Source organism: Martes martes (assembly GCF_963455335.1).
Source record: "Martes martes genome assembly, chromosome: 1".
Classification (NCBI taxonomy): domain Eukaryota; kingdom Metazoa; phylum Chordata; class Mammalia; order Carnivora; family Mustelidae; genus Martes; species Martes martes.
In genome coordinates, this window is record NC_137888.1 from 65,885,716 (window position 1) to 65,946,663 (window position 60,948).

Sequence of the window (60,948 nt, forward strand, 5' to 3'; positions counted from 1 at the left end):
GCTCTCTGGGAAAGTAGCATTTTAGGTAGAGGGGATAGCAGGTGTAGGGGTCCTTAGACAGAAGTGTGCCTGGTTAGTTCCAAAAATACTGAAGAGACCGTTGTGACTAAAGTGGAGAAAGGTGAGAGCAAAGTGGAACTAGATCACACCAAGCTTTGCAGATTGTTGTAAGGCATTTTACTGTGTAGGTAATCTGCCCTTACATTTTTAACATCTCTCTGGTTGCTTAGTTGAAAATAGGTTACAGAAGAGAGCAAGGAGACTAGGAGGCTTTGAGGTAATCAGGGTTTTGGCAGTGGAGGTGGTAAGTATTGAGTTCTGAGTGTGTATTGAAAGTAAAGCCAATCAGATTTGCTAGCAGATTGATATGAGGTGTAAGAGTGAGAAGGGTCAGTGATGATTCCAAGATTTTTTGACCTAAGTGATCAGAAGAATGAAGTTGCTTTTTACCAATATGGAAAAGAATGTGAAAGGAGCAGGGAGGGTGGAGTATTGGTAAATCAGCTTGAGATACATCACATTTGGCATGCTTGGTAGACAACATGGCATTGTTGAGCAGGCAGTTGGACATTATGTCTGGAGTTTGGGGTAGAGGTCTGGGAAGGTATAATTTTGGGAGACATTGGCCTATAGTTGGATATTTAAAACCATGTGACTGGAGGAGGTATATCATCAAGAGAATGAATGTAGATAGAGAAGACCAGTAAGGTCTAAGATCCAATATTAAGAGCTTGGAGAGATAAGGAAGAAGAGAGCAAAAGAGACCAAGAGGAAATGGCCATAAAGTTAGGAGGAAAACCAGGCAGGTGTGTGCCCTGAAAGGCAAAAGAAGAAACAGTTTCAAGGAGTTTTCACCATGTCACATGCTGCTGATAGTTCTTGGGACATGGAGTGGTGTCCAAAAAGGAGAACTATTTCTCATGGAGTATGTTTTGGAACCTCTCTTAACAGCAGTACAGGTTCAATGAACTATGGTCATGAGGCTGTTGATATTTTTATGAAATGAAATGTCTGATTCTGGAAGACCAGTTTGGCAGATAAATATGTAGAGAGGTGACTGGTGGATTGAGAGCTCTGTCATAGCGGAAGGGATAAATAAAGAATAGATGTATTAAACTCAAATACTCCCTTGAACCTGTCTATAACCTGTGTCTTCACCTTAACTATTTTCAGCAAACAGTTTGGTTTAAAATGTATCTGTGGAAGATCCAGTTTAATTATTTCAATCCTACCAATCATGACTTCTTGGTGGTGTATAGGACCTTGAAAGTTCTCCTTTGGTATTAAAGTTTTAAAGCTGATTTCATCTGCTTATTTTTAATCTGCTTATCAGTTAATTGGAGCAAATAATTTTATAAAGTATTTGGGGATATAGCTAATTAAATTTAATTATGTGTTTGGGGCAGATTTGCTGTCTTACATAGTTGTTCTAGTATAAATATATTAAAATGGACAGTTTTTTTCTTAACCAAGACAGTCTGATTATTTTTCTTTAACAATTTTGTCCTCACTACAAATTATTTTAATAGCATAAGATGTAATAATTTTGCTTATAAAATATCAAACAAGTGAGCTTAAAAATCTTAAAGTTCAGAGTTGGCCTACCACAGTCTTCACCTTCCTGTACTTTATTTGAAGCCTGGAAAGACAGTGCAGTGTCGGCAGTAGCATTAGAAAGGGTCCTAGAAACAAAGTACAAAGCATGATAGAGCATATGAAGTCTGTCCTCATTGGGAATAGTGTGATTCAGTTGGTCACTTCAAGAAAGACAATGAAGCTACAAAACAATCCAGGAAAAAAAAATTATCAAGGAGAAAAAGTGGTTTCTCTGATGGATTAAAAAGATTAGGTTTCTTAAATCTTAAGTAAATAGAAAGCTGAAGGTTGATAGAAGAACCTTTTAAATTCTGAAGGACTTGAACAGGATAAGATCATCAGAGAGTTAGTCAGCAAATACTAGAAATGAAAGATCTTCCCTGAAGCTATTCAGGAATATTCAGGGTATACCCTTAACTGTGGTGGGGCACAAAAGGTGCCGTCTGCCCCCCTACAGAAATTTTGATGAGATTGTTTCAGTGTGGCTCTACTTAAGTTCCGTAACTTTTTGTTTCCTGAATTTTAGGAAGATCCTGCGTTGATTCGTTGGACCTATGCAAGATCAGCAAACATCTATCCCAATTTCAGACCCACTCCCAAGACCTCGCTCTTAGGAGCTCTGTTTGGAATTGGGCCCCTTTTCTTCTGGTTTTATGTTTTCAAAACTGACAGAGTAAGTATTGGGACCTGACGTTTAGTTTCTGTGTGACAGGTTCCCCTGTGCTGGCTGCAGCTATTTCTCTCGGCATTTGCCACCAGTGCTCCTCCCACCTCAGTCCTCTCCTCTTCCTTCAGTTTCTCTCTTCTTTTATCTTTATTTGTTTCCAGCAGGAGTTAAAACAGAAAGTTTCAAGTACGTGTTTGGTTGCATTGCTTTATCATTTCAACTCACATTGAAATAATACTTTGCTAAAAACCACAATAGTCTTTGAGTCTTTCACATTTAATTTCAACTTAAAATAATAAGTTGGTCAGTTTAAATTTCTAAGGCTTGAACTTAGACTGAAATGAAAGCATTTTCCTGGTCTGTTTTAGGTGATATAAAGGAATTATGCTATGACTATTAAGCAAGAGAATACAGAAGTAACTTTAGAAAGTTAACTCTAAGGGTTCCTGGGTGGCTCAGTTGGTTAGGTGTTGGACTCTGGATTTCGGCTCTGGGCATGAAGTCAGGATTGTTGAGATCAAGCCCTGCATCTGGCTCCACACTGGGCATGGAGCCTGCTTAAGATTGTCTCTCTCCCTCTTCTTCTGTCCTTCCCTTGCTTACATGTGCATTCTCTCTGTCTCAAAAATTAAATATAAGTTAATACAGAAGTTAAACTTTCCTATTTTGACTTACCTTTTGATATTAACTTTGCAGGCCTTTACCTTGAGTTCTCTTAGTTCATTATTTTAAAAAGATGCTTATTTGGGTTAAGTATTAGCAGAATACATAAATCATTTAGCGTGTTACCAGTTTGTATGAATTCTAATCAGTGTTGGTCACATTTTGTTGATTAATGTTAAAACTTTGTAATATGCTAACAATAGGAAAGCAAAAGCATGGCATATGGTGGGAATCTGCCATCAGAAGCCATATGATTACAGACAAAGCCAATTTTATCTTTGACACCAGGCCATCCTGGTACTAGCCCTCAGAAGGCCTTGTGTCGCTATCTAGAATGGAGCCCATTCATCTAGGTCTATCTTAAACTGGCCAGTCTATTCTCCTGTAAGAGCTTCTATATTTTGATTGTCTGATAAAGTACCCGCTTAACAAAAAGATAGGCCACACTTATCCAGAAGGTGTTTGCATTTTGCTTTTGACATACGCTTTTTAGTGGGGTAATATAATTCTTCCAGCATGTGCGTAAATTGTTTTTCAATAGGAGTATTTTCTCATTGTCCCTTTATTTCTTCAGACTACTACTTCCTCACACATACCCTGTAGGCTTTAGACAGTTGGGGATTGGAATTAGGTTTGGAGTATTTTAGTCTGATTTTTTAGAGTTGTACCATGAGTTATGCCAGATTACATTGGTTCTTTGTTTATTTCGTATTTTCCAGTACCTTTTTTGTTTGTATATTTTGCAAAATGGTCACCACAGTAAATGTTAGGCAACATCTGTTAACATACATAGTTACAAAAGACAGTCTTTTTTCTTATGATGAGGACTTAAGATTAGTTCTCTTAGCAACTTTCAAATATTCCATACAGTATTATTAACTATAGTCACCATTGTTGTACATGACATCCCCATGACTTACTTATTGTATCATTGGAACTTTGTACCTTTTGACCCCTTTTAGCCATTTTGCCCACCACCCGCTCCCTGCCTCTGTCAGCTGCCAGTCTGTTCTCTGTATCTATAAGCTTGTACCTATGAAATGGCAAGATTTCATTTCTTTTTTTTTCTTTTAGTGGCTGAATAGTGTTCCATGTATACATATACATATCCATTGATGGACACTTAGGTTATTTCTGTATCTTGGCTATTGTAAATAATGTTGCAATGAACACAGATCAGAATGTGTTGTTTCTGATGAAGCTTTTTTTGTTCTTTTTTTTGTTTGTTTGTTTGTTTTTTTCTGTCTCTACAGGATAGGAAAGAAAAACTTATCCAGGAAGGAAAATTGGATCGAACATGGAACATTTCATATTAAGTCTGGCAGTGATGACTCTCTGTGTTATTGTTTAAATAAATCTTCTATTAATCATTAAAAACTTTCTTATTATTTCCTTGAGTCAACAAACATTTGCTGGATATACAATATAAGAGTTCACAGTTTCATAAAGAAAAAGATTCATGTTCATTCATTTAGTCATTCAGCAAAAGAGCATCTGCTGTGAGCCAGATACTGTGCTGTGTGCCCAGAATACAGCGGTCAATAAAACAGACTGATGCTCTTACTTAAAGACTACACACTCTGACAACTGTCACAAGACTGAAAGGGCAAAACAGAAGCATGAAAAGGCAAGATGTGTTGAGTATGGCAAGATAAGGGGCCACTGTCGGGTGATAAGACAAGAGGAGGCCACATTGAATGGAAGTAAAATGCTTTAACACATGGCTTTGGAGGTTAAATTGTGGTCAGAATCCCATCTCAGGCTTAACAGTTGGAATACAAGGCCTCCTGTTTCCCCATCTCTGGCATGGAGATAGTAATGCCTACTTTCTCATAAGGTTATGAAGATGAAAATGAGATAATAGTACTCAACAAAATAAAGCTACATGCTGTATAGTTCAGTCTTGAAATAGTAGGGTAACAGTTTCACCTATGAAGGTGGAATAAAGTGTTATAGGGAGAACATGCTCTTTGGGGCTGATTTACATTAGTACATTGGTTTTAACTTTCAGAGCATACCCACAAGTATTTTCATCTGGTTCTTTTATGAGTCTGAGATGCTCTGAAACACAGAGCTTGAGAGACAAGCTTTTGTGCAGGTAGTTTATATTAGGGAGTCATTGAAGAACAAGTGTCAGACTGGTAAGAGTAAAATAGCTAGAGGGACAGCCCATCAAGTTACGTGCTATGGGTCTGTTGCCTCAGAGTAGTGGGCTCATTCCCACTAAGGACCTTCTGAAGAGCCCTGTGGAATGTACATAGAATGTTCTCTGCAGACAAGGAGAAAACAAGTATCCACTAGCTACTCCCCTAGTTGGTCACAAGTTGTCTCGTGCAGTTAATTGTCTTTCACTTCTAGGTATGGGCGAGCCTCAGAATAGCTGAAGGTTCTTACAGGTTTCTTACGTGGAGGCGGAAGGAAGCTTGGGGCAGAAAGAGATGTGCTGTACGGCTGAGGTGGCATATTGTCAGGTCACACCTACAGGAGCTCAGAGCTGCAGCAGCAACTAGAGTAAAATGATGGGCCAAGAGGAAGTGAGATAGGCACAAAAGGTAGACGATTTCCTTATCCACCCCATGTTCTGCTTACATCTGTGCACATGTTCATCTGCAGTGCCATTCAGGGAGGTGGCTAGGTACCATCTCAATATAGGAGGTTTAGTGGAACAAGATTCAGTCCCACACTGTTGAAACTGGTCTGAAGCTGTAACAGATTCATCATTTCCCCCCACAATGCTCTAGATTTTCCTTCCTTGGCCATCACTTCAGAAGGTTTAGAATGCTTGCCTGGTGGGAGCCAGAGAACCTTTATCTGCGAGGCCAGTACCTTAGTTACTCTTGTATCATCAGGCCTTTGCTGCAGTAATTACCTGTTCACATTCATCACTGGATGTGAAAGCACTGAGAAGACCAGTGACTCCCCTGGATTCCAGATATATCCCCTGGGCCCCCATTCTGTAGTAGCAACCCTAGCTCCTTATCATGAAGGTCATTTAGTGCTGCTAATATGGAATTTTTTTTTTTTTTTTGGTCTGTTTCCCAGGCACAAGAAGTCCAAAATGACCAGGAGATAATCACAGCTTCAGATTAAAGTGAAATCCTCTGATACTGTGATTTATAACAAATATATATTTAGTCTTTGTCCTTGTTTCTGGCTCAGAGCTCCTAAAACCCTCAGGATTTTCTAATGATAAGATAGAGGTGTCTTGTTAGGTTACTGAGCTAAGTTTTGACCACACTTAAGCCTGGGTCTGGTTGCCAAGGGAACCAACAGTGATGAGAGGTTGGAACTGTTTAGGATATTTAGGATAGTTCTATTCTTAAATTTTGAGGAACCTTCGTGCTGTTCTCCACAAGTGGTTGTACCAGTTTGTTTTCCTACCAACAGTGCCCAAGAGTTCCTTTTTCTCTACATTCTCACCAACACCATCACTGGATTTATAAATGTCTTCTCCCATTCCATAGGTTGCCTTTTAGTTTTGTTGATTGTAAAACATTTTTGTTAACATCAAGAATTTATTGAGCAATATGTTCCTAAGAGTTTAATCAATTCCTAAAGATTTTTTATTACCACAAACAATGCCCCAAATCACACCCAGAAGTGGTCTGGTGAGAATACCAATTACCACCTCATCTGAGTGCTTAATGTTACCATGCGTCTGACCATTATTGCTGGCCCTGAGCACAGGGCACAGGAGCCTACACTGGTATTGCTGCCTCTGTTGGCCCAAAAGCTCAAGCTTATTAAAAGCAAACCACCAGAGAGCGTTCCTCAAGGTCCCGTATCTTCCCATCCCTTGCTCCTGAGTTTGGGAGAATATGATTGGCTGTGCCTGACTTCTATCTCCAGGGAAGGCTGAAAAAGCAAGGGTATGGCATGTTCAGCTCTAAAATATGAGGCAGATAAGGAATTCCCAAACAAGGAAGTGGTTCAAATGCTGAGCATCCAAAAATGACAAGGAACTAGAACCAGATCATAAGGCTCTTACCACAATTAAGACACTTAGGCTTCATCCTGATGGCAATGGGAGTCACTGAAGGTATTACGCAGGAATAACCTGATAAGATTTGCACTTCTGGAAGATCATTCTGGATCTGGACAAGGATCTCAGGGCAAGAAAGGCTAGAGGATGACCAATAATCAGGCTGTTGTAAGACTTTAGGCTAGGAAGGATTTTCAATTTTGAGACAGCCCTGTATGAAGAACAAAGCAGTCCCTGCTAATCCCAGGATGACTCATTTTGAATGTGAACTTGTCGAAAGCTTATGAAAGTCTAAATATATTATCTCTATTAGTTCCCCTTTATGCACATGCATGAGGAGCCAGTCTTCTTAATATTCCTTTATCTGTATATGACATCCCTTCCCCTCTCCAGGACAATATTGCTTCGGTAACAGGCTGATTTGTTTAAACGCTATGTCTTTTTACCCTTTATTATGGATCCTGCCTAGAGGAAAAGATTATAATCATGCTCAGACAAAATCCCATTGGGTTCATTCCCTGATTTATTTTCCATTTTATTTTTTCCTCATTCTTGGTAGCACTTGACACAGTCTCATAACTTTGGGGGAGATACAGAGTCCTGGTTATTTCTCCATTCTTCAGGATCATTAATGGAGTATTTGAAAAGATTAGAGATCTGTATGTGAAACTATCTTGATCAAATATGCATGATTTTAAAATATGGACAGCACCTTAAGATTAGCTCTAAATATATTCAAAGACTGAATTTCAAAGTTTCTGCTGCTACTTTCTACCTTTTGGTGAACACATAGAATTTTATCATGTTTCTAGCAGAGGATTGTGTGTACCTCTGATTGTAATGCTTGCACTTGTTTCCCTGCTGGCCTCCTTGTTTACTGCCATTTCCCTAGCGGACATAGAGACCCTTTCTGTTGATACTGTGACCTGGAGGGACATTGAACTAAGTCATCCACCTGTACACCCTTCAACATCTCAAAGTTCAGTGTGCATCGGTCTCATTGCCAAGCTTCAGGATTTAAAAGATTAAAGTCAAGCTGAAAGTCTGACATCTGATCTCTGAATGTTGCTGGTGAAACATCTGAGACTTCTGCAGCAAGCTTACCCTTAGAATTCAAGTTCTGGGGCCCTTGGATGGCTCAGTCATTAAGTGTCTGCCTTTGGCTCAGGTCATGATCCCAGGGTCCTTGGGCTCCCCGCTTGGCAGGAAGGCTTCTTCTCTCTCTCCCTCTCCCCCTGCTTATATTCCCTCTCTCGCTGTCTCTGTGTCTGTCAAATAAATAAATAAAATCTTAAAAAAAAGAAAGAAGAATTCAAGTTATTTTCCTCCATAATCACAAGGAATATCACCTGATCACTTTTTTTTTTTTAAAGATTATTTATTTATTTATTTGTCAGAGAGAGAGAGAGAGAGAGTGAGAGCGAGCGAGCACTGGCAGATGGAGGCAGAGGGAGAAGCAGGCTCCCTGCTGAGCAAGGAGCCCGATGTGGGACTCGATCCCAGGACGCTGGGATCATGACCTGAGCTGAAGGCAGCTGCTCAACCAACTGAGCCACCCAGGCATCCCTCACCTGATCACTTTTGAGTCAATTCTTTACTTCTATCACCAATTGCATTTAAATCATTCCTCTCTTATTTAATAATTAGGTTCTAAAAATATTGGGGGTGGGAGTGGGGAAAGGAGGCAACTGGCTGAGGCTGCTCCAGAAATCAATACAGGAAGGACTCAGTGGTTGCAGTATGAAATTGTTGTGAGTAGGAGGAGAAGGTGTAAACTCTTGAAACTGCATTTGCATGGTTAAGCATATTTTTTAAATTTAAATTATGTTTCATAATTAAAAACATGAAATTTGCTAGAGAGTGTTTTATTTATGCTTTATATAGGCTGGAGACAGCATCAAAGAGTTACTACTTTTTACTACTTTTTATATGAAGTGGCTTGGGTGAGGGTAGATGGAAATAAGGGAGGTCAATTACCCTGAAGCCATCTATTAGACTCTAGATAGACAGCTTCTCCTCTAAAATCATGTTCTGCAGAAGGGGTGGCACAGAAGTGTTTGGGCCTATCAGGGTATTTGGGAGGAAGCACCAATGCAGGCTGCAAGCTGCTGTTAGTCTGCTGGTACCGGAGATGCTCTGTTTCCTGGAGCCATTTGGGTGGAGGAGCCTGTGTCCTATTGACTTCTAGGACACTGGCTGTCAGGTCTACTACATTGATCAAACACTTACTGAGCCCTGGCCATGTACTAAGCACCGAGGATACTTCTATGAAGAAGATAGGGCTCCTTCTTGGAGGAACGTACATTGGAGAAAAACATAGCAGCTAGCACTTAAACTTTTACTTATATTCTAGGCACTAAACTAAAGAAAGGGCTTTACACATCTCACAACATACCTTAAAAATCCCCATTATGCAAAAGAGATTTAGAGAGGTTAAATAATTTGCTTGAGTCCTCAGCTAATAACAGCTGAGTCAGAACTTAAATCTGGGCAGGCTGACTCCAGAGGGCAGATCTTTAACCATTCTTTCAATGGGATGAAGACTGATGCTCTGTGGAATTGGGTACTGAGAAAGAAGGGGGGCTCTGGAGGGCTTAAGAGGTGGCACTTTCTAGAGTTAGGGCCTGCCACTTGCACTTTCAGATTTTCTAGCACATTCACAGGTATACAGGATGTTAGAGTCAGAAAAATCTGAAGATCTGCCAGTTTCACGGCCCAATTCTGTAGGAAAGGTTTAGGGAGGAGAAATGACTTGTCCTATTCTTCAAGAAACCTTGCTAATTTGAGGATTAGGAGTCTAGGTTTCGATTAAGAACAATGGCTCTGATTGTCCATGCCACCTGTTTGAGATTGAAAATGAGACTTGGGATAATTGAGACAATTGCTCACCAACCTCCTTATCTCATACATATAGGAGACTCAAAAAGCCATTTTAATAAGGATGTATTTGGAGAAATAAGGCAGATGTTTGGAGCATTTCCTGTGTAAAGCAAGTATTCACAGATTTGTCTCTTGGGGCTGTGAGAGTGAAGATGTTAGATTCAAACCCAACACCTCCCATGTTGTTCTTCCTGGATTCCCACAGGAACGTATTCCTGGTGGGCACCAGCTTGCCCAGCAGCACCCACTACCCCTACTTTCCTTCTGATAGAACCCCTGATTTCTTCAGGAGGTTGGTGGAAATCCCTTTATCCCAGGCAGGGTAGACATGACCCTAGCCCCAGGGAATGAATCTGGGATTGGGCTAAGAGTGGGCATCGAATGCAGCTCTGAGCATAAGACATCAGGAGAGTCTGGTGGGAAGGGCTTCCTTTCCTGGAAAAAAAAAAAAAAAAAAGACATTTCCCAAGGAGAAATCCTTTCTTTCCCTTCCTGCTTTTGCTTTCTTCTCTTCTTCTAAGAGCGTGGATATAAAGCCTAGGAACGAAATGAAGATAAAACAACTTGCCAAAAATTGTGGAGTGGAAAACCAGAATGAACTTGAGTCCAGGATCACTCAGTGCCCGACCTGCCAACCTCAGACTCCTTTTTATGAGATAAAGTCCTAGTTCTTAAGCTAATGTTAGATTTTCAGTTTTACAATTTTTTACAGTTGAATGCATGCTTAAATACCATGTCTTTTTATTAAGAGAAATCATGTCATAAAATATACCTGTCCCTCAGATTTTAATTTTATTCATAGGATCCAAAATAAAGGCAATATATGCTCACGAGTGAGCAAAACTGCTCTATTTGTTAAATTTCTCTTCCAGGGAATGTATAGCATTGCATACACTTGGTTTTTACAAGGTATGTGCTGCTGATAGTGCTGTGGTGAGTTGTGTGGAAGCTTCTGATGTAATATTAGATTTATTTATTTATTTATTTTAGGCGATGTATTTATTTGTTTTAGAGAGAAAGAGAGGGATGAACGGGGGAGGAGCAGAAACAGAGGAAGAGAGAGAGATGCAGACTCCCTGCTGAGCACAGAGTCTTTCCCTGGACTCCAGGGCTCCATCTCCCTACAGGAGATCAAGAATCACATGTTTTTCCAACCGAGCCACCCAGGCACCCCATAATTTTAGATTTAAAAAACCAAGAGTAGGCTAATCAGAGTCCCAAAGGCACACATGATGAGGCAAGATTCCTCCAGGAAAAGTTCTGTAGCTAGTTATATGCAAACTACTTACATCAAAGTGTAGAGTCTGTCTTAATTTTCACTTTAACTGAGCTATTAATATGCACTCTTGAGATCTTAAATTGAGCTTTAATATCGTTTTCTTGCTTTAGGACCTAAAAGATGATGAAAGGAATCCTTCTAAATTTTCTACACTTTGGGCTTCTGTTACTTATTGCATGAGAATCATCATCTAAATGCTTGTTTGTTTGTTTTTTTAAGATCTTATTTATTTGTCAGACAGAGACAGCACACACAAGCAGGGGGAGCAGCAGGCAGAGGGAAAAGCAGGCTCCCTGCTTAGCAGGGATTCCCATGTGGAACTCAATCCCAGGAACCTGGGATCATAACCTGAGCTGAAGGCAGAGTCTTAACTGACTGAGCCACCCAGGTGTCCCATAAATGCTTGTTTATTTAGCAACAAGGACCTTGGCTTATTCATTCCCGTGTCACCTACAGTTAAGTGGCACAATAGCCTCACTGAGGGAGGAATGAATAAATATTCACTGAGTCGCAACAGCAGCAATAAATAGTAACAAAAGTAATGGCTAATATTTCCCAATGCTCACTGTGTGCCAAACCCAGCTTGGGTGCCTTCAATGCCTGGTTTTATTTCACCCCCACCAAATTTCTGTGAAACAAATAATTTCCTTCTTTCACATTTGCAAGGTGAGCCTTAGAGAGGTTAAGCCACTTACTCAAACTTATTCAGCCTTGAAAGGACAGTCTCAATTCCAGAGTCTTGGATTAGGTAATGAAGTACCTGCGTTTTACAGCTGAGGAAACAGAGGCTCAGGGAAGTTAAGTAACTTTCTCAGGGTCACACAGCTAATAAGTGGTAGAACCTGGATTTGAACCCAGGCAGTCTGGCTCTAGCATCTTTTCTCTTAACTATGCACTATACTAACTCACAAAAGGATAAACTTTGGGCATACCTCAGATTTGTGATGCAGTTATATAAAGTTGATAATATTAAAATGAAGGCTAGTTGATCACTAAATGTAATGAAGTTTAAATGTCAACTCTCAAGCCTTTTTTTTTTTAACATGAGGGTTCTTTTTTTTTTAATTTTTTTAAAGATTTTTTATTTATTTCAGAGAGAGAGAGAGAGATCACAAGTAGGCAGAGAGGCAGGCAGAGAGAGAGGGGGGAGCAGGCTCCCCGCTGAGCAGAGACCCGATGTGGGGCTCGATCCCAGGACCCTGAGATCATGACCTGAGCCGAAGGCAGAGGCTTTAACCCACTGAGCCACCCAGGTGCCCCTCTCAAGCCTTTTTAAAAAATTTTAGTAGTAAGATAACTTTCTGAGACAGATCTTACTTCAAATTCATAGTGAGGAATTTTTTCATCACTCTGGAAAATCATAACACAGAAACTGCACACTAACTTATAACTTATAAAGAATTTATACCTAGGCCTTAGCTTTTCTAACTTCTCTCCTCTTTCCCACATTCTCCCTGTGCCCCACCTGGGCACCAAAGCTCGCTCTACTGTTTCTAAGGTAGTTTTCCAAAACAGTGGTTCTCAGCCTTGCCTGTGCATTGGAATAACTTGAGGAGTTTCAAAAAAACAAAAACAAAAACAAAAAAACCCCTCTCATTTAGGGCAAGAATATGCAATTAGAAAAAAACAGTCACTTCAACAAATGGTGTTGGGAAAACTGGACAGCTACATGCAGAAGAACAAAACTGGACCACTTTCTTACACCATATACCAAAAATAAATTCAGAAGGGATGAAGGACCTAAATGTGAGATAGGAAACCATCAAAATCCCAAGAGAGAACACAGGCAGCAACCTCTTTGACCTCAACCGTAATAACTTCTTGCTAGACACGTCTCCAGAGGCAAGAGAAACGAAAACAAAAATGAACTGTTGGGATTTCATCAAGATAAAAAGCTTCTGCACAGCAGAGGAAACAATCAACAAAACGAAAAGCAACCTATGGAATGGGAGAAGATATTTGTAAATAACATATTAGATAAAGGGTTAGTTTCCAAAATCTATAAAGAACTCAACACCTAAAAATTAAATAATCCAGTTAAGAAATGGGCAGAAGACATGAAATAGACATTTTCCCAAAGATATCCAGATGGCTAACACACACATGAAAAGGTGCTCAACATCATTCATCATCAGGGAAACGCAAATCAAAACTATAACGAGGTATCACCTCACACTTGTCAGGATGCAGAAAATCAAAAACACAAGAAACAAGTGTTAGGATGTAGGGAAAAAGGAATCCAACCGTCTATCTGCTTTCAGGGTAAAATGTTAGAAATCTGTATCTGCATGGCTACTTCACAAATATGGACACAAACTTACATTTGTGTCAAAGATGAAGTGACAGGGGTGCCTAGGTGGCTCAGTGGGTTAAGTCTCTGCCTTCGGCTCAGGTCGTGATCCCAGAGTCCTTGGATGGAGCCCCACCTCCCCCATCGGGCTCACTGCTCAGCAGGGAGCCTTCTTCCCCTCTCCCCCTCTGCCTGTCTCTCTGCCTTACTTGTGATCTCTCTCTCTCTGTCAAATAAATAAATAAAATCTTTTTTTTAAAAAAAGATGAACTGACAATTTTCTCACTGATGTTATATTTAGTAAAGTTGAGAACCTGAGCAGTTCAAAAAAAAAAAAAAAAAGGAACCCTCATGCACAGTTGGTGGGAATGCAAACTGCAAAACCACAAACTGGTGCAACAACTGTAGAAAACAGTATGGAGTTTCCTCAAAAAGTTAAAAATAGAACTACCCTATGATCTAGTAATTGCACTACAGGTATTTACCCAAGGAATATGAAAACACTAATTTGAAAGGATACATGCACCCCTATAGCAGCATTATTTACAATAGCCTTGATATGGAAGCAGCACAAGTGCCCATTGATAGATGAAAGGATAAAGAAGATGCAGTTTATAAATAAAATGGAATCTTATTCAGCCATAAAAAAGAACGCAGTCTTGTCATTTGCGGCAATGTGGACAGAGCTATAGAGTATAATGCTAAGTGAAATAAGTCAGAAAGAGACAAACACTATATGATTTCACACCTTTGTGGAATTTAAGGAACAGAATGAGTGAACAAATGAAAAAAAGGCACATACCGAAACACAGACACTTAACTATAGAGAACAAACTCTTGGTTATCAGAGGGAAGGTGGGTGGGGGGATGGGTAAAACAGGTGATGGGGATGAAGGAGGACACTTGTCATGATGAGCACCAGAGTAAGGCATAGAATTGTTGAATCACCTTATTGTACACCTGAAACTAAGACAATACTATATGTTAACTATATTGGAATTAAAATAAAAAACTTAAAAGAACTTAAAAAAATTCATTTGGGCTCTATCCCCAGCATTTCTAATTTAATTGATCTGAGACATACCTCAGGCAGTTTTGGAAGCTGCCAGGAGATGAAAGGTCCAGCTGAAGTTAAGAACCACTGTGGTGGCTGTAGCATTTTCTCAACCTTGGCACCTTTGACATTCAGTACTGCCTAATTCTTTGCTGTAGGAGACTATCCTGTGCACTTTAGACTGTTTACTAGGGTCCCTGACTTTTATCTGCTAGATGCCAGTAGCAACTTCCTCAGTTGCGACAACTAAAAATGTCTCTAGACTTTGTCAGATGTCTTGGGGGAGGCACAAAATTGCCCCTATGGAGAACCATTGCTCTAGAGCCATTGCTACTGTCCAAGCTGTGAGAGAAGTGTCTCAAAGACAAAAAGGGAAAGAGTGGCTTCTATTGCATCTCAGACAGAAAAATATGTAATGATGCCAAGGGGTTCTGTCAGAAAACTCTCTTGTCATTGGAGGAAACTTAATCAAGAGGAAACTTAATTTTTTAAGAACTTTTATTTCTCAGGAAAGAGATAGTATATCTCTTCAGGAGCTTGGTGGAGGAAGGTATCTTCGAGAATAGGGCATTAAGGAAAGGGCACAGATCTTTCTCACTAATCTGAAGCACAACAGAAGGAAACTAAATCTTTTTTTAATTAGCGTGAACAGCCTGGCTGGGTGAAATATTGTCTCCTGCTGAGGAGTTGCTGCCAACAAGATAAAGTGGAGGAGATAAAGCACAAGGGCTGGGACCGCATGGATGTAAACGCTGAATGTTTCCTCAGCTCTGGGAAGGCTTGGCCACCAAAGTGATGATGGAGTGAACAGAAATGGATGAGAGTCTAGGTACGTGGGTATGAGCAGAGTTCGAGGAGGTTATTCTGGAAAAGTTGGAGTTTGGGAATAAACTATTTGAGTGGTGCTTTTAGTTTGGGTCATCTGAGAGGAGAGCCTAGGAAGCACCCAGGAGTGTGGGGATGGGAGGCAAGGGAAGCTAATCCTGAGTGCATTTTGGACATGGCCTCCGTGGGCAGCAGAGCTTCATCCAGCTCTGGAATTTCAAGGGGCCAGGGCCAAACACAAGCCTCAGAGGTGTGGGGCAAGAGAGCTAGAGTGTTTATCCACGAATTCCCATTTGTCATGGGTTGAGGGCTGTGTCCAGGGCCATTCAATCCCAGCACTTCTGGTGGCTTCTGGTTTGGGCCTTGGACAGAGTTGTGAGTGTGGTGCAGGCAAGTGGATTTGGCTGGTCAGCACCGGATGGTGCTTGCTGGTGGGAGATGGGCGAGCTACTAGCAACTTCTGCTATAGTGGCCAGTTTCAACGTTTGTTTAAAGGTATTGACTGGTTTACTAGTTAACAATGTTCCATTTTTAATGAAGAGTTCTTTATATTAAGGAATATTAGGAAGGCACACCAGCCTCTGTCACCACCTTACTGTTTGAGACCATGAAATACCACTGCCAGAAGCCTACCAGTCATCTTGGCCCTGTCCTCAACTGCTCCTCCCTTCATCCCTTGCATACAGATCATGAACAAGGGCTCTCAGGAGTTTACCCACTTCTGTCTCTGCTGTCACCTCATTAGTCTAGGACAATGCTGTGTCTTGCCAAGACTATTGCCATGGCCTGCTCCTGCCTCCTGGGCTCTGCACAATCGCTTTTCTTCTAGTTCCTTGAAACTACAAGGCTTTTTGCTTTGTTTTGTTTTGTTTTGTTTTGTTTTAGAAGACTCCTCCTCTATGCTATACCCCCAGCCCAACCTTACCCTTCCAATGACTTGCTTCTTCTTATCTTGTAGGTCACTTCTTCATCGAAGATCTTCTTCTCTAAAGAATGATTTCCCCTTCCCATATGCTATTCCCATCTCAGTTCCCCTTTGGTTTTTTTTTTGGCGTGTTTCACAATTTGTAATTATTTTGTTTATTTCATCAGTCTCCCTCTTCAGAATGTAACCTCCATAAGGGTGAGAACCATATCTATCTCCTGGAGCACCATATCCCACATAGGGATGCCAGATTTAGCATGTCTGTACTTACACCAAACATTATTCAGGGTTTATCTGAAATTCAAATTTACCTGGGTATTTTGTGTTTTATTTGGCAACCCTAGTTTCTAGGCCCTGATACATAGCTGACACTCACTACCTGTTGTTAAATAAAAACTTGATAGCAGCATATCAAAATTACTACTAGGGTAACAAAGTGATATGCTAAATCTATAGAACTAGAATAGTAAAAAACACACTTGCCATTCTTTTCTGTTCTGATTTGCCTGTCTATTCTCTCCAAGAGAACCAAATCAGCTCACCCCCCAAATCTTAGACAGCCCAGTCCCCTGAAAGGGATGCCAGCCACAGGAGGGGAGCTGTTAGGAACAGTGTTTATACACCATGTGCTGCCTCAGTTTTGCTTGGCTTTCTGCTGTGCTGGGGCCTTAATCTTCTTTGGCCCTGATCTCCCCAGACTGTGAGCTCACTAAGGGAGGAAAGAGATGACTTCTTCCTTCTCAATCATTCACCCCCAGTGTCTCATGCTGTAGATGACACATAGGAAGGACTCAATAAATGGTTGCCAAATGGACTGATATATGAGTGAATAATAGGGGGTCCAAGTACTCTGGTTTGATCAGGCCTAGGGCTTCTTAAGATATGGGGCTTTCAATGGGGAAATCAGGGCAGTTGGTCCCCTCAGTGAATGATGCTCACTCTCAGTGGCTGGGCCTCTTGTCCATAATCATCCATATTGGCTGCTACATGACTACACGATCAGACAGCCTGCTGGCCTGGCTATCTATCTGTTTTAGGATGGTGCTGGATGTATAGAGCTCTGCTGAACACCTATGCTTTCCTATTCCTGGGACCTTGGCCTTGGTCCTTCCTTGTGGACCCTTGATTATGGTTCTTCCTTGTGGCTTGGTCTTATGGTCTGTGATAGACACCATGGATTTGCACTCCTGGAATAAAGGCATTCAGGCTAAACTCATGTGAAGGGCTCTTGATCTTGAGTCAATCTCATGGTCCCCCAGTCCTGGCCAATATAGGTATGCCTCATCAAGACTTGATTATGACCAATTGCTACTTCCACAGAGCACCAGCCAAGTATTTATTGAGTAATTAAGCTGACATAGAGCTTTTCAAATACATTTCTCCAAATGTCTGAGTTACTTGCCTGTGAAAAAAATGAGTTCTCATTTTAACCAATCCCCTCCTCCATACTGCCAGAGGGCATGATTCTAAACAAAAACCACACATATCCATTTTCAATTATGGCAGCAATGCTCCGTTAAGTCCTGCTGGTTTCCTGGAATTGGGGGTGAAGTGGCTCTTGAGAGGTTCCCAGCACTTATAGTAGTTCTCATCCAAACAATTAGAGGTCTTGAGCCCCCACTTTGTGACAGCCATACTTAGAGAAGACTCAAACATAAATGCCTGTAGGAAATGAAGAGGGGGGCAAGAAATAAGTGAGTTGGATAATAAAACATATTCAATTTGATGTCAAGAAAAAAGATGTAAGTTGGCAGAATCTTTGAATAATAAGTTGTGTGCTAACATAGTGAGGATAGCAGGCTCACACCTGGGGTTCTGGCTCTGGTCCCACCACTTAGAAGCCAGTGAGACTCTGTGCAAGACTCTTAACTTCTCTGAGTTCCATGTTTCATTTAATTCAATTAAAATAGAATTGGGCATGTAAGCCTCACATTGTCCTATAGCATTATGGAGCTAAATTTACTACATCCAAGGGTAGAAGCAAAAACGTCCTAGGAATATTCATCTTCTTAGGGGCCATCACTCACTATGGCTATGTCCTTGTGGGGAGGCCATGCTCCACATTTTGTGGTGGAGGAAACTATGGCTCAAAGCTGGGAAGTAGCTGGTGATGGTACTAAGTAGTGGAAGAGCTAGGATTTGAGCTTTCTTTTTTAGAACTCTGATCAAGAGATGGGCTGGGGGAAAGAGGGAGGAAAACAGCATAAGGAGGAAGAAGAAGTAGGAAGGAGGAAGCAGAAAGAGCTGTAGCACTTTTAAAAACCCTATCCTAGAAGATTTTGCATGGTGGATGTCCCACTGTGTTCAGGAGGTTTTGTCTCTGACAGAAAGAATATGCAAGTACTTGGTGCAGCTTAGACATTCCAGCTTCACCAATTGCTGATTTTCCTACCCAGTGTGGCTTTTAAAAATAAAATAAAACCAGGGGCGCCTGGGTGGCTCAGGGGGTTAAAGCCTCTGCCTTCGGTTCAGGTCATGATTCCAGGGTCCTGGGATCGAGTCCCGCATCGGGCTCTCTGCTCAAGAGGGAGCCTGCTTCCTCCTCTCTCTGCCTGCCTCTCTGCCTACTTGTGATCTCTCCCTCTGTCAAATAAAGAAATAAAATCTTAAAATAAAATAAAATAAAATAAAACCAAAAAAGGAATAAAACCCTACAGTTCTTACATGTTCACATTATTAGAAATTTAAAAAATATAGATGGACATAAGGAAGTTAAAGTTCTACTGTGTCACAACCCTGAGAACCCACATTAATGTTTGGTATCTAATATACATTGGCTTCTTTATGCTGAGAACAATGGAGATGATTGTCCTTGCCTGACTTCCCATGACAGGCTTGTTGTGAGGTCTAGACGAGAACATATGGAAGTGTTGTGCACATTATAATGCCCTATTCAGATATAAGGGTTATTATTACGGCTATTCTTGTTGTTTTCTCTTTGAGGACTGCTTCTTAAGAGCCTTGCTGTCTAACTGGAGTGACAAAACCCCATTCCAGCTGATCTGTGAAGACAGTATTGTATAAAGTTTGTTTATTCCAAACTGGAATAAGGATAAGGTGTATAGATGGGCCTGGGTCCAAATTATATAATGGGAAATGGTGATGGAGACCCAAAGTTAGGTCTAGGTAGTGTGCCAGAACCTCCCCTGCCAAGTAGTCTGGGCTCTCTGGCTACCCAGGGCCTCCCCTGCCCTTAATCCCTTCCATAGGAGAGCTCTTTCTGCCTAGTGCCCCAGGCATTTCCCAAAGCCTTGTTCCTCATACAAACAGTCTCGTCATTGCCTCTCTGATGCAGAACACTGCTTCCTGATAACACTGACTGTTCAAAGCCAAGTTGGGCACCAAAGATTACTGAGTGACAAGTCTGGGTAGCCCATAGACCTCAAAGAGCCTTTGGAGGCAATAGCTTGATTGAGACTGTCAAACCACATCTCACAGAGATATAATTCTGCAAAGGCCCTTGGAAAGGGAAAGAGAGCCAAGGCCAAGCAGCTGGGACTCTGCACCCTTCCAGTGCAGATCAACTCCATCAACTCTGGTCCTAGAGTTGGGACTGAAAACAAACTGCATTGGATAGAGGGACAGATAATGTTTTCTGTTTGCAATCTGGGCATGCAGTCAAGCAGGTCTGTGCTATTGATTTTAAAGTCAGGTAGCACTGAAGACATTTGTTTAAAAATGTAAAGCAAATTTGCATATGGTTGAGCATAAAATTACTCCTTGTGGTCCATAAACTCCACCTCCAAGAATGCAAAAATAAAATAAAAATCAAGTACCGCCACCAACTGCGATTGTGTTCAGGCTTAATGTTTATAGCCTGATACAGGAAGAATACAAAACAAGTTTTCAGTCCCATCAATTTCATCCCATGCCAAAGGAGAGCAAAAGAAAATGAGAAAACAGCTGAGAACTGCTGCTCACAAGCCCTGCCTTCCTGATCTTCCTTGGCTTTGAACTCCACGGAAGGAGACATCCAGCATCCCTGGGGACTGTGGCCCTAGAGGATTACCTCAAAAAGCAGATGATTCTGAGACATTGCATATGTACTCTGGGCTGGATACAGATAATATTAATAATACTCCCTTGTATTTGAACAGTGCTGAACAGTGTATAAGGTTGAATATAGCCACCTGCTAGGGTGGCTACCACACCCATTCTACAAATGGGGAAAACGAAGCACAGATAAGTTAAGTGACTTGGTCAAGGTCATGCAGGAACTAAGAGCTAGGATTTGATCTCAGGTCTGACTCAAGTCCAAAGCTCTTTCTGCCCGACCATATCAGGTGTCTAGTATACATATAGGGGTGTGTGCATACACACATGGGAATAAACACACACACAGACACACTCTCCTCTCCTCACTCCATCTCTGTGTCTTTGGAGAAATTAAAAAAAAAAAAAAAAAAAAAAAGCCACTCCTCTCGAGAAGGTTGGGAAGCCCAGAAACTGCCGGAGCCTGGCATTTGATTTGCTTACCATGGTACCATCAGCAATCCTCTCGGGTGCCAGCTTGGCTTTGCTGGCCTTCTCAAAGCAGTCAGCATCAGGCCCGTGGGGGGTCATTGAGCTGTGGAGGCTGCCTCCCCCTGGCAGGAACCCACCTTGCTTTGCCTCATAATGACCTTTGATAAGTCCCATGAATTCACTCATGCAGTTCCCTGGGAAGGTTGAAAGAGTATTATTTTTATTATTCAAGGCAAGACCTGTAAAGTACCAAGACCTCTCAAGCATTATTTCTGTGGAATGCCAAGAAGGTAGGAGAATTTGATAAATTTTTTAGGATTACCAACAAATACAGATAGATGGGAACCTACTCCCCCCAAACATTCATTAGTGTGAAACTCTAGGTAGGCAAAACTCTACTTGATGGACATGTGGATTATTAGAGGTCTTAAGCTCCACTGCCTGAAAGAAATAATGTTGGATCTAAAGAAAATCATTGCCCAGACAAGAATTTTAATAATAATTAAAATGAAAGTTATAATAAAGAGTAGATGTGCCCTATCATCTAGGCTTATACATTCTATATTAAAATCATCTTCTTTCTCAGATCTGATAGCCCCACAATAGTACATGGTATCACCATATTTCTGGTTCCCAATCCAGGAAACCAAGATGGAATGTATGTGTGGGAAAGTGTTGATGGAAGAGTCATGTAATGGAAAGAACCCTAGACTTGTAGACTATTATCAAATGATAATCTGTGTGAAAGGACTTTAGGGCTATAAAAACCAGTCCATAAATGCTATAGAGCATAACAAACATTATCTTCTGTATCTGAATCTGTCATCTTATTTTCTACCCTCCAAAATGCCTCTTAGATTCATTCTTTTCTTTCTATTTCCATTTATATTCTCTTCATAGAATACTAAAATTTTAAAATTGAAAAGGATCACTACTTCTACTAAATACAGAAGAATTTCTATATTATTCCTGACAGATTACTTCCTGGGGTTTGCCTACATGCTTCCTATGAATGGAGCTCTCTACTCAACGAAGCAACTTACCATACTCTTAGAAAGCTCTGGGTTTTAGAAAGGTCTTTCATATTAAATGGAAATTTGCTTTAACATAAGTGAAGTCCATTGGTCCTAGTTGTGCTTTCTGGAGTGAGCAAAATTTGACAAAAATCACCACGTCTGCACTCTTTCAATCATATGTTTCTTTAGAAATAAAGCTCTTTATTAGAACAGCCACATACTTAGGGCAAGAATTGAAGAAATACAATACCTGAGAAAATTGAGGTACCTTTCCATTCATTCACCCATCTACCCATCTGTCCATTCCCCACCCCATCCATCTGCCTATCCATCCACCCACATGTGTCATTGGACACTGTACTAAATGTTCTGAGTAAGAAATAGATGAGTAAGATATAGCTCATCTAAAGTTATTCTCATAGTCTGTCCCATGAAAGGGCTGAGAACACAGACCACGAACGGAGCAGAAAGCTATGGCATTGGCAACCCCTGCAAAGCTGGACATTTGGCACGATAGATGCCCCAGGCCTCTTTCTTACATGTGAAGTATAACCAAGTGTCAGAATATTTCTGTCATTGACCGGGCAGCCATAGTCATCCTGCCTAGGAAACAAAATGCTACTGCAGGCCCTTGTAGAAAAAGTAAGACCCAGATCATAGCTCTACTCATTTCTCCATGAAACAGAAGCAGAGGAAAAGAAGCAACTGTAAGCATAAGGTGTCTATATTTTCAAAGCAGTTCTGCTCATGACTGAAATATGTTGTCATCCTCCTCAATCTAGGATGTGTCCTCAGGGTCACCTTCATGGCTTAATTTTAAGAAGAGAGCAATACCAGAATTCAGCTTTGATCTGAATATGAATTTAGGTAGCAAGGACTTTGATGATGACATTTCTATATCATTTTCTATATTTCAAAGGACGGGGTAGGCCTTGCCTCTCTGATTAATGCTGAATCCAGTTGGCTCAAGTACATTAAGATGACTGGAGGCAATGTTTCTATAGAAATAATTCTCCACTTCTCCTATAAAGTCACATCAAGGTAGCAAAGATTTTGATTATTGCTAAAGCAATAGTTTTAATGTATCTGGGAAAAAATAATTTTAACTTGGGGTTCTGTGGTTTTTTCCCAACTAACTCAGGCAACCATACCTTTCTGATATCTATCTATCCTGGGCCAAATGTACTTGAGAGTCTTTTAAAAAAATATTATGAGCCATTTCACAAGGTCATTTGTTTCAGGAGACTGAACCACAAACCAAAGTGGCTTGAGAGCTGTAGCACAATACAAACTTGTCTCAGATAGCTCTAGCAGGCTTCCCCCTAGGCAGGGAGACAAGCCGCAGGGCAGCATCTCTCCATGTGTGGCCTGTAGACTTCTCTGACTTGCTAATTCAAAATGCAGATTCTGAGGTTCCACCTCAGAACCAACTAATTATACTCTCTGAGAGTGGGCGCTGGGAAGAATTTTTTTTAGTAGGCATTCTAAGTGATTTTTATATTACTAATGTTCTCAAAGTGTGGTTCCTGGAACAGCAACATCAGCAGCCCATGGGAGCTTGTTATGAAGGCAGATTCTCAGGCCCCATCCTCGACCTACTGGAACAGAAATTCAGAGGGTGGAGCCCAAGAATCTGTGTTTTAACAAGCCCGCCCATGATAGTGACACATATGAAAATTTGAAAACCGCTGCCTCGGGAACATAAAGCAACTTCAACACAAGAACTTCACTAGGTGAGATAATGAATCATGAAGAACTAGCATGTGAGGTACAGGCTAAGTTAAAGCTAAAGCAATTCTCTCTCCTGGATATCACGCCTTCGAGGGGGCTAACTTCCAGGAGAACACTCCTCAGAGAAGATGGTAGTTTGTTTTGATTCTATTTACAAAGTCTCTGGTGTCTTTGTAGTGGTAATTGTATCCTTTCCTCCACCCTAACGATGTCGCCGGAAAAATGTGGTGCTGGAATTTGACCACGCAGTGGTTTTCTTCCATCCTCAGGGCTCCACTTCTGTACCTCCTATAAATGCCTAAATTGCCTATTTGGTGCCCTGTTGTATCTTGTTAAGCTGGGGTATTTGGGAGCTGGTACAGATAAAGGGGAGCCGTATACAGAGAGAACGCCCTGAAGTTGACTAGGAAAGGGATTTGTTTTTATGAATATTCCTGCTGAAATTCACCTCAGAGTCTTTCCAGAACTCTATGTACAAAAATGAAATCTTCAGCAAGTGGAATTGTACACTGACCTTTAGGTTGGATTTATGACTAGTTTTTGGACTATTAAAAATGCCAACTTCATTAACTGCAGCCGTGAAATACCTTATTCGTTTGTGGTGATTCATTTACTAATAAAATAAATATTTATTAGATGCACATTGTGTATCAGGCACTGTGCTAGGCACATCAGTTAGTGGTCATGAGTGCGTGTGTGCTCTGGCATCAGATTGCCTTCAATTAAATCCCGACTCCACCATTTAACCAGTTGTGAGGCCTTGAGCAAATTACTCCATCCTTCCGAATTACTTAATCCTTCATGCCTGTTTTACCTTCTGAAAAAAAGGGGATAATGATACTACCTCCCTCTTATAACTGCTTTGAAGATTAAGTGGTTTAATAGTTTTATAGAGCTTATAACAGAGCCATAGAAAATGGTCAATAATTATTAGCAGCTAGTAATAATAAATAAAATAAAAATAATAGATTTAGTAAGATCTGTTCTAGGCAACACATGCTCCACAGAAACTGCTTCCAGAATGGGGTCCATTCCCTAGTGCAGACTGCAGTCTCTTTTATCCCACCAAAATAATTGGAGAAGGCCATTTTACTGGCTCTTGAACCAGGCTTAGGAAAAGAACTTTCCAAAAACAACAAACTAACCAACAACATCCCACCATTCCCTCTCCCCACAAAGAAGTATCTGAAATGTAAAGAAACATCTTGCTTCAAACTTTATTGGCCTATCTGCTCTCTTTAGGGCCAGAGGAACTGGGATGTAGGCATTACTTCCTTCTCAGAGTTAACACATCACTACCATCTCCAATGGAAGTCATGGGGTTTCAGCAACTACACATCTAAGGAGCAGCATTAGGGCCTCCAGAGGCAGGATCCAGAAAGCCAGCACAGTATGGTGTCCAGAGATCCCTAAGTGGTATTCTCAATGGCTAATGTTCCATGCTTTGTGGTCTCTTTGGTTTCCAATGTGCCTCGGTAAAATAGAGACTTACTGTGGTAATAAGGAGGCCTGAAGGTCTTGTCAGCAACCCCCCATCGAGGTGGGAAGATGACAAAATCAGCAATAGCCACTCCCGGGCGGACAGACTTGGCGGTCAATACTGTGAAGATGGATGGGTCCTGTGAAAGCACAAGGAGACACTGAGCCCATGATGGAAGGGAGGTGACTAGACAATGGTACACATGTCACTCACACTGGAAGGGGTTTCCAAATTGACTCTAGGTTTTTGTTTTTGATTTTTGAGTAGGCTCCATACCCATTGTGGGGCCTATCTCAGAGCCCATTGTGGAGCACAACCTGGGGCCCAACCTGGGGCTTGACTTCACAATGGCAAGATCAAGACCTGAGCTGAGATCAAGAGTCTCGGGCTTAACCAACTGAGCCATCCAGGTACCCCGACACTGTAATTTCTGATGAAGCCACACAGGCCAAGCTAAGAAGACTGGGCTTGTTGCTGAGGTGAAGAAATCACTCATCTGACTTTCAGCTCTTGCTGTGCTTGAAGCAAAATGAATTAACACCAACTAAGAGGATTTGGAGCTGCTTTCTCACCCTGCTGAGCTCCCATTTCATGTAAGTATCACCCCGTGGTTCTGAGACCCTGTTCACGCCTGCCTCCCAACCTCAGGTCAGAGTAACCAGAGCTTGGACGTGCTACAGGGAGTTCTCTGCAGAACGGATGCTCAGAGTGAGGTGAAAATAGAAATAAAATAGTATCCAACTTTTGGTATAGATGTAGGTAGGATATGGTTCTCTTTAGGGCATCACAGATATTCCAGATGGTATCCTCATTGCTTTCCTTACCCTGTTTGGCTCTCATGTCTAAAATACATCACTTACATCATTAGTTTAGGTGGTGGTAATGTAGAGGGCATAGGCTGGGGGATAATATTGAAATTTTAAAAGAACTTTAGAACCCTTCTAAAATTGGAAAGATTGAGATTCAATTTCATTGAAATCAATGATCATGTTTGCTCTCACATGCCATGTTAGGGTCTGGGATTCAAAGAGACCTATTCCTTGCCCCTTTAGCATTGTTAGTCGTGGTGGTGGGTTGCAGGTGTGTGAACAACTGACCCCAACAAGGTGCCAAGGGTGATCTTGCTTTATAAGTAGAACTCCAAGGGATTACAGAGAGTGCCTACCTACCTAAGAGCATCAGGGAAGGCTTCAAAGAGGTGGTGATATTTGAGGAAGGTCTTGGAAAATAAAGGAGAAAGAAAAAGGAGGGAGGGAGGAAGGAAAAAGAAGGAAGGAAGGAAGGAAGGAAAGGAAAAGGCATTTTAAGTACAGAAAACAGGAAGGACATCAAAATGCACAGAGATTTTGTTAAGAGGTAAGAAAGCTAAAGCTCAGAATGCATTGGCAGAAGGCACAGGGGCTAAGAGTTGGTAGTGAAAAAACGAGTCTAGGGCCAGATGGTAGAGAGCATCAGATAATATGCTTGAGAGCTCAGACAATCCTAAACACATGGGGAGGCTGCAAAGGTTTTCTAATGCAGCGGTAGAATGATTGGACCTGGATTTTGGGAGAATAACGGTAGCAGCAGTACAAAGATTGGACCTGTGCAAAAGCAAGCCAAAATCCCAACCCTATTGCTGTGAGACTTTACACTTCTTCGTTTGCCTTAAGAAATGATCTGAAACTGTTAAAGAAAGGGTAGTGAGACTCAAATAAAGCTCTATCCATGTCTCTGGATCTTTTTTAATGCTGCTTTGGGCTTGATGCCTCATTTTCTTTTCCCTTTTGGTTTTGTTACGAGTTGTTGCTCTTCAGAAAGGTAGTTTTGTTCCCCTAGAGATGAGCTGAGCTGGCTCAGAGTAATCTTTCTGTCTCTGGTTCTCCGGCTTCTGCTCTAATTATCCCTTCAGCTTTTTAAAGTTAATCTATTATGAACTAGGCTGCAAAATAAACTTTCCCCCAGGATCACAGAACTAGCACTTTATCACGAACGTGGGGCCTCGGGGGCTTGCCCTGTAGACCAGGGACCTATTTGTGGCCCTCTAATTGAGTGAAACATATCCCTGAGTTCACGCTTTAGAACTTCTCTGTTTTTAAATTCAGGCACTGAACATTCTGAGGAACTTTAGAAGAGGGCTGTCTGCTCCATCACTGCTAAAAACAGCCCGAAGTGGAGGCACTGGAGTAGGCAGCTGGACAGAGCAGACTCAGCACTTGTAAGCAGGATCGAGAACTTTCCAAATCCAGAGCTGTTTCTTTCTCATGACTTTATCACTAACGTTAGCAGCTGGTTTCTTTTGGGGATACATTTGCCAAGAAGAAATTAAGTTTTTAGCCATCTATGGGAGTTACTGTGAAACTTGGTGTAAGAACTAAGCCGAGTTCAAGGGTGAGTGTGGCATGTCAGGCTTAGCTCTCCCAGTAGCTGGTTCTTTATTCCTTCCCCAAAACCCGGCCACAAGTGATTCAAATTCCTGTCAGCCCAATGAGGAATGACAATATCTTGGGCTTCCAAGGGTGATCTTGGAAAAGTTAAATCTGAATATCGGGGACCTACTCTGGACCCTCCCACCTAGGGGCTGTCGTATCCCCAGGGCCCCTCCATGGTACAGACTTACTGCGTGATCAAAGGCCACCGAGTTAATGACCATGAAGTTCTCCAGGTTGTACTTGTATGGGGTATAGTTCCCGTGCCAGGCCACAACATTGAATGGGGAGACGTCCTGATCACACATATACATACACAAAAAAAGCAGGAAAAGATAATCTTAGTGCTTAATGCTTTCGTAGTTGCCACAGTTTGTACGTGGCATCATTGTTTCTCTTTTTGGTTTGATTTTGTTCTCATAATGTAGTCGTGGCATCTTTTGGGAGAATTACGACCCTGAATCATTTTGTGGTTGCTTCACGTGCCTTCAAACTGTCCCTTGCTCAGCCAGTAACCAGTTCATAAGCAGCAGCTGCCTCCGATCACATGTGCAGCAGAAGCACAGCACATTCTCCAAGTAGTGCCTTTTCAACAATTTTCAACAGAGTTGTGAGAATCTGTGGAGGTCAGCAATTCTTAGCCAATCTGAGCCAGGGTCTGGGTTTCCTGGTGCAGAGGGCAGGCACTTGCTGGGACTGCTTTCCAGGTAATTACGGCCCAGAGGAGCTTCTGGTGCACACAGTGCCTGGGCTGCTGAGTGCAGGATGGTGAGACAGTATCTTAAATTCCAGTCCCAAGGACTTGAGTTTTTACAGCCATCCCGAGGTGATGCTCCTTGGGCCTGCTCTGGGTTAGGAGAGGATCGGTGCTCTTTGACAGGAAGGTAGTCCCCACGGCAGCTATGCATCTGTTCTGGAAACAGCATCTAACTCAAAATATTCTAGAGACTTTACTGAAGGGACTGCTCACAGAGTTGTGATTAGGGTTAGGTGAACTGACTAGAGATGCTGAGGTTTCTGAGCTTACAACAGGGGGAAGACATTGCCATCCCTTGGCCTGTAGGATATGGGAGGAAAATGTTGTTATAGGATTCCAACAAGAGCTAGAACCATGAAGAAGGGGCCACTCAGTGGTGTGCTGGTAAATATTTAACAACTAGCAGCTAGCTCTCTGGGGGAAAAATGCTCTGTTTTATAGCATTTGCTAATTTGGGGGGTATAAATATTCCACCCCAATCACCTTTGTGCTACTAATATAATGCTGCTGAACAGAAGGCTGGGAAGAAAGAGTCCGTCAGCTCTCTCATGCCTGGCTCCAGCATGCCACTGGGGCTACCCATTAGGAACTGAGATCATGGAGGGACACAGCCCCAAATAGGGGAGAAACAGGAGAAGAAAACCCCCAACTTGTCTTTCCTCCTGCCCTGCAACTTCCTGTGAGTACCTCCCACTAGTTGAATCCAACCCAAAACCAGCTGGCTGGGGAGCCCATATCGGTTAAGCTGCCAGGGCACAGATCATGGCCAAGAAGGGATAATGGATCAGTGTTGGAGGTCGCACGGGGAATAACCAGCACGGAGTCCACTTAGAAAGTGGAAACCCATGGAGCTGCTGGTTACCTTTAGAATGGTGGTTCTCTATCAACTGTATGTCAAAAATAATATGGGAAGCATGCTTAAAATGAATGTAGGTTTCCACACTCCATGCCCAGAAGTTATTATTTTTGCTGGGCTGGAGTAACATCGAAGGATTTGCATTTATTTCAAACAAGCCTCCCTTAGGATTTCTGATGCTTATGGCCTCTAAACCACATTTTGAGAAATCCTGACCCAGACAATATGAAGGTGACAATGTGTCAATGAAGCTGACAATTATCTCTCAGGGGTTAATTTTAAGTGCCAAACTAGTTGGCCTCTGCTGGTTAGCATACCATCTACTTTGGGTGCTGTCCAAGGAAAATAAAATGCCTTGAAAAATATAAGATGTATGTCAAATGGGCAAAAATAATGGCAATAAATAATGGTAAGCAGACAAAATCTTTGGATTATTTTAGTTATATAATTACTTTCTGCTAATATATATTCAGTACATTGAATAATAATATAATATATGCTAATATAGCATAGATTACATATCATGTTATTATTCATTATCATTATTATTATCTATGCCTTTGCTTATCTCTCGAGTTTACAAGGCTGGTGGTATAAACTAAGTCAAGCTAATTAACTGATTTCTACTTCTTCTGTTTAAGTCATAGCTTGTATTTGAAATATGGTGGCCATTGGTAATATAAATCTTGGATGATCTGCTTGTTTACTCATTTCCCTTTTCACAACACATTACCCTGCCTGTATAGTATATATTTGCACACCATTTTTAGAGACCTACATATTGCCAGGATTTTTACTATTTGGTGAGTGGGAAAGAGCACGACCTTTGGAGTCAAGCAAGTATAGGTTCTGATGCTAGTTCTGCCATTTACTATGACATTTGGTAAATTATTTGTCACTACACTTTTGTGACTACAAATGAGACAAATAGTACCTTATTTGTAATATCTCAGTGGTATAGTAAAGATGAAAGGATATAATACATGTAAAGTATTTAACACTGGCCTTAGCAATCAGTAGGTGCTTAATAACTATTTATTCCCTTCTTGTCCACCGACCCTCTTACTTTACCTGTTTGGCAGCAAATAGCTTGCCCTGGTATTTATTAATCACAGTATAGCCACCTGGCACTTGGCGATCTTCATACCAGGCAACAGGTATCAAAAAATCACGAGGATTGGCCAAGCCATTGGCTCCTAGAACACAGCGACCCAAAAGTCTTTTAGACACTTCTGAAATCACATTGGAAAGATGCCCACAGTTGCACAAAGAGAAAGGGCCATGTCAGGAGCCACTGCACAATTTTTTTTCATTGTCCAAAGGCTCATTGGAATCCCAATCTGGTACCCTTTTAGGAAGACTCAAGGAATTTGATTAGGAAAAAGAATCATGAAAATCATCATCATCCTCACCAGTATCACCTCCTAAAGTTGTAGAGTAAACACGGTTTATCGACCATGTTACATACATCATTGCCTCATTGCAGGTGAGGGAAGAGGATGAGACTAGAAAAGAGGCTCAGGGAAGGTCTGGTAGAATCCTAGAACTTTTCCCCAAGAAAACCATGATGATTCTAGAACTCATCTACAGTCTTTGATCTCAGAAAGGAAGGGTTACATACTGTTGCCCCAGGCATGCCTCTGCTCCTCAGACAGAAGTCAGAATCCATCCAAGTCTGCAAAACTGCTCTCCAGCCTGACAAATCTGTCTGCCACTCAGGAAAAGAGTACTCAGGACTTGCCTCCTTACCTTTGTTTAGGAGCGAGTGTTCCCTCCAGAGAAAGAAAATAAATCAAAAGACCAAAAATGAAAAGTATAAGTGCAAAAACATAATTTAACTCTGAGAGGAGAGACCTGGGGAGTGTTTTATCATTTCCAGCTCCTGGGGTTAAAAAATATAAGCCCCCAGCTGGTTAGTAAATTATATATATTTTCCAGAGGGTATGTGTTCCACAGAACCTGGAGGCTATGCTGACTGTAGAGCAGCAGGAAGCCAGACTGAAGTGGGAAGAGCGGGTGGTGAACAGGATGACAGACGGCCCACCATGGCTCCAGCTGCCTTTCTCCTGCCTCCCACCTTCCTCTGACTATTTGGATCTCCCCAGGGGAGTGACCAGAAGGCACATGATGGTCTGTCCTGTTTTGCTCTAAAAAGGCTGTTGACAAAGAAAGGAAGAACTGGGAGGTGTGGCCACCACCTTTAGCAAGCATGTCAAAGATGAAACCAAGGGCCAATTTTCCCAGCCACTTCTTTCACTCCAAGAGATGTTTTGAGAGCAACTCCTCCTACCACCTTCACTTCTCTCCTGCTTCTCCTGCCTCCAGTTTGCCAGAAGAATCGGGGGTGGGGGGACCTTGATTCACTTTTGGAAAGTTTTCATCTTGCCTCATGGAGGCTGCCTCGTGGAAGAGGTTTCTAGTTCCTTCATGGCCCTGAGTTACCTGTGTAGATTTTGTGGAATGTGCTAATTTGGAATGTGAGGTTTGTAAACTATGCATCTTTCAGCCCATGGCCTCTTTCCATAGGAGTACAGCCCTTGCCGTTTTTATGGCTTTCGCCCACTTTATTGTCTACACACAACTTATTGACTTAAGAAAATGATCTCCCTCTTATTCACAAAGGTCATTCCTACATGTATGGTTTTGCTTAAGCTGTTCCCTTTCCTTTTTATTTGTCCTCCCCTTTTCATCAAGAATTAGTCAAATTTCATCTCTTCTATAACGCTATTCCTGGTGACTTGGCCCCCAGTAACCCAAACTGCTACATCCTTTAGGGTGTACACTGTATAACCAGAAATCTATTACATATGTTTGCTCTCCAGTGGTCTATATACTACTCTAGAGAGAGATTTAAAATGGGTTGGCTTTGGTTGTTTACTTTTATGTACGTATTTTATGGGAAGAGGCTTGTGTTACCCTTGAAGAGATTCCCATCATTACTCTCAGCACAACATAGGGCCAAGACTAGGTGATGGATTGATCTACTAACAAGCTAATTAATGATTTCATTTCATCAACTAGGTCAACCATTGCACAGAACCCCTAAACTTAGAGGTCTGAAAAAAAAATGTCTGGCGTTGCTTAGAGAGTTCTAATAGGTTTCTGAAATTCCCAACTACACTTGATCTAGAGAAGTTGTCTAGAGAAGAACGTTGAAATCTGAGTGAGATCATGAGGGGAGAAGGATACTGAGGGGAGAAGGATGTTTAACTCCCATGTGATTATCTGTCCTGTATCTCAAGGGAACTTAAAAGCTTGTAATGAAGATTTACCAATTGGTCCCAGGTCAGGCAACTCAAAGTGGACACCGTAGACCTCCAGGATGTAGCCCCTGGTCTCTTCGAAGACATCAATGCTGAACCGCATTCCTCTCTGGAATGGGAAGCAGACAGTTGTGTGCACTGCCAAATCATATGTATAACTATAAAGAAGCTGACCCAGAGCCACAGCTAGCCCCAGATGCAAAAATAAAGCTATAGTCTGCTGAGCTATATTTGAGAGGTGACCAGCTCAAAGAAGAGTTAAAATGAAATATTTAACTCCTAATCACATCTGTGACCCAAACCAATTCTACTCTAATCTCCCATTGGGTTCAGAGAAACCAGTGCTCTGATACAGCCAAATTTTTAAGAAATTAATCTTCACTGCACCCCACCCCACCCTCCACACCGGTCCATGGGAACAGAGCCTTATCCAAAGTGTGTATAAGTATTTATGAAAGCAAATTGACAATGTTCTTTGCTTTGTGATTGTGTGTCCTATTTTAAAACAAATCAGGCATCCAAGCCTGCTTCCCCTTTTGCACAAGGAGCCTCCCGCATGACTAAAACTCCCTCCCTTTGCTCAGACACGATCCACCAAGAAATTTTAGAGTTGGAAATGACAGCAGCTGCAACATCTGATTGTTCCCAAATTAGGGAGAGGCAGGGGAGAAGGGGACACATCACCAACCTGAATGACGCAGATCTCATTGGGCTGCACAAGCATCTTGCCAAACTCAGTGTAAATGTGAAGTTTCCCTTTCTGGGGAACTAACAAAAAAGACAGGGCAGCAGTGAACAATTCTTACCACTTCATGAAGAGTAAAAGGCTCAAGGGCTGCATTTGATTTTTCACTCCAAAAGAAAAGCTTTATTGAGTCTCATGGGGGGAAATGTATATTCTGACAACCTAGGTTAGCAATTTTACTAACTGGAAGAAAGTGAATGAAAAAATCGTCTCTGCTTATTTTTGTTGTCAGGTAAGGAGCTTGTATATGCCCAGTTCTGTGGATTGACTGAAAAGGGCAGCAGAAATTGGATGGAAAACCATTCATTTCTGATAGTTCCAGTGAGTCTGGCATTTGCATATCTAATGTCTACACCAAAATGGTCACTGCAAAATATCAATACTGAAACCATCAAAAAGAATGGGTAGACCAGAGAAATCTCTAATAGACTTTCTGTTTTAGACAGCATTGTGAAAATTTTTATCTAAATGGCAGAGATCAGTGACAGATGGTCTTTTCTTGGGTGGGTTTGAAGACAAGTAGGGTTATCTTAATAATTTAATCAAATATTGGTATTACTCTTTATTTCTTTTCAGCTTCCCAGATCTCCCACATTAGAAAGGCCCTGCAGAGATGGGCAAAGACAGAGAGACCAGGAAATATACCAGGGGCTTTGGGGTACAGCAGCAATCTTTTCCAGACCACAAATGGCCTCTAGACCTCAGTCTGTAGATTGCACTACGTAAGACAGATGGAAGGATAAAGGAAAATAATATGTATAAATTGAAAAGTAGCTTGTGACTGGGGATCACTTCACAGTGAAATCTTCAGAACTTACCAATCAAGAAGTCCCCATCTGAATTGTAAAAACATCTGAAACATAAGGAATAATTTCTATGATTTCAGTTTTAACACTGTCCAGACAAATTAATTCACTCCACATATTACTGTTTACCACCCACTATGTGCCAGGCTCAGTGCTGGATATAAACTGGTGAGCAAAATGACCCAGTCTCTGCCATCATGCAGCTTAGAGTCTAGTAGGAAGTCAGATAGAAATCAAATAATTACAGAACTGTATCATCGTAGACTGTAACGACACTATGAAAGTCAAGTTCAGGGGAATGAAGGAATAATGAACCCGATTTAATGTGAGGGGTTAGCAAAGGCTTCCCTGAAGAAGTGACATTTGACCTGAGATCTGAAGGAATTATCTAGGCAAGAGTTTGGGGTGTGGGGAGAACATTTCTGGCAGAAAGAATAGCACATGCAAATGCTCTGAGGCAGGTTGAAAGAACTGAGGGAAGGTTAGTGTGGCTCACGTGAAAAGAGAGGAGGTGGTATGATATGATGTTGGATCCAAAGAGATATCTTCAGTGCCTTGTCATGGCTCAGAGAAGTTAAATGACTTGTTTAAGATTATTCAGCCAGGAGGAGTGGAATGGGGCTTTGGATTTAACAGTCTGGTTCCAGAGGTGTGTGCAAAGCTGCTATGAGATTCTGCTTCTCCAAGAAGAGGCAGAATGTCATTTACATATTTTTTTCTGATTCAAAAAAAATCCAATATGTAAGCTCCTCTACTGAAGAATGTTAAACTTACACATTTAATAACTGAAGCCAAAGTCTGTCATCTTGACCAGCCACCAATGGGTGGCCCTTAATGGCTGCTCATGCAGTATGACTTTGGACTCAGGAACAGCCCTGGGGAACTTTAAGAAATTAGAGATATTCTGACCCAAACCTGGTTAAAGTCAAAATGCCGTCTAGCTTCCCAATGCCCACTGTCTGTTTTCTATTTGCATCGTTATGTGAAATTCTTGTTCATGTTACAAGAACCAGTCAAAACTGAAATGCTCACTTATTAATGTTTATCAATGTTGCTCTGGGGGGGGCCGGGGAGAATCAATAACAATAAAACAACAACCTGGCTTTCACTCTCTGGCCAACAGCTCTTGGGGAATAGGAATGTTCTGCCCAAGCGTTGAGCCACTTACTTGTTCTCCATGGAGGCGTTACAGAGGAAAATATGGATGGCAAGTCCGTTGTTAGACTTTATGTCTCCAGCTCCACACAAGGTATGCAGGCCCTAGAAGGAAACACAGGAGAAGGAAGGGTGTATGCAAGTCTTGTCCAAGAGGCTATCCCTCCTCCTGGTCCCTGAGAGCCTGGAGACAAGGTTCTACTAGGGTCTGCTCTGTGTGATAAGGGGGACATTTGGGGTCTAGCCTGCCTCTGAGGAGCTCAAGATTTATGGGTTTTATGTTTAGAAGGTGGTGGCTCACCCTAGTTGCCAGCCATGGCCCTAGATCTGAATTATCTCAGTGGTTAATATGACCTTACCTGGCATTTTATCTGTTTGGTGCTTAAGATCAGCCTGGAGGAGAGTTTCTTTCAGAGGTAAAACCAAGCACCTAGGATGCTTAGGGAGGAAGCTTGCCACGTTAGGAACCAATTAATGCCCCTCAAACACACCTCACTAGGTAGGCAATCCTGTGCTTATACATAGGATCAGCCCTAATTTTTCCATAATAGGGAAGTGGAAGCATTCTGACCAACTGTATCCTCTCTGCTCATAATCTATAGTCCAAGAAACCTAAGACATGGGTCTTCTCAAAACTCTCGGTCCCAAACCTGCAGATGGAAAGGTGGGAGCTCTGCTCCTGCAGATATCCATAGTTCACCCAGAGTGGAGGACTGCTTTTCATATTTTAATTCAGTTTGCCAGTTTGGGGTCTATTTAGATCAACCTACATAGAGTTGGGAGCACTTAATATACATAAGGAATTCTGCATGAGCCAAACAATTTGACCCATGGCTGGGCACCTGGACTCTCCCTAAGTGAGCCATGGGATAATGTTGATCTGCAAAAGCTTCTACTGGCTTCTTTGAGCCCCTCTGCCTTGTAGCTCCCTTCCCTTTCCCCTACATATGGTTTGCTCTGAGCATAAGTGTTCTAATACTCCCAACACCTGTAACTACCAAGTAGAACTTCTGATCAGCATTGCATTAACTAGAGTTGTCACACCGAGTTGTTGCTATTCTAGGTCCATTTCAGAAAGTTCATGAACTTGGATAGGGACAAAATTATATATACACTAATTATACTAATATATATACACTAATTATACTAATTATATATACACTAATATATACATATATACACTAATATATATATATATACACATATGTGTGTGTATATATATACATATATATATATACATATATACACTAATCTCTGAAATGTATCATTTCCTTCAATTAATATGAATGTAAGCAACAAACCACAGAAATATTAGAAGTACTTGTAACCTGGTCACTGATAGAAATCACCAATATTTTTAGATCACATTATAGTTGTTACAAGCTATTCCAGAATATTGTTTATGTTCATAGTTCTAACAACTATAGCTTTTAGATCTTTCCATAGATTTTGCGATTCAGTGCATTGATAAGGAAGCATATATGTTACTTACTATAAAACCAAATCTATTTTTTAAAAATTTTTATCACTGTATTTCAGTATGATCAACTTCTTTGTAATTTTATGTAATTTATTTTATTCATTTAAACATACAAGCTTTACCAGGCTATTAAAGGAATCCATGAAGAGGGAAACAAGCCCTAAGTGACTCTTCACTATAGAGAAGGAGCTGAGGGTTGATGGAGGGAGGTGGGTAGAGGATGGACTGGATGGGTGATGGGGATTAAGGAGGGCACTTGTTGTGATGAGCACTGGGTGTTGTATGTAAGGAATGACTCATTGAACTCTACTCCAGAAACCAATAGTGCACTGTATGGTAACTAACAAAATTAAAAAAAAAAAAAAGGGGTGTCCATGGGGGAAAAAAGGGTCAGAACCCCTGTTCTAGCCCAAAACAAAGAGACCAGAGACAGGTAAATGCTCAATTTCCATTGGTCATTCAGATGTTGTAAATTGCTCACCAGTGCCCTTGGTGTCAGCAGCCATTTGGTGCCTGTAAATAAGACATCCCTGGCCAGCCCTGGAAGCAGGGGCAGGTGGTGCTGTCTCTGCTGCCTGCCTCTGAGTTGGCTGCCGCTTGGCATTCAGCCTGCAAATGGCTGGATCACTCACCGGGGAACAAAGGAGAGCAGAGGGAAGGCGTGGATGGTATTGACTTACGCTCACGAAATCCACCTTCTTCTGGGATGCTTTTGGAATCTCAAATGGTTTCCATCGAAGCTGGGGAAAAAAATACACATAACAAGAAAATTATTTTAGAAGGGGAAGCCATAGGCTTTCTAAATAAATAACATCAATTACACAGAGAAAGGATGGCAATTCCTCCTGTGTGACTCCAACTGCTTGTAATTTTGTTGTTCTGAAATTAATAATTACTCGTTATTTCCTAAAGGGTCTCTGGGTGTGTGTATGTGTGTGTGTTTAATCCGTGTGTGTGTGTGTGTGTGTGTGTGTGTGTGTATTTTTCATTCTTTAGCACTTTTAATTAGAAAATTTAAAAAAAAGGATCATTGCTTCTTATTTCAGAAGCTGTTTGTTTTCTTTAACATTTTGCTCAGGCACATCAGTGAGTTTTGACTGATGCTGCTTTTTATGCTATTTATAATCGGCTCCCTTTCCTGGCTTGCCAGCCTCTCTGTGTGGGCTCCTGACACTGCAGGGGAAGGTTCTACTTCTACTTCCAGCCTTGAGAGTTTTGAATTATTTCTTTAAGAGAAAGAAAAAGCACCCAACTGAGGTTGGATTTAGTAAACGCTGTACCGGGTTCCATTTCTTCACCAAACCCCACGTTTGTCCCCAGGCTGCCTGGCAGTTCAGTTTAAATCACAACAATCTTTAATTTAATAACGAAATGATCTAAGGAAGTAGGGAGAAAAATCAGCAGTCTAGGACCTACCAGAAGTGTGTCAGGCCAGGACTTATTAATCAGCCTGGCAGCTGGCATGCCCCAGCCAGCCTGGCAGCAGATAAACCTCAGGACATCTCATGCCCTGGCCTGCGCCCCCGTGGCCGACTCCACTGGCTGTGGCGCCCAGTCAGTGCAGGCGAGTCAGGCCTCCCCTAGGTCATGGGGCTTGGCTCATTTTGTATCCCAGAAAGGCAGCTGAGTGGGAGCGGAAGCGGCAAGTGGGAAAAGTGGCACTGGGATTATTCTGCCTCTCTGACATACATAGTCAGGTGGCGGTCTTTATTTTTTAAAAGCCAAGCAGGATGATCTCATCCTGGGACTACTTAAAAAGGACATAAAATGTCGATTTGAAAAACGTTGTTGAAATCGTGCCTCAGAAAGAAGGAAAAGGTTTAGAGGCATCTGGATGGCTCACTTGGTTAAGCATCTGAGTCTTGATCTCAGCTCAGGTCTTGATCTCAGGGTCATGAGTTCAAGCCCCAAGAGAAAAAAAAAAAAAAGGAAAAGGTTTAGGACTAATTCCATTAAAGGTGATATTTCCTGGGAGGGAGGGGACCCTGAGAGCAAGGATCTGGGAAAGGGTTTCTCAGTCTTGGCACTTTTGACATTTGCACTGCATAACTCCTTGTTGTGGGGCTGTCCTGTGTTGTAGGATATCTAGCAACATGCCCTGACCACTACGCACTAGATGCCACTAGCACTCCCCCAAGCTGTAAGAACCAAAAATGTCTCCAGACATGGTCACCTGTCATCTGAGGGACAATTTTTCCCTGGTTGAAAACCACTGACCTAGGAGGATGGTCCCCTGACATCAGGAAGGGCCACAGCTAAGCACTACTAGCTTTTTTGAGAGGAAGTTCTAGTCTAGTACTAATCACCACATGCTGCAGTGTGCAGTTTGTACAGCTAGGAAGATTAGCTGGAAGACTAGACTACCTAGAGTCTTGGTCCCAGGAAGAGTCATTGGTCTAGTTTCCCAATGGGAGGGATTTAAGCATCAGATCAATGGTTGCCTGGGCAACATCTTAGACCTTTCCAGAGGTTCTGAAGCTGGTTACTCATGAGAATTACCCAGAAGGACTTTGGGACCCAAGACTAAATTAAATCAGAATCTGTTCTGTATTTTATAAAAGCTTTATTTTATAATGGGACAGCTACATTTTAAGAATCAGCAGACCCAGCCAGAGATTCTGTGATTCTTTTATTGCTAAACTAAGCATCATATACAGAAAAGTCCACCCAGTCAACCAATCAACAAATTAATCAGTCAACTAAATTGTGGTATCTTTGGCCGGATATGGCAGCAACACGCTAGCTACTAAGTAGCAAGGATGTTTAAATAGCACCAGCATAAAGATTTACAAATCTAAGGAAAAAAGGAGAGCAAGAAAAGAGAAGGGGAGCCTGGGTGGCTTAGTTAAGTGTCCAACTTTGGGTTTCCCTCAGGTCATGATCTTAGAGTCCAGCCCTCTGTAGGGCTCCGTGCTCAGCAGGGTGTCTACTTCCCCTCTCCCTTTTCCTCTGCCCTTCCCCCTATCATGCACACACACAAATACACTCTCTCTCTCAATCTTTTAAAAAAAAGAGAGAGAAAGAAAGAAAGTAGAGGAAGAAAGAAGGAAAGAGAAGAAATTCCAGTAATAGGAGAAGCACTGCCTGATTTGTTGTACTGAGACAACACCTTTGTATATCTTCCTGAAATTGAAATATCTGTTGAAGGTAGAAAAAAGTCCTAAATCCCAAAGAAGAGATTTGTCTTTTGTAAGTGGGAAAAACTAAGCCAGAGAGGCTGAGAGGTTGGTTTGGCTGGTTTTTGCTGGTTAGTTTTTTAGTCTTCTATAGCACATCAACCCTCAAGTCATGAGGAGAGAGCCAGGGTTGTCGGGTGGACAGGCCCTACGTGATGATGTAGAGACCATGCCTTCAACAGGACCCACACACTAGATGAGGCAGTGGTCTTGAAGAATCTTCTCTACTGCAAAAATGATACCTTCAAATGATGGAGATGGTATAGAGAAAGAAGTAATTTATCAGCTGGGTCTGACAGCAGCAGATTGTACAAGTTCTATATTCAGTGCATTATGAAGGGTAATAAAAACCCAAGCTGGTTCTGATAAATCCTTTACTCACAAGAAGCCAGCTTTTGATCTCTGGGCAAGAGATTTTTGTCAGGAACTTTGGTGTGATATGTCGTGGAACGTGAGGAGGGAGATTTGGGGAGATGACAAACAGGAAGAACCCATGAAGCGGAGAGGAGAAACATCCCCTGCTAAAGCCAGATGTTCAGTTTAATTGCATGCTGTGGAGCAGTAACCCTCTGATCCACAGCCAGCCCACGCGGGGCTGTGCATTGGGCTGAGCCAGGAACGAGATCTGGGTCCTGCTACTGCCTCTGTTTCCATTTATTCTGTGACCTCAGACAAGTCAAGTCCTTTTCTCTCTCTTGATTGTATTTTTTCTTACATGTAACAATGGGGTGTTGGAGGAAACTATAATTCCAGAATTCTCTTCAGAGAAGAGCTTCCAAAAGTGATAAAGGATGCTTGTTAGTTGATTTAGTCCTATAACTTTTTCAACAGTTTTTTAAATTCATACTATATATTATTGCTAAATAACCCTTCACAAGGAATTTAACTATTAAACATTTCAAAAATAATGAAATCAATTGTAGTACTCAATGCAATGTCTTGACAATAGAGGATATTAATAAATTTCTGTTGAAAGATTGAATGAATGAATAAATATAAGGCACCAAGAACCCTGCTAATATCTCAAAGAATAAGACTAAAACAAATTTGTGGGATTATTTGTGGTCAAGTGACATTCAGGCAATAGTAAATTGGGAAATGTTTCTAAAAGTCCAAAGAATTTTTCTAGAATGTAACTCTAGAATCTAAGTCTTTATGTATGTGAAAAACCCTCACTTCTTCTATATCCTGATTTTCTGTGTAGTTGTTCTATTAACTGTTGAGAGACAGATGTTGAAGTTTCTAACTATAATTATGGATTTATCTATTTCTTTTAGTTCTATTATTGCTTCACACATTTTGTGGCTGTATCCTACAAATTCTATTGGAAAATAAACTTTTACTTACCAGAAATGAGGTGGTTAGAAATAATTTGGAAAGCATCTTCAAGGGAATACCAAGTTAGAATTTTAAAAATTTTAAGGTGGGGCACCTGGGTGGCTCAGTGGGTTAAAGCCTCTGCCTTCGGCTTGGGTCATGATCCCAGGTTCCTGGGATTGAGCCCCACATTGGGCTCTCTGATCAGCGGGGAGCCTGCTTCCTTCTCTCTCTTCCTCTCTCTCTCTCTCTGCCTGCCTCTCTGCCTACTTTGTGATCTCTATCTGTCAAATAAATAAATAAAATCTTTAAAAAAATTTTTTTTAAGGTTACTGAAGGAGAAAAACAGAATCAGTGGCCACATTTAATGATCAAGATTTAAAATGCATGCTCAGGAATGAAAAAAAATTAGAGAATTGGTCTCAGTATTTCCAGAGTCAGAAGATCAGGAGTTGGACTGGATGATCTGAGTATCACTTTCAACACTAAGATTCTTTGATTTACTGATTTATTATGGCTGACTAGAAGTAGACATATCATTAGAAGCCGATATCTCCTGTCTAAGAATTTGGAAGTAACTAAGAATTTGGAGTGACCACAATGTGTAAGCAATTATTAGCCATAACTATGGCTAAGAGAGGCCCAGGGTAATCCCACTAGAGTGAGTTCAAGTACAGACTCAAAAAGCTGTGTGTATGCGTGTGTGGGGTGAATAAAATAAAACAGTGGCTCACTGCATTCTTCAGCAAATCTAGTAATTTAAGAGGAAAGCCAGCAAGATTTGTGTGGAGAGAAATCAGGCTTTGAGTGACCCATTGGAGTTCTTCAAAGTAATAGGCAAGAGCACAGTTAAGGAGGACGCAAGTCACTATACTTTATTCAGACTTTCAGAAGTCTTTCATGAAAAGAAAACAGATGAACGTATGGGAAGGGGGAAAAAAAGGAGAGATGGAAATAAACCATAAGAGACTCTTAACAATAGAGAACAGGGGCGCCTGGGTGGCTCAGTGGTTTAAGCCTCTGTCTTCGGCTCAGGTCATGATCTCAGGGTCTTGGGATCGAGCCCCACATTGGGCTCTCCTCTCAACGGAAGCCTGCTTCCTCCTTTCTCTCTGCCTGCCTCTCTGCCTACTTCTGATTTCTCTCTGTCAAATAAATAAATAAAGTCTTAAAAAAAATACTTAAAAAAAAAAACAATAGAGAACAGACTGAGGGTGGATGGAGGGAGGTGTTTGGGGGATGGGCTAGAAGGGTGCCAGGTATTCAAGAGGGTTTGCGTTTTGATGAGCACTGGGTGTGGTATGTAAATGGGGACTCACAGAACTCTACTCCAGAAACCAGTACCACACTGTATGTTAAAAAACTAAAATTTAAATTAAAAAAGTCTTTCATGAAGCTATAAAAAAGGTAACTCTTCATGGGATTTGAATGACCTTTTTTCACAAATAGAAACCTGGATTCCCGTTTGAGTATAAAACGAAGAGCATTACATCCGTTACTCAGGACCTAGTATAGAGCATGAAACATAGTAGTCACTGAGTAAATATTTGTTGGATGACATTTAATTCTCACGACAACCTTCTGAGATACCTAGGATTATCATCTCAATTTTAGAAGTGAAAGGACTGATGGTTTAGAGAAGTTTTCTCTACTAAGAACAGATACCAAGATTCTCCCAGTTTCTCTTAGTAGCCTACACCCTGAGCCCTTTATATCCCTGCCTATCTTGTTCTGCTTCCCAAACTATTCATGATCTGCATAGCTTCTAAATGCAGGCTTTGCCTCCCTTTAACTATCTTGTATTGGTCTTCCAATCTCACCCTTATTTACTACTCCTCCAGTGCTAAGTTGCCCTTGCCCAGTCTGATTCCTGGGACCAGAACCTTGCTAAGGTTCTTCAGTGTCAACATTCTTATTCAAGCTCCTTATACTAATTCATTCAAATGATTTATTGGGGACCTCTCTGTGTGCAAGGTTTAATGCCCCACACTGGCAGTAAACACTGAGTCTCTGCCCTCAGGGAAACTGTTACAGAAGACCTTGGAAGGTGGAAGTGTGGGCACTTTCTGATAGAAAAACAAGGAAATAGGTAAGTGAAATGACTTCGGAAGAGAAATGTTCCCTCAGGAATAAGTCTTGGCATACAGCCTTTAACATTCTTACATATGGAAAATAAGAGATACACACAATGAAATAATCTAGTTTTCAGAAAGTACCAACATCTTTCCAAGGAGTGAAATGCAAGTTGATGGAGATTTACTGTTAAAAGAGCCAGCAAGCTATCCAAAAGGGCTGAACAGAGAGCAACCTGTACTCTAATACTTTTGGCAAACACCAGTGAATGCCTTTAGGAAAATGCAATCTAGTCTGTTTATAGGATGATGGGATCTGAGCTCTCAGGGAGTTAATTCAACAAATATTTGTGGTTCTACTATTTGGAAGAAGACATGTGCTGAACACAGCAGGTCATATCAAGATGATGAGACATATTCTCAAATACCCTGAGAAATATATATAGGGCTCAAGGAAGAAAGTGGTATTTAAGATGAGTCATAAATTATGGGTGGGATTTGGATGGGTGGATATTTATGAGGAAAAAAGAGAAAATGCCAGGTAGGTGAAAGAGCACACTGTACTGAGGCAGGAAAACTTAGGGTATTGCCCTGAAATGGTGAAAGTTCCAGTATGGCTGGTGGGTAGGGCACATGGAAGAGAGTAGAGGGTTTGAAAAGATATGATGGTAAATTAGTGCTCTTGATTGCTTATCTTGGGCACCTGCACAGGAAGAAGAGAGGAAAGTCAACTGTTGTAGGCTTTGGGATGTTGAGGAGAAAGGATTGTATTTAGCCATAGATGATTTATGATAGTAAAAATGGAAACACTCTAAGTATCTGACAATAGAATAATTGTCTTATAAACATATATTGGATTATAAAGCCAAATTAAAAATTGCCTGTACTCAAGGAGTTTAAAAAAGACATGGGAAAAAGCAAAAATATGATGTTTAAATAAATTTAAAAAAAAAGCCCACAAGGTAAAACTGTATTACAGCATGGCTTTCATTAGAGTAAATATATACATAACTGACTTTTTTAAATTGAAGTATAGTTGACACACAATGTGACATTAGTTTCAGGTGTACAACTTAGTGACTTGACAAGTCTATACATGATGCTATGCCTACCACAAGTGTAGCTACCATCTGTCACCATACAGTGGTATTATAATATTATTGACTGTATTCCCCATGGTGAGCCTTTTATTCCCATGACCTATTCATTCCATAACTGGGAGCCCGTATCTCCCCCTCCCTTTCCCATTTTGCACATCTCTGCACCCCACTCCCTCCCCTAGGGCAACCGTCGGTTTGTTCTATTTATGGGTCTGTTTCTACTTTTGGTTTGTTTGTACAAATGATTTCTAAAACACATTAATATACGATTATTCACAGCCCTTCCTCTGCCCTTCCCTGCTTCTTTGGAAAACTCTAATTTGCCCATCCTCACGCCCTCCTCTCAATCTTGTGAACTCCAGCCTCACCGTGCAGATCCATGTGTCATGTGTGAATCTCCTAGGAAAGGGGATCGGAACCCACACTGTAAGTTCATTCTCCAGGGGCAGAAAAGAGGAGGAGGAGGAAGAGGAGGAGCCAGGCTGTGAATCAGATGAGGGGCTGAGGAGCTTGGGAAGATGAGCTGTGAAATGAGAGAGGACTCTGGTGTGAGATGGCTGGAGTCTGGGGGAACTGGGGAAAGGGGAGTTTACCAAGTGTTCTTGTAGGTCATGTATTGGGTATTCTTTAGTGTTCTCAGGAGAAACAAATGAAGATTGGAATTATTCTCAATTACTTTTGGTTTCTGGCTGCATGGGACCCTAGATCTTATTTACAATGTAAAAAAAAAAAAAAAAGGACTGGAAAGAAGGAAACTGAAACATTTCAAGTGGTTAGTTCTGCATTAATGGGATTATTGGGCATTGACACTTTTTTTTTTTTAAGATTTTATTTATTTGACAGAGAGAAATCACAAGTAGGCAGAGAGGCAAGCAGAGAGAGAGGGGGAAGCAGGCTTCCCGCTGAGCAGGGAGCCCGATGTGGGGCTCCTCGATCCCAGGACCCTGAGACCATGAACTGAGCCGAAGGCAGAGGCTTAACCCACTGAGTCACCCAGGCACTCCCAGGCATTGACATTCTTATGTAAGTTTTGAATAGAAACATATTAATAGTGGGGAGTGCATTATTGTTGTTTAAAGAAGGTACAGTTTCAATAGGGTAGTCTGGGCAGGCTGTATTATGAAGGGTTGAGAGATGAGTGGGGGTGATAAAATGGATTCAGATTTCTTTCTCAGAAATCTGGTGTGAATAGGAGAGACTTGGTCAAAAGCTTTAAAGAAGTGGGAAATCCAGGACATTTTTGGAGAGAGGGGGCTTTTAGGGGTAGTGGAGCTGAATAGTTTGACAAATTAAACAGCAAATACCTTGGGAAGGTGTATTTTGGGGAAGCATTTTTGGTAATTTGCATGTCCTAGCGGAAAAGGGAATTTTATGGCTTGGTCTTTAATTAGCTATGTGGTGTTTATCACTTGGTCCAAATTATACTGGTTGAGAACTAAGAGATAATTCCCTTAGCTGAGTCTTAACTGGCTTCAGTCTGACTTTCTGAAAGTCAAAAAGTTAGGGATTTAGTAATAAGAAAGATAAACTTTAAAGGACTCTGATCTTTAAAGAGGAATGCTGATTCAGGAATGCTAATTGAAATCTGCAAAATCACAGTTAAACTCGATGTAGATTTGTTTGTTAGATTCTGAGATTCCAGAAGTTAGGGGAAAGTACGTGATGAACAAAATTAGGTATATTTCTTATGTGAGATATGAATGGATTGAACTTGTTATGTCCATAGGCTGAATCTAAATACACTCAAAAAGAGGTTTGTTTGTTTGTTTTTTCAAAGAGTTTTCATTAATTCTTAGACAATTGATTAAATATATACTAAGAGGAAATAAAGGTTTTGGGAACATCGTCCTCAGTCTTCCTGGCAATGTATCAAAGGTGACAGTGATGATAGCATATCCCATGATGCTCTCCTAGAGGAAATATTAGGTGATTTTCAAGTCTTCAAATTCCCGGAGATGACTAATGTGGGGAGTTGGTGAAACTGGTGAATTATTTATTTTGGTCTGTGACAGGTGAAGGCATACCTATGATACAGGCTTCAACAGAGAAGGACTGTCAGATGGGTACCCAAATATAATTTTCTGAGACTTTCTCGATGAGAGTCTCGCATCCATATTTGGAAGAGGTTATGAGAGGGGCGAAGTGATGAATGCAGATTGCTGTGGTTATTAATGAAGCATAAAATTGGAAAGAGATATTAACTTGTCAAGAAGGTGTAAATGAAAAGACAAAAGGATCAATGTAGCATGAACAGGCAGGATGTGCGCACCAGGGCAAAGGAAGCTGGGCGGCAGGGGAGGTAAGTCACAGAACAAGAGGATAATAAACCACTACCTTGGCAGAGTGGTTGCTCACAGAGACAGTGTTGAGTTCTGGGGCACAGCTGTCCCAAAGCGTGTGAGCACAAGGTCATAAATGGAAAAAAGGGAAATAATGGAGAAGAAATTCATTTGGTGGCCATCATAGAGACCGTGCTTGAAGAGGTTCAAAACAGGAGAAAGGTAACAAGTTCGAGGAGAAGTGCAAGGGGAGGCTGCCCTGGGAAACACAGGGAAGGAGAGGAAACAAATGTATACTGAGTATCTACTAGAAGGCAAGCAGAAACTGTTGGTGCAGCTCTTTTGATGCCTCTGTAGTAACTCAGGCTTTTTCAGTGCAGTTAGCTCAAACTTCCCTCTCGAAGTGTATGTTAACTAGTTATGAAACAATAAAATAATGTGCAAAAATGACATACTTGATTCTCGCCTATGAGAGACTTCCATTTTCTCCTTTGTTAATTTCTACATCATTTGAGTTTTTATTAAGTATGTATTGCTTTTATAACAAGACAAAACCGGAAAAATTCTATCAGGGTGCGATTAGCTTCCGCGGATAACCCACCCATACTACAAAATAATTACTGTAAAGGGGTGTATTCATGTTAAATAAAATGTATCAATAATAGTCATAGAAATAATAATATGATAAAAACATGAGCATGTTACTTCTCACACTCACAGAAAACACATCACACTCACATTTTCCTTAGAGGTCAGGCTTAAAACCTGACTCCTACCCCAAATAAATTATATAAACGTAAGTGTGGCTCCACTGTTGGCTGCACACCATAAAAAAATCTATGAAGTTGTATTAAGGTTATAGAGGCTTTGATGACTGGTGTGGATGGTATGAGTAGGCAGGGGCACTGAAATTTCCCACTCTGCCTTATTTACCATTAATTATTCGGTAGTTATCAGAAGAGCCCCATGGGGGGTGTCTGGGTGGCTCAGTTGGTTAAGCATCTGCCTTTGGCTGAGGTCATGATCCCAGGGTCCTGGGATCAAGCCTCTCACTGAGCCCCTCATTGAGCCCTGCATCTGGCTCCTTGCTCAGTGGAGAGCCTTCTTCTCCCTTTCCTTCTGGCAGTCTCTCCCACTGCTTGTTCTCTCTCTCTCTGTCAAATGAATAAACAAAATCTTAAAAAAAAATAAAGTCTCCACAATTTGAATTCCTGAATATTTGCCTATGGCCTTTCCCTGTAATCCTTCTTATAGTCTAGCTCAACTTGTGTGGTTAGTTCTCAAATTCAGTGTACATAAGAATTACCATACAAAGTGGCATACACAAAACCACATATCCTATAATTTGTGGGTAATTCAAGGGATTTTTCAGAGATAATTTTGTTTGTACTTAATTTTTGTCTCACTTGCTGATTCTACAACCACCCTATTCCTTTGTGTAGTATGAGATTTGGCTCCACTGGAGAGGGCTAGCAGAAATTTAACTGGGTACTCCCTTATGCCGCCTGAAGAAAAGAATAGGGAAAATCCTTGTGACTCATACACCCTCTCAACCATCCACAATTAGTATATATTAAATGCTTGATTTATTTAGTTTAACCAGAAATCCTATCAAAGTACAGGTATCCCTCCTTTATATTTTCTAATAGAAACTAGAGTTCCATTATTAAGCAATCAGGTCTATCTATTGGTCAAAAGCAAACAAGCATGACCATTGTAACTTTAAAAGAGGAATTAGCAAATTTGAGATGTAAGCCATTGAGGAATCCGGGAGATTCCCAGAGAATGAGCAGTGACTTTGGATAGAATGATTTATGGCCCTTTACAAGGTGAGTGGGGAACTAGATGGTTAAATGAAGATGGTCTGCCAGGGGCATTCTTAACCTGAGGGTGGGAGAGAAAGTGGTCAGATTGGCCTGGAATAGGAGGGCAGGTGAGACTCAAGGACGAGGTGAAGACAGGGTCCCCACGTTGGTGGTGCAAACTGTGGTCTGCACAAGAGCCCTGACTGGAGGAAGCAGAAAGGGACAGGAGCTGAAAGCCGGATTTGGGGACTTGGTAGGGCACGGTGCCTGCAGGGTTGGGGGCTGGAGCAGGGACTGACCTTTTCCCATATGCTGAGAGGCAAAAATAGGCCAGTGGTGAACAGGGAGGATGTTGGCTTCAAGCATTAAACTTCACACAAGTTTAAGGGGCAGTCATTTAGACAACATATCTTGTTTTCAAAATGGCTATGAGACGGCTAACATTTTAAGTTGTTAACTCACATTTGGCTTTCACTCTGAAGGCCTCCCTTCTGTCCCTGCTGGAGAGAAGTAAGTAGCATTCAGGTACACAGTTCTCTGAGATTTCCATAATTAGGAGAGGTGGAGCAGAGCAGGAAATCAAAAGTGACTATGATTATGCTGGCTTTTGTTAAGCATTTAGGGGAAAGGGATTTGTAGGTATAGACATAATGTCTTGGTAAACAAAGGGGAGGCACCAGATTTCTGTGGGCTGTGGGAAGGAGAGAATGAGAGAGAGAGAGAGAGAAATGAATTGGCTGATGGGTCTGTGTGGAATTTGAATACCAAGAAGAGTCTTGAACCTGTACCTAGCAGCTCCAAGTAGGAGGGAAGAGTTGTGTGTCTTACCTGGGACAACAGAACCAGAATTGGACTGGGAGATGACTCCATGCCCAAGCCTCTGCCTGATGGGAGCAGAACAGTGGGCATCTCAACATTACCCAGGGAGGGAGGACCAACCAGCAAGGCCCAACCCCTACTCCTACGTTGGCATTGTTTAAAACCAGTGATTCCTAGGGAAGACTGACATGAGGTTGTTTTCTTCCAATTTGGCAGAGAGGGATTTCAGAATAAAAAAATAATATAAAATGAATAAACACATTGACCTGAATATAAAATTCAAGGTTTTATACTCGATATTATATTGCTTCCTTTAAGTGACTATATCAACATGGCTGTATCAGAGCCCTGGGTCTTGCCTCCCATGTGCCAGGCACAGTGTGAAGCACATTCACACCTGTTCTTTCATCCCAACAGCACTGCATGGCAGATGTAATCACCTCGGTGTAGAGGTGAAACACGGTTGTTCAAAGACCCAGCAGGTTAGTGGGGGAGTGGGGATGCAAACCCGGGTCTGTTTTGCTTCCTGCATTATATACCTGTTATCTGTGGCGTGTCCCTAAGCTGAGAGACAAAGGGGGTATACTGGAGTTCTCAAAGGTAAAAAAACAAAAACAGATCTCAGTCCACTATAGTATTGCATCTCTCTCATTACCGAAAGCAGAGTAAATAAACACACACACACACACACACACATTCATGCACGTGAACAGTCAATTCCAAAATTCCCACCCAAGTATGAGCAAAAGAACAGATACACTTTAGCATTTATATTTTTTCAATGTCTAATTTCTCAAAGACCCAGGTTTGACTTAAATATTTATAATCAAGGTTTTGGATACATGGCTTGTGCCAACGCACAGGACCAGTTTACCTGGTTAGGGTCGGGGTCAACTTCATCCCAGTTGTGAGTGATATGGCCTTGGTTGATGGATTCAAAGGGCTTGTGAGACACTGAAGGTAGAATCCTATACAGCCAACTGGGGGAAACAAGGACACATAAGCCTTAGGGTGGTGTTATGAGGGATAGGCAGACTGGCTCAGGAAGTACCATCCGGAAGGTGCTCAAGTCAACAACGATTTGTGGGCTTTAATGTGAGAAACAATGACACAGCATCACTTCTTAATAGCCACTGCTGCTCATAGCCCTGGCCTTTTCCCATCTTTCCACTCTACCCATCACTCTTCAAACTGAGGCTCCTGGCTCTTGTGGTTCCCATACTAACAAAAAATGAAGAATTGTCTTTCCCAATGACAATTATAAAGGAAGGGGAAAAGTACCTTGAGGGATAAGTGTACAGGAAAATCCATAGAAAAACATCAGTGTGTATATGTCATTGGATACTAATTCTTACTCTGGAAAGTGAGGACAATGAATCCTACAAAGATTGAGAGAATATGGTAGTTTCTTTGCTATTTTTGAGAAATTAAAAAAAAATTATAACAGTAATACATGCTATTGGTAGAGATAATTTAAGTAATTCAAATTCCCTAAGGGTAAATGGGTCCTTCAATTTCTCTTTCAATTTCTTCGGGTCCAATTACCAGCACCATCAGAGCTTACCAATGTTCCTGTGTATTCTCAGATATCACCAGTGCATATATAAAAAAAAATTGCCACATCATTGTACCACTTTATTCTCACAACAATAATGAGTGAGAGTGACTGATGACTCAAGTCTTCAGAAATATGGGGTATTATTTTTTTTAAAAGATTTTATTTATTTATTTGACAGACAAGTAGGCAGAGAGGCAGGCAGACAGAGGGGGAAAAGCAGGCTCCCTGCTGAGCAGAGAGCCCGCTGCGGGGGTTCAATCCCAGGACCTGAGCCGAAGGCAGAGGCTTTAACCCACTGAGCCACCCAGGCGCCCCTGGGGTATTATTAAAAATAATTTTGGCCTTATAGGTAACAAATAGTATCTCATTTTTATTTTGTATTTCCTTTATTATGAGTAAGGTCGAGAATCTGTATGTTTATTGGTCCTTTGTAATTTTACTATGAGTTACTTGTGTCCTTTACCATTTTTCTATTGGGTTTTTTATTTTTTTGATATTAATTTGTAAGATGTTTAGGAAATTAACACTCTGTACTCCAACATCATAAGATCTGTGCATATATTCTTATAGTAAGTATACTTGTAATTTTATTTTCTTTTTTCTTTCCTCTCTTCCTCCCTCCCTCCCTTCCTTCCTTTTCAAGTTTTATTATCTGTATACATCAAGGCCGGAGACAAAGATCCCCCTGCCAGGACCCAGACCTCAGGCTTCAGGAAGAGAAGAAGACTCTGATGCATAAGTCCTGAAGGACACCAGGAGAACTGTCCAGAAGTTGAGAGGGACTCTGAAACTCGCCAAGGGGGACCATGTCTTTTCAGAGGCCATCACTGTGGCAGTGTACAGAATGATAAGGAGCACTACCTCTGACAATGGAAGACCAGACCTGCTTGAACAGGCTGTGGCCCCTTAAGCCCTCGGTCAGTCTACTTCAAGGGCTGGAGTCTGCCTGGCCCCACAATGAACCGTTTGGGAGATAAAAGGGGTAGATTTGTCTAGTGTCCATTTGATTCCTCCACTTTTAAATGATACGACCTTAGACCTTGGACTTCAGGCTATGAATAAACTGAGTTTCTGCAGCTTCCAGTAGTGTCTAGAGTTAAGGGAACGTATGTGTATCTTAGAAGCAACTGTGTGATCCCGGGCAAGTTACAAAAATTCCCTGATCCTGTTTCTTATCCTTATCTCCTAGGATTGCAAGGATTCGGCTTATGTATCTAGAATGACTCACACACAGTAGGTGCTCACTTACTAGATATAAGTTGAATTGTCTGCCTATCCCTAATCATCCGGGTTTTTATCATGGTCCAGATTTTCCACATTCTCTGTCTTGACTCTCCCCTCAGTACCTAAGGGCTCAGCTAACTAATCAGATAAAAATTAAACCTTGGCGGTTATAATCTCTGATAGTTTTGTGAGAACCCACCAATCTGTGGTTTAAATTAGTAGTGACTCACTCTAAGAATCCCAGGCTTGCTCACCTATGGAGGGAGCTGGTTCTTTCTTTCCACTTGGGATTTTGAGCATTTTCACAAAATTATTGTGGATACCTTTGCAGAGTTCTAAACAGATGGGTGAGCCAGGCCTAGTGTCCCTTATTTTTTAGCTGTTTACAAAACTCCCCAGGCAGCACTACATTGCCCTGGACAGAGATTTAATTCTGATTCAAGGAATGGTGCCAGCTTCTTAATGAAATGCCAACAGCTCCTTTTCAGCCTCCTGGAACAGAGCTAAGCTCCTGCTGGCTGAAGATATCGCTGAATAATGGGGGTAGGCAGCAGAATCTGGAGTCCAGGTGTCCCATTAGCGAATGGGCCGTAAAATCACAAACATAGTCATGGAGGCTAGGTTGTCATAAATTAGAATGGACCGAAATTGTCAGTGTGCTAACCTTACCTTGACTGTTTGGGATTGTAAAGAAAGAGATGATTAAATAGCAATAGAATTAACCCCCAATTTTGGGAAGTATGAGAAACTCTCTCTTCTTCTCTCCATGCCCATAGCTATCAAGAGAGAAGCAATATTGATATGGACACGATAGCATAGCACTTGCCATAGTTCACACTGAGTTCTCTGACACAATCTAGAGATACCGGGCACTACGGGAAGAACTCTGCTATGGCAACAGTAATGATGATCAGAAAAATTAATGTTCATTGAGCCAGGCAATGTGCTAAGTATTTTATAGGCATTCTTTCCTTTAATCCTCACCACAACTATGAAATAGGTACTTTCATTATCTCTTTTACAAATGAGGAACTAGAGGCTCTGGGAGGGTAGATGACTTGCCCACGGTCACACAGCTGAAAAGAGAAGGAGGCAGGATTTAAACTCAGGGGACCTTACCCCAGAGTGGGCATAATCAACCACCAAAGAGAACCATCTTTTTTATTTGTGTGGTCCATTGTGCTGTTGTACTGGTTATCTCTTTTGCTTCTCAGGAGGAGTCTATGGAGGTATACCCCGTCCTTCCCACTAAGCAGTACCAGACCAACTGCCCTCATCCCAGATCTCCAATATCAGGAGCAGCCCTCCTCACAGAGGCCCTAGCCTGATATTCCTATAATTTGACACTACTCGATTAAGCCATAGCACTTACTGCCTCCCTAAACCACACATCTATTGCATTCAACCTGCCCCATGGGAGTCAATCAAGGGAATGAGTTCATTGACCTGGCTTGTGGGATTAGAGCAAACATGGAAAATGACACATTGTGCTAATGAATGTGCTTGGTTTCCAACAAAGGCAAATTCCAAAGAGTAAAACCTTATTAATTCAAACCACAAGGGGCCATAATACTTGACCTTTCAACTGCCCAAGCTTAGTTATCCAATATTTTTATGCAAAGAACATAATACTTCATAATACTTCAGTCTTCTAGAGAAGGTATACTGAATCATCTATAATTCTGAGTTAACCATTATTTAAAAAAAAAAAAAATCAAGTAAACCAAAATTGAAAACTCAACCGGACAGTTTATTGAGGACATTTTCTTAGGGGAAGGCCAGTTTATTAGGGACATTTTCTTCTGAATATAAGTGAGAATTTATAAATGGAGCTGGACGTGTGTGTTTTCCAGACTCCATGCAACCTGTCTCTCACTTCCACCAGTCACTTGATACTAGCTGGAGCTGAGGCCCATCCCCTGATCTCACCCAGAGCACAGCCTGTGAAGAGCAGAATTTTGGGCAGCCGTGGAAGGCTATGGCCCAGCGTAGGAGCCAGCACTAAGCACTAGTCATAAATCCCACAGTCTGCAGGTCAGAATTATCCTAATACTGTACCTTCTTTTATTTGTGCTCCGTGGACAAGTGAAAGCAGATCCTGAGAGCTGCTCAGCATACAGATTGTAAGGGCAGACTTGAGGATTGTTCTAAAACAAAGGAGGCGGTAAACAACATCACTTCAATCAGAAAACCATCCTAACCTTCCCACCAAGCAATTCAGTGGGGACATTCTGTCCTGGATGGGGACGCTCTGGAGCACTGCACACGACCATCCCTAACCCATACATACTTTTTGTAGCAAATGTTTAGGTGACTTTCCCCTTGATTAGAAAAGTGAAACCTGCATAATGTAGAACATTTATAAAATATAACCTGTTATCTCACCATCCAGAAATAACCCAATGTTAACACACTGGTATATTTCCTTCCATTCTTATCCTCCAAGATGGGGATCCCGTGATGAATGATGTGTGTAGTCCTATAATGATCACAACTTTTTTTTTAAAGAGCAAATATTTATATCATGAGCATTTTTTCATGCTATAAAATATTCTTCAAAATTTTCAAAAAAAATTTTTGTTTGCCATATTTTTGCTCTTGTAACCAACACTAGGGTAAACATCTTTGTGAATACATTTTTAGGACTGGTTATTTTCTTATCACTGTGATATCTCTGACTGTTCAAAGGGGACTGTAAGGAAGTTCTCTTAACCTTGAGCCTAGGGGATTCTCCTGAAAGTCCTGGAGTTAGTCTTACTATTTCAGATTCGGTGCTTTCCCATAAGTAGTCACCACCCCATTTTAATCTTTGTATTGTCATTGTTCTGTATCCTAACTGTCTTAAAGATTTGTGAAACTCCTAGACAATTTCAGGAACAATGGTGGGTGGAGGTGCTTTGGCCTGAGGGCTATTTATTCATTCCTATAATTCAGAGCTCTCTGAGCTAATATTCCATTCATTCATACCTGTCCTTCTGGCAGGGCACCTGGGCAGCGAGGGTCTTCCGAGGCACACTCGTTCCCAAATCCAGGAATGTACTACATATGACAAAGACACAAAGGCTATCATTAACAGGATTAAAAGAGTATGTCACAACATTGATAGTCTAAATGAAAGTAAGAATTTCCATATGGACATGTGTTTGTGTATGATGTTCATATAGAATATGTTTTCTTTTGTCTCAGCATGTGGGCCATTCAGGAAAGGAAATAAGCTCTGTGTGAATTTTAAAGACCTCCAATCAATTGGGAGAAGACTGAGGTATATTGCATAGACTCTCCACCCTTAGCTGTACTTAGTTGATTTATAGGCTTGTTCTTAACGATCCCACTCCAAGAACAGCTTCTTTAATTCTTTTTTCCAGCAGGGAGTTCTGGAGAATGGAAATAACTCAGGCATCCCGTCATCTCCAGATTCTCGGGATCTTGCTGGGCCTGAATGGCAACCTCCCTGAGTGGGGAGCCCCATTCCCCTCCACACTCTGAAATAAGCAGCTGGGAAGAGGCAATACGGATCCAATCTACAGCAAACCCTTATTATCTGGTTCACCTATGGAACACTTGTGTATATATTTCTATTTTTGTGGTACATGAAAACACATTTGAAGACATGAGAGGCTTTCAGGAGGAGTGTCAGACCAAGCCTGTCCACCATGGTACAATGGCATCTACTTGAGTGCCAGCTTTTTACTCTGTACCCAGAGGGGAAAAAAGTTAGGGATTTTCTCAACAAAGCAAAGTATGGGAGCCCCTGTATTTACTCTTACAACACTTAACACACCTGTGAGTTCTTACTCACTGTCTGGCTTCTCTGTCAGTTGATAAGACCCATGGAATCTGTGACTAGAACAGTCCTGTTTACCTGCATGTGCTCTGTGCCTGATTTACCAGAAAGTACTCAAGAGATATATATTGTCTGATTTAGCCTTTCCTTTAGAGTCTATTCTGAGTGTATGTGTGATGCTTAAAGTGGGGTTAGAACCCACTTTCTTCTAACTTAAATATTTAAAAAAATGGCCATTTTCTTCCCAGAGTTGTTCCTAATAAATGTACTTAATTTTAGCCTAGGATAATGAAAGTGCAGTCTTACTCAGTGAGTGAAATGCCACCATCTGAGCACATGTCTTTAAGAGATATAAGAAGGATGTAAGTGGGTGGAGGGTAAGCCCTCCAGAGTTCTCAGCAGCATGGAGAAGGATGAGCTAAATGCAATATGCCCGGATGTGTAAGCAACGATCAGCCGATAACTGCTATATTGGGGAGGAATATCAAATATGAAAAGTTATGACCTACAAAGCAATGGAAGCTAAATTATTCTTTTTGCCTCCAGACACAATTTTTTTTTTTTTTTTTGTATATGTGAAAATCTGTCAGCACTAAAAACACCGAGTTATATTATACACAGATAGGTTAACAGCAGCAACATGCAGTTTGGACTGATTTCTTTGGGAAATGGCCGAGCATCCAGCATTCCGGCTCTCCACTGAATACAATTTTCTTCTTTCAGAATGGACCTCATGCTCACCGTCAGTGGGATTGAATTTGAGCTGCTGAGAAATGGTAATGATCCCAAATTATCTTCAATTCCATAGAATGGAATTTTAGACCAGTCTGTGACTGAAGTCGCTGAGCATTACAGCGCCTTCACTTTGCTCAACTGCCGTATTGTTTCTCTCTGCAAGAGAGGCCGGGAGGTTTGAGTGCTGAGGAATACGGCGGAACCTTCTCCAGGCATGGGTGGGTTTACTTATTAATACCTTCCCCATTCTTCCCAACTGCTGGTCTCAGAACAGAGTCGAGTTATATGTATTTTTGGAACAAGGGAAAAGACACTTAGTATATGTAGTGCTTAAGCATTTGCTTCTGACTGCTTTAAAAAATAGAAAAGAAAGGAGAAAGAACAGCTGGTAGTTTGGAAGGGAGCCACCCAGCTCCGAGAGAGGTGTGAGTTCTGAGCCGGTTTCTGCATCTAAGCTGTGGTGCATTGGCAGAAGAGGAGGCGGAAAATGCTGACTCACTCTCCAGTCAGTCGGCTTTCCTAATCCTTGGAGAGAAGAATTACAGATGAGTTTATTAGAGCTTTCAAATGCCATGTCCCTTACTGCCGAAGGCACCTGACTTGAGGAAGCAGTATTCTGCAGCTGCTTTCCCAAGGCGCCGAGATCAAGGGCAGAATCGGGACTCTGCTTATATCAGCTGTGAAAATCCAAGCGTTCAACCCCAGCTGGTTCAGTGACTGTGTACAAATACACCTTATGCAAGAAGAAAAGAAAATCTAACATTAAGCAAGTGAGTTTGTATGTTTCCTTCAGTCCAGGTTCCTGAATAACTGGACCCGACATAAAAATACGATTTCACTTTTTTCTGAGAGAATGATCTGAATCTTTTCTAAATGAAAGGGCAGGTCACGGGGCTCCATGTGACTTCAGTGCTGCTGGTGGTCTGGCAGCTGCCTAGTATACTGCTTTTTAATCCTTATCTGGTCCCCGAGTTGTGCTCTGTGTGTCAGAGTAGGTTTATGAGGTGCTCTCTCTGGACTCTGATTCTGGGTAACACCCCGGTGGGATGAGCAGATGGTGTACCTCACTGCCTTCCACTGAGCCTAAAGGAAAGAGAGAGAAGTCAGGGTGGAGATGCAATTTGAGCTACCTTGTTCCTGTGGAAAGAGTCCAGTATTTCTGATGAACTGTGATGGGAACAGAGAGCAGAGGTTGTTGGGGACTTGCAGGTGATTGTGGTAGGCTGAGTCATGACCCTCAGAGTTATGTCTGTCGGAATCCCTGGGACCTGTGAGTGTGACTTCATATACTCAAAGAGACTTTGCAGATGTGGGTGAAGTAAGAATCTTGAGATGAGTTACCTGGATTAACTGGGTGCACCATAATTATAATCACGTGTCCTCCATAGAGGCAGGGAGAGAGAGATCTGATTACAGGAGAGGAAAAGGCAGTGCCATGAGGAGAGCAGAGGCTGGGGTGGTGCCTATCCAAGATGGAGAAGGGGCCTCCGTCACAGAATGAGGGCAGTCTGGGGAAGCTGGATTTTGGCCCCGGGAAACTGACGTACATTTTTGATCCCCAGAATTGTAAGAGAATAATATGTGTTGTTTTAAGCCACTAAATTTATGGTCATTTGTTACAGCAGAAATAGGAAACAAATAGAATGACAGTATTAGGAGGTCCCACCTCTGGGGGAGAATAGAATTACCCCCAGAAATTGGTTAAACACAGACCCAGACCTAATGAATCGAAATATTTGGTGGGGTGGGAGGGGGAGGGCAAAGTTTGGATATTAAACAGCCCTTCATTTTAGAAATGAGGAAATCAAGATTTGTCGAAGTGAAGCAATGTAAGAACATGGGGTGATCTTTTTGAAATTTAATTTTATTATTTTATCTTTTGAATTTTCTTCCCCAGTTATGCTGCTTTTATGTAAATGTGATTTCATTTGAGGCTTTGTGTTGATATATCTATTAAAATGAGGAAATAAAAGCTGAGAAGCATATTTTTTTTGACTTATATAATGTTTATTGATTAGAATGATGCAATCTGGCTCTCCGTATTTGGATTCCTGATCTCTAGAGCTAACCTTTGCTTGTGGAGATTAGACAGCAGGCAGGGAAGAAAGCCTTTGAAATTGAGAACAAAGACCAGCATGCAATTTACATTGGTCTGCTGGTGCTGTGCATAATAAGTTGCTAAAAATTTCAGCAGGATAGGACTTTAGATATAATTTATTTATAAATGGTAAGGATGTTTCCAACCCCTGCTGAACTCTCCCATAGGATTTTCATCAGGGAACAGTTTTTTAGGCACTCTCCTTCTTCTGAGACTTCAGCTACCACCATTGATATGATGACCTGTCATATCTATTCTCCCCGCCCTACCCACTCCCTGAGATCCAGATCCATACATCCTACCACATCCTGGGTATCTCAGCTTGGCTGTCCCTTCAGCTGCAGCTCTCTTGGCTCCCAGAACATTCTGGGCTGTCTGCAGGTGCCATGCCTTTGCACTCAGTGTTTCCTCTAGCACCCACCTCTTTTCATTTAACCAACTTCTACTTCTCCCTTGAGACTCAGCTCAGAAACAGCCTCCTTCAAGAAGTTTCTCTTGACCCTACCTAGTCCAGACTCAGTTCCTTTCTGATATTAATCTGTGGCACCAGTACTAACACATAATATTTGCTGAATGAAAGAATGAGCGTTCTTTTGCAGCCTTTCTAACTCTTGGTCAGGCATGAAGATAAGCTCATTTTCCTCAGTGTGGAGTGATTTCAGGATCCCGATCAACTAGGTAGATGTTTGATTCTTCAAGATCAGTATCAGCTGAAGGACATTAGGGAAGTGCTCAAACTCTGTATCCTGAAAGAAGCCTGCAGTGTGGCCCACTTGGCTTGAGTAAAAGTTCTGGGCAGTTCTATTCAGTTCCACATGCATGGGTCGGGCCCTGATATTAGGTATGGTTTTAGACACTAGGGGAAAAAATCCCTTTACCCGGACTGAAGGCATTCAGTTCATTAGATGCCACTAAAGCTCCTTTTGGAGCCTGGGATCTGGATTCAGACAAACCAGGTTCTGATCCAGTCTCCATCACTTGGAAGCAGTGACCTTGGGCAAGTCACTTAATCTCTCCTAACTTTCCTTCCCTTATAGGTTAAATAGAAACAAGAGGGCCTATATCCTGGATTTATTTTGAGGATTACAATATGAGTTAATTCATTAATAGCACATAACCCACATGTACTTTTCAATTGCACATTAAATAATAAAAAGTACTTATTTCCTAGAGGAAGTGCTAGGGCCTCTACTGGCCAAGGGCCGATTGTGGTTCCTCAAAATAATTGACTGGATAAAGCAAATCTAATTGGTCGGCTGGAGGCAGTCCAGGAAGCTGCAGCAATGGGAAGATGTCAGGGCTTTGGGGCTGGGAAGCAGACAGTGAGAAATGTGTCTGCCTATGGTGAAGGGGAGCACTGATGGTGTCCACGGGTTCCCACGACAACATTTCAAATGAACAAAGGCAAGAGATAGACAACAAAGGCTTCATCTCTTCTCTTTATCACCTCTCCCTCAACCCCCAGCCTCAGCCCCAGCCATGCCTGCGGACACAATGGCGAAGCCTCTGAACTCAGGGGTTTGGAACGGGACCTCGCTAAGTCCTTTCTGACCCTGGCACTCTGGAATTCTCGGAAGCTTCCACAGGTTCTGGCTGAAGAAGCTGCAGCAAACTTGGCAGAGAGTCTCTTACCTTCAACTCGGCCATTTTCCTTCTGCTGCAGGCGGGATGACTTCAGGAAACGCAGGCCCAGAGAGGGTATGAAGCCAAAATGCTTCTGTTCCTCCTTCAACCCACTCTCTAGATGTTATTCCCACCACTTCACTGTGCTCCCTGGTTAGCGGGCAGCTCAAACTAGAGACAAGAATTGGCTAACTGATAACTAGGGAGAAAGTCCAGCATGCTTATTTTCAAACTGCTTACACAATTGCCTTTGGTTTTTGTTAACCCCCAGCTGTTTCTGGAATAGTTTGCAGAGGCCTATCTTCTCTTCATCTGAGGTAAAGATTAGCCAATTACGTGTTCCAGTGAAAAGAAGGAGGCTTCTTACTAAAGTCAGAGAATGTAAAGCTCTCCAGGAAGGGAACTCTGGTAGTTAGTACCTGCTGTGTGTGGCAGAGGCTTCCCCACTCAGTCCGACTCAGGCCCGGAAGGAAGAGGGCAGAGTGTTCACTCTCTGCAGAGTGTGACAGAATGAACTGTGCTTGGACATAAGTGTTTACACACGACAGCTTGAAACAGGGATGGGGGCTAGACAGTGTCTGCATGTGCCTCCAAGGGAATAGCTGGGTGAACTTTCCAGAGCCTGAAGTGCTTCACTTAAAGCAAACCGAGATGTTTACTACCCTTCCTCTTCATTTCTTAAATACATGAAGTGTTTTTTATAAATTCATCAAGACTCTTGTTTCCTAATATGTTTATCCTTCTAAAAACAGACTGAGAGATTACTTTCCAGCTACCTTTTCTATGGCTCTTGGCTGTTCTCCTTAGCCATGGTCAGACATTCACTTCTTGTCTAACTGTATTCAGGAAGAAAGAAACCATATATCAAGTACCTGTTTGTGCCAGATTTCTCCACAGACATTATCTCATTTAATTTCACAAAAACAATCTTGTAAACTAAGTTTTATTATCACAAACTTTAATGCAACAGACCAGGCAGGAAATGTAGGCTAGGTGGTTTGTCAAGTTAAGACTTCTTTATGAAGCTCCAATTTTT

The 60,948-nt window shown here is 41.6% G+C and overlaps 2 protein-coding genes across 2 annotated transcripts in view; one reads left to right on the forward strand and one right to left on the reverse strand.

Annotated features, from left to right (window-relative positions):
• The window catches only part of NDUFB4 (NADH:ubiquinone oxidoreductase subunit B4), a 6,608-nt gene extending 2,237 nt beyond the window's left edge, over window positions 1-4,371 (forward strand). The window contains exons 2-3 of the mRNA XM_080821928.1: window positions 2,123-2,269; window positions 4,180-4,371. Of these exons, the coding sequence (XP_080678054.1) occupies window positions 2,123-2,269; window positions 4,180-4,242 (210 nt within the window). The 3' untranslated portion in view covers window positions 4,243-4,371. The remainder of the gene's footprint in view (window positions 1-2,122; window positions 2,270-4,179) is intronic.
• A 13,099-nt stretch (window positions 4,372-17,470) lies between these two features.
• HGD (homogentisate 1,2-dioxygenase) lies at window positions 17,471-60,371 on the reverse strand. The gene is made up of 14 exons (XM_080815578.1): window positions 59,922-60,371; window positions 54,640-54,711; window positions 53,731-53,819; window positions 49,765-49,870; window positions 37,003-37,062; window positions 34,856-34,947; window positions 33,700-33,734; window positions 32,825-32,904; window positions 32,146-32,245; window positions 29,945-30,069; window positions 27,452-27,556; window positions 24,865-24,991; window positions 20,638-20,819; window positions 17,471-17,823 (listed from the first exon to the last, which is right to left on the reverse strand). The coding sequence occupies exons 1-14, from the start codon at window positions 59,934-59,936 to the stop codon at window positions 17,659-17,661; spliced, it is 1,353 nt and encodes a 450-aa protein (XP_080671704.1). The 5' UTR covers window positions 59,937-60,371; the 3' UTR covers window positions 17,471-17,658.
• Window positions 60,372-60,948: the final 577 nt, after the last annotated feature.

Bases quoted from the DNA above. Each gene is read 5' to 3' on its own strand.
- HGD (XM_080815578.1), bottom strand. The intron at 37,063-49,764 runs GTAAACTGGTCC...TTTTTTCCCCAG, and splicing joins TTGACCCCGACCCTAACCAG to CTTCGATGGAAACCATTTGA. The intron at 34,948-37,002 runs GTAAGTCAATAC...GTTTCCTTCTAG, and splicing joins AGAAGGTGGATTTCGTGAGC to GGCCTGCATACCTTGTGTGG.